This window comes from Lotus japonicus, chromosome 3 (assembly GCF_012489685.1).
Source record: "Lotus japonicus ecotype B-129 chromosome 3, LjGifu_v1.2".
Lineage (NCBI taxonomy): Eukaryota > Viridiplantae > Streptophyta > Magnoliopsida > Fabales > Fabaceae > Lotus > Lotus japonicus.
The window spans coordinates 66961211-67033299 of NC_080043.1; the positions used below are offsets into that span (position 1 = coordinate 66961211).

Genomic DNA, 72089 nt, shown 5'->3' on the forward strand with positions numbered 1-72089 from the left:
TGTAAAAGCACTTTGGAAAAAGCTCTAATTGAAAATTTTACAAAGATAAGAACTCAACCTTTTTAGAAACAAAAACCATGGTTCAATAATCATTTCCATAGTCATAACTTTAAGGCTTAAAAGCACATTTGGTCCCCCACAAATGCGAATTGTGCAAAATGAGTCCCTAAACTATTTATTTAGCATTCTCAGTCCCCCACGTTTTCTCCTGTTACCACAGTTAGTCCTTCTGTTAGATTTTGGACGGTGTTTTCTTATGTGGATTTTTTTAAATGACTTGGAGGAGAGAGAAGAAGGTTAGTAGGAGAGAGGGCACGCATGTGCCTTGCACGTGCCCCTTTTCTTCATCTTCTTCATCCCAAACCCAGAATAAACCTAAAACCTTACATTCATCAATGCATCTAAAACTCCTAACATTTAATCTGCAACCAACAACAAAAAATGCCCAGCCCCATCTTTCTTTCTATGAAACCAATATGAAAATAACCACCAATCCTTGCAGATTCAGATTTCGACCTTTCCCCTTTCTTCCAGATCCAAATTCAACATTTTCCCTTCCTCCCAAATCCGTTTTGAAGATCAATCGGGCTTTTCTTTCTGATATTTTTTTTTTCATTTTTGGAGAGGCCCCCATCCACCGCTCCATGTGAACTACTTCACGCATTGTACAACAGAGAGAACCCCACTCCAATTTTTTCTTCTCCTTCTTCCCCAATTTTTTGTGAATCTTTCTCTTCCACTCCTTATTGAATTGGGGTTTGTTTGATGGTGTTTCTAGGTCCAAGGGAGAGGGTTCAAAGGTACCCAAAACTTTGCAATCTGGATTGGTGTTTGATCAATGGTGTTTCTGGGTCTTAGGAAGAGGGTTCAAAGGTACCCAGAACGAGATCGAAGGAGAAGAGGGGTCGAAGTTACCTAGAACGTCGCGATTTGGATTGGGGTTTGTTAGATGTTGTTTCTGGGTCAAAGGAAGAGAGATTGAAGGAAGATGGTTCAAGGGACCCATAAATTTGTGTTCAAAAAAAAAACTATCTTGTTAGAAATTTTCGTTCACGGTAGAATTTCCAGCCTTGGGCTATATATTTTTGTATTTATTGACTTGCTCTTATAGAATATAGATGATGATGTTTTGGAGACATATATGATGAACGTGATGGTGAATCTTCATTCATATGTCTATGAGTTTTTTATTATGAATTTGCGATGGAAATTGGGATGTAGATAATGAACGTGATGATGGAAATTGATATTTGGGTTTTTCTGGGTTTATGATGAAGAAGATGAACATTCATCATGTTTTTGATTTTTTTTTCTTTTATTTTTTAATCAATTTTTTAACAGATTCTGTTGGTTTATAGACGGAAAACTAAAATTGCAAACAGAGGGTAATGTCGGGGACTAAGAATGCTATTTTTAAAGTTTAGTGACTTATTTTGCACGATTCGCATTCGTGGGGGACCAAATGTGCTTTTAAGCCTAACTTTAATAAAAACACTATGTGTGGAAACTAAAAGAATAAAGAAGAGATTATTTACCATATAAGTCCATAGAGATTATGGTTACTGTGGCTGTCCAAGGGAGCTACGTGAGGAAGAAGGACAGAGGGTTGTGGTGCGTTTGGCCAGCCATGGAGAAAAGAAAAGAAATGAAGAAGAAGAAAATGAGGGCTGTGCTGCTGTAACAAAGAAAAGAAAAGGACGAGAGTGTTGTGCAATGAGTTGAATGAGATAAATGAAGTGGGTATAGGAAATGGGTGATTTAGGTGCTGCAAGGAAGGAAATAAATGAAGAAGAAGAAGTTGATGATGGTGCTGTAACGTTGGTGATCATGAGCAGAAAAAGAAGAAAGGGAATGAAAAGGAGAAGTGCTGCAGGAAAAGAAAAGAAGGGACGTGAATGTGGGAGAAAGAAAAGAAAATGAAGAAGAAAAGAAAGCTGGTGGTGATGCTTCTGAATGAGAGAGAACGTGAGTGAGAGAAGATAAAGATGGATGGTTAGATATTTAGGGGAGATATTATAATAAGATATTTTGATAAGATATTTTTTTTAAACCGGTACAGATTGGTTTAGACACTGGAGGATTTAACTCATAGAGTTAAGATAAAAATATAAGAGTGATATATTATTATATCAAAAATTATGGGAAATTCTATGAAATGATAAAATATAAATTTGAATCACTTTGAGCAAAATAAAATGATCCATGAACCAAGAAATGAGTAGAAACTGAGCTAAATAATAATTGTGAGACAATTAGAGCAAATATGACGTCGTCATACTATGCGTCTGAGCTAAGTATAAATTATAGGAAAAATGACAATAATTGTTATTATCATTTGAGGAGAAAATATTTTGGAAATGATATGCTCCAAAATCTAACACAGAAGTGATTAGGAAAATATTCTCCGGATGAGAAAACTTCATTCACGGAAAAGATTTCTAGAGATGAAAGGATTAAAACAGCGCGGACAGAAACTCCGAAAGGAGCTTCGAACACAAAATCCTTTGGTTCAGGGTCTCGCTTAAGTCCCTGCGGAGATAATGTCTAACTTTATCGGATTTTCGGAAAACGAAACCTATCGATCTTACAGTCAAAAGTTCCATAATGGAACACTTGTCATAATCAAACGTAAAAACAATAGAATATAAACACTCAATTAAATTAATAAATCGAAAATAAATCAATAGTCTAGTTATTTAATTCAGGGTCTTACATAATCCGTTGTAATTTCCGACGTGCGTTTGAATAACAACTGACTAAATATTTCTATACAACACCTTAACTTCATTAGTTCTATTCGCTATTCTTTCAAACCTAAAACAAACTATGTCACCGCCTCTAATTTCCATTAATTTGCAGAATTTTCTCCAACCAAATCTTATACGCGCATCAGTAGATTTTGACGAAAGCACGTTGCAGGGGATGTCCTCTATCACACCAGTATGAAGTTGTACCAGAGATGTTCCAAAACTTAAAAAGAATTGAACGATCTGAGAAGGTAATAGCTGAAAAAAAATGCGAAAACAATTATGAAATTGTAAAAACCATAATAAAATACATTGAAGTTAAAAAAAATAAAGGAATACGAAAATTAAACTAACCAATTCGTATTGTGCTGTGCACATTGACATGCAGTGAGGGTCAGAACCAATTGTGGATGTTTCCGTTCGTAAAAAACAACCACTTGAGATCCAGATCTATTTTTCCAAAAATTTGGACGATCCTTAGTATCAGTGACGGGGACCAAAACCCGCAAGAAGTCAAGGTCGTGTTCTTGTGTAACCATAGAGAGGCCTCGATACTTGATCTGAGTAAAATCTTCTTTCCAAATTGAAACATAAAAAACGTTAACATTTTCAATTTTTTTGATAAGAAACCAGCAGTTTAGGGTATCAAAGTTGTATAACCATCATAGACCTATCCAACCGTTAGTCAAGTGGCATTCACCATTCTGATGGTGAAATTCAACTGTGTTATGAATACTCACGGGATCAATAATAATAATATACCCTTGATCCATATCCGTGAAATTGTTATTTTCAGCGTCTATAAGTCTAATGACACCATAATCCTGTAAAAAAAATTGTTGAAAGGAAATGAGGAGAATAACATATTAGGGTTAGTAAAACATGAATTTTGAAGGAATGAGATTAGATTACAATAATATACACCAAAGACACGAAAAATTGATTTCAGATGAGAAAAAGTACATACCTTTGTATAATCATGAAGAACCAGAAAAGGAGATCTTGAAGCCATGTAGAAAGGCTCAAAAAATAACGCAGGAGATGGTTGAAGAAGCAGTGTAGGTTTAGGAGAAATCCAAATAATGGAGAGAGGAATGAAGAATAAGAGTCTTATATAGACTTTTAAATAGGAAGGAGTGTAGGTTAAGGAGAAGGGTGTATATTAAGAGGAAATGAGGAATGATTGTCATGTAGGATTTTTAATGAAATTAGCCAATCATGAGATGCACGTAGGCGATGATTGAACCTAGAAAAACCCCTGAATGTATATATTATGGATTATGGATTATCACCAATAATAAATCAAAATATGCAATTTTTGTTTAATGTATAAAGAAGAATTCATTAGATCCCAAATTTAATAGAACTCAAAAAATCAAAATTGCTTCCATTTCGCCTCTGCTAGCAATTCAGTCTTCACAGCTCAACTCTAGTAATCAACACAAAAAAAGTTTCAATTTTGGCATCAAATTCGCATACCCATTTGACTTTTCTTCTCCATTTCCCCTTCCATTCTCCGCATTTTCAAGATCCATTCAGCTCACGATCTCTACTGTGAAGGAAACAAGGGCTACTGCTTCAAAATCAAAGTGGGTTTTTGCTTTGTGTTTCACCACCCCATCAATTCAAAACTCGGGTACTTCCTTTTTTTCGTTGAAAGATTTCATTTTGACTTGCTTTTTGCTGAATGCATGAAAAATCTGAAATGGGTCTAATCTGAACTCTGATTTTGCTGCTTTTCTTCTATAACTGGGTAGTTTTGGCTTAAACTTGATTCACAATGATTATGCTGCTTTTCAATTTTCCAATGCATAATCATTATATCTTTTCTGCTTTTTGTGTTTTAAACTGTTTTCAACTCTTCATGTTGCAGAAATAGCACAGTTGCTGAATTTGGTAGCAGTTCAGTGTACTTGTAGCTTTATTCACCATGGAAGAGTAAGTGTCTCTTTTTTCCTTCACTAGTTGTTAGATTTTGGAATCCAGATTCTGCTTAGTAGTATTGGCATGTGACCTTTGTTGTGGTGATTTAATGAATCTCAGAGAGAATGCCATAGATCTTCTCCAGAGATACCGAAGGGACAGGCGAGTACTTCTCGATTTTATGCTTTCCGGGAGCTTAATCAAGAAAGTGGTAATGCCACCTGGTGCAGTTACTCTGGATGATGTGGATCTAGATCAAGTTAGTGTTGATTATGTGGTCAATTGTGCCAAAAAGAGTGAGTTGAATTTTATCCTTTGCATTGCTTATCATCTTCTTCTTTATTTGGTTTTGCTTTCACCGTCTTAATCATATATTCTTATTCTTCTGTGCAGGTGTAACGCTTGAGCTTTCGGAAGCAATTAGAGATTATCATGATCATACTGGGTTACCCCAAATGGTATGTTATGTTTTGGTATTTTTGATATATTTGTCATTTGTGTATGTTTGTCCATTTGTACACATTTACGTATTAGAAACAATGTATTGATTTAGCTTGTGCAATTGTATACTAACATATTTCATAGTTACTTTCTTACTATGTTTAGATGTCATGCTGCACTTTGTCCTTTTTAAACTTGTAATGACTGGTCTTCCCTTTTTTAATGCATGCTGATGAATGTGATGCATCTTCAAAACCCTTTTGCTAAATATTTCTATTCATGCTTTATAAATTCTGTTCCCCTCCCGCTTCATTGAATGTCTGTATTCAATTGTTTCTGAGGATTATATTTGAATGTTAAATGCTTCTGCCTTTAACAGAGTGACACAGGTTCAGTTGGTGAATTTTATTTGGTCACTGATCCTGAGTCTTCAGGTTCACCTCCTAAAAGGGCACCGCCACCTGTTCCAATCTCTGCTGCGCCTCCTGTTGCTGTCTCCACTCCACCACCTGCTTATCCAACATCTCCAATTGCTTCTAGTGTATCAAGATCAGAGTCTTTTAACTCCACACAAGAAAAGGAGCTAACGGTGGATGACATTGATGACTTTGAGGATGATGACAATGCTGCGATGGTTGATAGTCTCAGGGCTAAAAGGACTCTAAACGATGCTTCTGATCTTGCTGTAAAATTGCCTTCTTTTTCCACAGGTGATTGTTCTTGGAAACTTATCTGTTGGATATGTTCTTTGCATTCCATTGATAGAAGTCGAGAACCACTGAGAAACTGGGAGAAAGCAAGAGAAAGTGAAAGCAAAGTGTAGATCTACATGATAAAATTTTATATTTCTGAATTGTATCTGAATTAATTGCATGAACCTGTTACAGGTTAGGTGTTAGGATTCTCATTTAAATTCCTAAATGAAATCCAAATGAAAAACTGCTAACCAGCTAGGCTTACAGCTTGGCAAGCTACACTTGCACATATGACCGCTACTACACTACTGAACTGAGTATTAGTCTTAACACACACTGATCTTATGAAGTCCAAATGTTATTAGTAGAATAGTATTTTGACGTGAAATATCTGGAATGTCATGGAAATAAGGAGACATGAGTAAGAAACTTGAATGAACCTACCATCACTGTTAGCCATCATGGTAAAGGTGACGGTGGGCCCATAAAAAAGTCCTTACACTAGGAAGAATAGGGTAGTTTTTGCAGGGGTCATTTCTCCACAACCGTTTAGTGTGTAACTGTGCAACAACTTGAATCAGTTAACTATTGAAAAGATGGTAAAGTATTAGAAGGTTTGGGCATTAGTGGAGATAATGTATGAAAGTCCCAATAAGGAGAGTAGACTAGGTGGAGTATAGTCCAGCAGATAGAGGAAGAGGGAGACTAAAAACAATTACAGCTAAACCATTAAGAAGGATTTAGATTCAAATGGTTTGCTAGAAGACACCATTTATGATAAGACATTATGACGTGTTTGATCCAGGTAGGAGACCTTGCGGCAATGGAAAAGGGCTTTAGTGTTTGTTATTGTTAGAGCTATATTAGCATTTCTTATCCTCGTTCTTTGTACTTTTGACAGTTTCTTGTAATGATTTGTTCTTTCAATGAAAAATGTTAAGCTATATCTTTTGGATGTTTTATGCATCAAATTTTAGTTGAAAGGTTAAAACTTCAGCTGCCATGAACTTTCCTAATTTGTGGTGTTACTGCTTGCAGGGATCACAGATGATGATCTCCGTGAAACTGCATATGAGATCCTCTTGGCTTGTGCTGGAGCCACAGGGTATGTTATCATGATATATATATATATATATCTTTTTTTTTATAAGATTCCTTAGTGGATTCTTTTCTATGTGTGAAATCTTCGACCCATTTCTTGTATAACAGGGGTCTGATTGTCCCATCTAAAGAAAAAAAGAAAGAAAAAAAATCCAGTTTGATTAGGAAGCTTGGGCGCAGCAAAAGTGGAAGTGTTGTATCCCAGTCTCAAAATGCTCCTGGATTAGTTGGCTTGTTGGAAACCATGCGTGTTCAATTGGAGGTATATACTTTGATCTCTGTCCTTCTGATTTTTCCTCCATTATGTATTTTTATTTTTACCAAGTAGCTTGGTGTACTTTGATGAATATCATAATTTAGTAATGATTCAGAAGCTGAGTTGGCATTTATTAAGGTTGGTTTTGAAGTTTTGTCTAGAAACTTAAGTATCTTAAGGTTCTAGTTTACATGCTCATGGTTTAAACTGATACATGACACTTGCTTCTGAAAATCAGTACACTTGAGTTCAATCATAGTTTATTTCTATGGAGCTCTCTTCTTCAAAGAGTTATAGGGTGATAAAAACTTGATATTTTTGTGGTGCTTTTGTTCGGTTAAAGGATGTCTTAAGACTCAGTAGGCTGAAGTGGAGTTAAACTGTTAAAGTGAACTCTTTGGGATTTGATCCCCCGAGGGACTTGGGTACCAGTTGGCTGTATGGAAATTGATAGGTTTTGAATCTGTGATCAGTTCGTTATAATTCTGGATTCAAATTTAATTTCCTTATGCTGCACTTATAAATGTGAGCTTTCTTTGAATACAGATTTAGCTTCTAAACCTATGTTTATATTTATTCCCTTACAAATGACACATTTTACAAGTCTTATCATTATTTAGCTGGAATGAGACAGCAAATGTTTGTAAACGGTGAAAACCTGGTTGTTTATGTTTTCTGCGCTCATATATATGGATGTCTGGATGCAGATATCAGAGTCAATGGATATTCGAACAAAACAAGGGTTGCTAAATGCTCTTGCAGGAAAGATGGGGAAAAGGATGGATACTCTTTTGATTCCGTTGGAGTTGCTTTGCTGTATTTCACGCACAGAATTTTCTGATAAGAAGGCTTTTATACGTTGGCAGAAGAGGCAGGTAGTAAAATCTGTTTGAGACTATTTTTCTCTCCTTCATGTACTCTATTATCTTGTGATTCTGTTCATGGAAAGATGATGATGCTGGTATCTAATAATTTTTTTTGTCTACGTTGAACATTTCAAAATCTGTGTCAGTACAGTTAAAAGTTTTGGAGGAGGGTCTTATTAACCACCCTGTCACTGGATTTGGTGAATCTGTGCGCAAGTCAAACGAATTGAGGATTCTTTTGGCAAAGATTGAGGAATCTGAGGTGTGTGAAGTCTCTCTCCATCTCCCTGCTACTTATAATATTTCCTCTATCACTCTCTAACTAACTCCCACTAACTAATTTAACTACTCTTCTAACTAACTATGGGTAGCTATCATATTGGCATTTGGTCTTAAAAATTTGCTTACTTTTAAATTATGTTTTATTGTCTGTCTAGCACGATTCTTATAATCATGTGTGTTTCATTTCACTTTTTTATTTGTTCTTCAGTTTCTTCCTTCTTCAGCTGGTGAAATTCAAAGGGCAGAATGCTTGAGGTCTCTTAGGGAGATTGCCATTCCACTTGCTGAGAGGCCAGCTCGGGGTGACTTGACTGGTGAAATATGCCATTGGGCAGATGGTTACCACTTAAATGTCAGACTATATGAGAAATTACTTTTAAGTGTATTTGACATGCTAGATGAGGGAAAATTGACAGAGGTTGGTGTCTTTTACTTGCCATGGCCATTATAGCATGATAGTTTGAACCATTACATCCGTAAATTGTTATTGCGAAGCTATGCTTCTGGGTTTTTTTGTTTGCTCAAAGTTTAACAAGTGAACAGTGATACAACCTATGTTTCTTACATGGGCTGTGTAATTGATGGATATGATTTTTGTTAGTATGAACTATGAAGGGAAAGTAAACAGAGAGTGGTTGTGAACATGTATATTCAGTTGCAATGTGAAGCTTGGATAGGGTTCTATTTTATCAAGATAAAAAATAATTGAAATGAAACTTTGATTTGATAAACCACTGAACAAAATAGAAATAAGATTGAATCTCTGAATCGTGTCATCTGTGGCTCTCCCTATTTTCAGGAAGTGGAAGAAATTCTTGAACTTTTGAAATCGACTTGGCGAGTTTTAGGAATCACAGAGACAATCCATCATGCATGCTATGCATGGGTATTATTTCGTCAGGTATATCCATCACATTTTCTTTTCTAAAATTACTTTTAAGAACCACTGTCAATTTTATAGTTGGACACTTGGACTGCTATCATGTATTGTCATTGAATGCCTCAACTTAGTTGTAATTACAGTAAAGCTGAAAGATACAACTATATTTGTCTCATCAAGGACTGGTTGTCTATGTGAGGTCTTCGTCTCATGACTCATCTTAATTTTCACAAAAGCAATTTAAGTTCTAATGTTTCACTTCACCTAATTTTTCCTTCTCTTGTCAATTTTTGATGATCACTTTCTGTAACATTGAATAAGAATTCTTATTCTCCATGACTATGGTAGTCATGCCTATGGATGATACGTGAAGTTTTATCAATAAGCTTGAAAAAAAGTTGAACTCCAGTATGTCAAAAGAACAAGCAGTGTTAGATTTTGAATAATATTTAAATTTAGCATAATGTATTTCCTTGGATGCTTGCCTCCATAATTTTAATACACCGATGCCTCTTTTGACGACTTGATTTAGTCAAGATGCCTCCGTAAAATTCCAGTAATAGGGATATGTTCACGTGCTATTTAGCTTGATTTTTTCTGCCATCTAGCTGCATTACTTATTTTTTTCCCATAGGTCATTACAATTTACAGTACTATTTAAATAGCTATTATTTGTTGAGTAACATGACACAACTTTTCCTTTTGAAATCATTATTTAATGTGAAGGTATTTTATTTTGGGTTAGTATGTTATCACAAGGGAGCAAGGGATTTTACTGCATGCAATTGAGCAATTAAATAAAACACCACTGATGGAACAACGAGGCCAACAGGAGAGATTGCACCTTAAAAGTTTGCATTCCAAGGTTGATGGTGAACGAGAGATGTCTTTCTTACAGTCTTTCTTAACACCAATTCAGAGATGGGCTGACAAGCAGCTCGGAGATTACCATCTGCATTTCAGTGAGGTGTGTTAAACTGTTTAGGTTATTTGGTACTACTTTAATTAGATACTTGGATATGTTTCTTTATATCAGTTTTCTGATTGTTGAAGATCTTTTGTGAAATAATATTTTGTATTATCTTTCTTTTTTGATATTGGCTGTTTTCAGAGTATTCCTTATCCTCCTCCTATTTGAGTAAATGTTGAAGTACTATACAGTCCCTGAATAGATAGTAGCTGACTATATTTATTTATTTTATTTTATTGCTTGCTCATTGACTCACGTATGTAGAAGAGAGGTATTGAAGAAGGATGGGGCTAACAATGATAAGGGACTCTGTTTATGAGAGGAAGGAGTGGGTTGTACTAGGGAAATGAAGAGTTTTTGGTCAGTGAATGGGCAAGGGACTGGCGGAATCTGTAAGAGGATAGGTAAGTTAATGGGGAAGGGGATTCAGAATCATGGAGGGAAAAGAACTAATTAAGTAACTATACATCTTAAAATTTGGGTTAGGGTGTTAGGCTTAACTCTGCCCCATAAACTAGCTTAGGGGTGAGGATTGCTCTACCCTTTATAAGGGACTATTTTGACCATATCTCTAGTCAATATGGGACTTCTCAACAATACATAAGGATGGAGCAGAGGAAAAAGGGGAGGAGATCAGAAAATTGGGAATAGGTTGTGGGTGGCCTTTGGCCTGGGAATGACTAATGCAGATCCTTGGTATTAAGTTTGTTTTTTCTTTTCTTTATTTACTTGCTGACGTTTCTGTTCTAGTCACCAGATGATTCTCTTCTATAAGGTGCTGAGCACCCTTAAATAAATTACACCGAGTTTCAGTCCCTGTCAGTTTTGTTTTGTTTGTTTACTTGTTTATTTTTATTACAAAAATACTCTTGACATCGTTTCTCCTCTTTTTCCTCATCAAAACCTGTTTTTATTTCCCCAACTAATTGTAGTATATTATTATTGAGTTGTGACTCTAATTTTACTTTGCAAAATTTCTCATGTACTTTTTAGGGTTCAGCAAATATGGAAAAGATTGTTGCAGTTGCAATGATTACCAGGAGGCTTCTACTGGAAGAACCCGAAACTGTGTGTAATTTGGTTTGATGATATGTTTCTCATTTGAATAGATTTGTAAAAATTATTTCATTGCAGTTATAAGTTCCTTTTACTGAAAGTTACCTTTACCATTTCTCCTGCAGACCGTGCAGTCATTGCCAATTAGTGATCGAGATCAGATAGAGATATATATAACATCATCAATTAAGAATGTATTTTCAAGGGTGAGTACTCTGGTTTATTATGGTCAATTCTGATAATATACTTTATTTTGTGATGATGTTTGAGTATCTATAGCTCTCGCATGCTCTATTTTTGCATTGAAATATGGAATTGACATTCAAGTATTACTTTCCACAGGACTGATAATTGATAAATGACATACAACTTTCAAATCTTCCCATTCATTTGGGTTTTGAGTCAAGTTTTTAAAAAGGTTTAAAGGGTCCAAAGGCCCCTGAGATTACAAAGGGAATCAAATCCAGGACCTGGAAAATTTTCGCATCAAATTGAGTCCCTAAGAAAAAAAAATTAATTCAATTAAGGCCAAATGTTGCCACAGCTCAATTTTGTCCTAGTCACTTTTACCACGTGACTTTTATAATTATTTTTTTAATTCCAACTCATTTATTTAAGTAGAAAAAATTAAAAAACTTAATAAATCCCTAATTTAAATAAAATTCCTTAACTAAATAATTACCTAAATAATAACCTAATCTAATAATCTAATAATAACAAAAAACATCAAACCCAACAAGAAATTAACAATCCCTTCAACATCAAACAACACAGATCTAGGGTTTCACTAACAATTCACAAATCTTCATCCTCAACCCCAACAACTGTTATCTTCTTCCTCAACTCCCAAAAAACTCATTCTTCTTGTTCTTCTTCCCCACCCCCACCCACCCAACAAACCCAAATCTTCATCCTCAACCCCAACAATTGTTATCTTCTTACTCAACTCCAAAAAAACTCATTCTTCTTCTTCTTCTTCTTCTTCTTCTTCCCCACACCCACCCACCCACCCACCCAACAAACCCAAATCTTCATCCTCAACCCCAACAACTGTTATCTTCTTCCTCAACTCCAAAAAAACTCATTCTTCTTCTTCCCCACCCTCACCCACCCAACAAACCCAGACAACCAGAACCCCACCACCCTCAATCCACATGCGAATCCGAGTTCAGTCTCACCTCACCAACCTAGATCCAGCCCAGATCGAAGCATATCCGGACAAATTGATGCAAGGAGATGGCAAAGGTGCAGCAAGGAGAGCTTGGGTTTGGCAATGGCAGCAAAAAAGGGTTGGGTGTGGTGGTTGGGGCGGGTTTCAGTTTTGCTGGTTGCTGGCTAAAGAAGATGAAATTTGGGGTGGGTAGATAGTGGTGGTGCGTGGGTTTGGAGGTGTTGAGGTGGGTTGGGGTCTTGTTTATGGATTCTGAATTTTTGGTGTGGTTATGGGTTTTCAATGGTGGGGGTTGAAGAGGTGAGGAAGGTTACAGAGAGTGTTTTGTTTTATTTTTAGATTTAGGTTTTTATTTACATTAGAGATTTTATTAAGTTTTTTATTTTTTATTTATGCTTTAATATATGAGTTGGATTTAAAAAATTAAGTTTTAGGAATTTTTTCAATTAAAAAAAAATTAAAATGCCACGTGGAAAAGCTGAGTAGGCTAAAATTGAAGCCACTTCAGCATCAGACACACTTTGTCCTTAGTTGAATTAAAAAAAAATTCTTAGGGACTCAATTTGATGTGAAAATTTTTCAGATCCTGGATTTGATTCCCTTTGTAATCTCAGGGGCCTTTGGACCCTTTAAGCCTTTTAAAAATTACTAATTCTATTTACATTTTGATAGAATTTGGCTCTAGCTTTAAGTATATATCAGAGAACCATTGGAAAATTGGAAGCAGAGATGTACTCAAAATTGTTTTATTTGTCTCTCTTTATCTTGCTATGTTCTTTTAATGTGCAGTGGAACACTTGCTTTTGCTTCTCCTTATTTTCTTTAATTGCATCCTTTAGGATAGAGGAAGATTTTGTTTTTGTATTCCATTTTATGCCTTAAGGAATCTCTTTGCTTTGTGCAGACACTGCAAGTTGTTGAAAGAATAGATATGTCACATGAGCATCCCTTGGCCTTGCTTGCAGAAGAACTCAAGAAGCTCCTGAAAAAAGATTCGGTAACTTTCATGCCTGTTTTATCTCAGAGACATCCTCAAGCAACTGTTGTATCTGCATCATTAGTTCACAAACTTTATGGGCACAGACTGGTGAGTGTACACATGATTTGCATATATCTTTTTCCTGATCACATTGTGGAATATATCTTTAAATTGATCGAAATTTAATCTGATTGTATTTTCAGAAACCCTTTCTGGATGGTGCAGAACATTTAACCGAGGATGTCATTTCAGTATTCCCAGCTGCTGAAAGTCTAGAGCAGTTCATAATGGCGCTTATTATTTCTGTATCTCAAGAAGAAAATGCTGAGATCTTGTTGAAGAAATTGAATCTCTACCAGGTCAAGTGTTTATATTACTTTTAGAGGACACAAAATTGTTATCCTTTTACTTGATACTGAGAAGATATCCATCTTGTCTCTTGTCTTTATCTATACATAATAACATTCATGAATTATTAACAAGAGGAAAATGATGAAAGTAATATAAAATGATTTCTTACTTGAATAGTTGATCAGATGTATTTTGCTGTCACTTATATAGGAGGACCCTGTTTACGTGTGCCATATACATGATGGATGATGCTTGTACTCATTTGAAACATGTGTTAGAAATAAAAGGATTTCTTATGTTTAGATCCAAGGCCAGACCAAAATTGCATTTAGACAATTAGATCAAAAGCTAATAATAAGATAATACATTTATTAGATTTTAAGGAAATGAATGACCTATTTTTTAGGCGAGAGAGTCAGAGTAAGATGAGGAGCCTAAAATACTAGGGTTTAGCTAGTAATATTTTTTTGTGAGAAGAAAATATTAGCAGCTAGTAATGTTTTTTGAGTCTAAAATTCTTAAAATTTGGATTAGGAGTTTAGGACTAACTCTACCCCAAAAGCTAGCTAATGGATGAGGATTGCTCTACCCTTTATAAGGAATATTTTGACAATATCTCTAGCCAGTTTGGGACCTTTAACAAAAACAAAGATATACTTGCAGTATATACCTTCCTATATAGCATTTAATAAAAATTGAGGCGCCCTAAAGCATTTGCTACCCTCTAACCAACTATTTTAAGATCACTAGTTTATTTGTAAAATGCCAATCTGCGGATGACAGTTGGTGGTGGGCGTAATGTGGATGATCTAGGGGCTTGTTTGCTTTCTGTTGTCATTATGGTGTATTTTACGTATACTTCTCTTGGTTTTCATTCTCCTCTTAGGTAGGTCTGGCATACTATTGTCATTTATTTCCTACACTTATTCTAAACTTCTTGTCCTTGTCCTTTTTTTTTGTTATAGATTGAGACAAAATCTGGAACATTGGTGCTACGCTGGGTCAATTCGCAGCTTGGAAGAATTTTAGGTTGGGTAGAGCGGGTTATTCAACAGGAGGTACCCCTCTTCACCAGTGCTATCACTGCTATGTTGTAATTATCGATTTGTGCATATTTATTCTTTTGCTTAAAATGTGTCTATTCATCTTATGTCCTTCTATTAAGCTTCTTTAGTGTATGTGTTTGAATGACTTGTTAAAATACTTTCACAGCACTGGGACCCAATATCTCCTCAACAGCGGCATGCTGGTTCTATTGTGGAAGTTTACAGAATTGTCGAAGAGGTAAGAATTTGGTAGTCTTTCTGCGATTTATTATAAGGTAGTATGGAAATAGTAGGTTTTCATCATCTATTAGCTTTATTATTATTCTTAGTCGCAAAAGTTACTCTGTTAGGTGATGTTTGCCAAAGCCTTGATAAGGACTATTTTGGACATATCTCTAGTTAGCCCAGGATTGCTCATCCGGAGCATGATTTTGTAGGACTGCAATGAAGGCAGCATAGGGTAGCCAAAATGGAAGTGGAATTTCAAGGGGTAGCCGCAATGAAGGCGGCTAGGGGTCCGTAATGAAGGTAGAATTTTGGGTTCAATATTAGATGGAGCATAAGCTCTCATGTCATCTTAGAATTTGGGCTTTGTTTATCTTAATCCCAAAAGCTATTTTGTGAGGTGATGATTGTCAAGGTCTTTAAAAGGATTAGTTTTGATATATCTTTAGTAGATGTGAGATCTTAACAATTATTATTAATTTTTAAATACTTCTATTATGATTGTCTTTTTTGTTGTTATCATGATTATGCCATTATCAAAGTTTACTTTTTACTCTAAATTGGCATCTATTAGAATATAATATAAAACCATTAAAGTGGCATGGTATCAGAGCCTCTATGACCTTGACATGGTATCAGAGCCTCTATGACCAAGCGGTTTAGAGTTTGATCCTTGCTCCCCTCGCTTTCTAATTAAAAAGTGGAATTTAATTAAGCACATGGTAGGCGGGCCTGTGCATTTATCCATGCTTCAAGCCCAAAGGGTTCTTGGTGAGGGGGCGTATTAAAGTATCATATAAAACCATTAAAGTGACCCGTACCCAACAACTTAAGCTTTTGGGATAATTGGTTACTTGACAGCATCTTATATCTTTTGTTAGTGTTAGTTGTGAAATTGCTTGAGTAGAATTACTGCATCTTTGTGTTGAGTAAAATGTGTTTATCACTTGGGTGGAAGCGAAGCTTGGCTCAACCTCTCCTTCAGTAGTTCAGTGTACTTCATCTTTGATATTAAATTAAATGTTTCTGCATTCGGCCATTAACATGAACTTTTATTTCTCTGATTTTTTGATTCCCTGTGTCCTGCTATCTACTGCACACTCAATTCCTTTGCTATTTTATTGGGTGCAGACGGTTGATCAATTTTTTGGTCTGAAAGTTCCAATGAGGTTTACAGAATTGAATAGCTTGCTCCGTGGCATCGACAATGCTCTCCAAGTGTATGGAAATCTTGTTGTTAATGACTTGGGTGAGTAGATAGTAGATACTATATTTTGGTTTGCTGATGGTTCTAGTTAGTGCATATGGATTGGGATCCTCTGTCAACAATTATTTGAAAATTATTTCAGAGGGAGGGATTGAATAACTCGATATATAACAGTATCTTTGAGAAAGCTGCTCTGCATCCTTGTCTTCAAAAAACTGACCTATGGCACAAGGGAATCTAAATCCCTAGAATAGCAAATTCAGATGTTCATGTTTTAGTTTTCATAATAACAAAAAAATTGACTACCTTTTGAATATTATATTGTCTTTTCAAGATTTCAATTTGTTCTAATTGTAGTGGTGGTCACCTGATGAAGAAGTTGCATTTTATTTGTATGATGACTCTACGTCGCCTCTTACGCAACATGGAATTATCTGTTGTGTATGAAAACTTGTGGAGTAGAAAATGAAAGTATAGGACTACTTAATTAGTAGATTCATTATAGTAAAATTTCTACTTGTTAATCTGACCACTCAACGATATCCATATCAACTGGCTCAAGAAAAGAATTTATATCAGGCTGACAGGGAGAAGTTTTTGTTTGGTGAATCCTAAAACTTGGCCGTTAAGTTACAGTTTTTTCACTCCGAGTATTGGTGCATTACCTTCATCCGTACTATTGCCAATTGCTTAACTTTATTTTAATATATTATGCAATCCTTATATTTCTTTTTTATTTGAATGTTTGATGTTTCTAAGATTTTTAAAAACACTTCCTGATATATCAGTTTGTCATCCTGTGGTAAGGGATATACATATTCTATAGATGCCATATTTATATGAATCCTAAGGTCCCTTTTGATAACACAGCAAGCAAGGAGGACTTAATACCACCAGTGCCTGTTCTCACGCGATACAGAAAGGAAGCTGGAATAAAAGCTTTTGTGAAGAAGGAACTATTTGATGCTCGGGTGCCTGAGCCTGATGAAACAAAGCCCAGTGAAATTAGTGTCCTAACAACTCCAACACTTTGTGTTCAATTAAATACTTTATATGTGAGTTCAAGCAAAGATGAATTATACCTGCCTTAAGTTTCACTTTTGTTTCTGTAATTTTGAGATTTTTTTTTTTCATTTCATCCTACCTTCTTAATAAGCTTCAGTTATTGGACCATTTCATTTTGTTAAATGTTTTGTTTCTATTTCTTATAGTGAGAAAAGGCTTTGATAGTTGTTTTATTTACTGGTTTTTTGACAATGAGTTTAAACAATATTTCCCTTGGATAACTTGCCAAGTTAGGTGTTGAGGAGGAATGAAAGCCCCCCAGGGTTTAATAAAGATCAAGAAATGGGATATATGAGGTTACTGCTTGTAGAGTCTAAAAATAATGCGGCTGAAATGCTTTTTTCTTGATGACTAAGGAAATTTCTTTCCCAATATTAGTAACTACTTCATTGAGCAAGTTATCTGATTGCAAAAAATACTATCTAAATAATTTTATTTTGATACTCCTCCCTAATATTTATCCACTATATGTTAAATATTCTATCATTATGTTTCTAGCATAAATAATGTTTCTTTTTGCCATCTCCAGTATGCGGTTAGTCATCTGAATAAACTGGAAGATAACATTTGGGAGCAATGGACAAGCAAGAGGTCCCAGGAAAAACTCATAAGTACGTGGCAAACTGTTATATCTGATTTTTATTGTTACATATCTTTCAAGCCAATTCACAATCATGTCCAAGCATTCATTTATGAAATTGGGGGGGGGGGAGGGAAAACATTATTTTATTTATTTTTGTGGTTCTATAGTGTGCTTGGTTTCAAAATGAATGCATATGTTTTAGAGGTTGTCTCTTTGCTGTTATATCAATATGGTTCATTTGTTCTCTCGGGTGCTTATCTCTTAATTGATTCAAGGAAAATTACTAACATGCAGAGAAATTGTTGCATTGGTAAGCCGCTTGGGCTTGCTGAAATTTATTATTATTTTATCCCTAATATATTTATTCTTTTATCACAGAAAAGGAATATGAATTTTTTTATTATGTGACCTCATTAGTTATACTGATTTTGATCTCTTCTGGTGTTATCATGTACATGAGAATGTGTAAATACTTCTGTTGATGTTCCGTTTGTTTCCTCTCTTCATATTCATATCTTGCTTAAAATAATAATCATAATTTATCAGAATACTGAAACCTTTCTTATTAAACACTTTTTCTATAGAGAAATCTGTTGATGAGAAGTCCAAAAAGGATACCTTTGATGGAAGTAGAAAAGTTATAAATGCGGCTATGGACCGCATTTGTGAGTACACTGGTGAGAATTTGGAACCTCATGTCTTTTCTTGCAAATCAAACTTCTCTAATTACTTGTTAATTTTCAATTTACAGGAACTAAAATAATCTTCTGCGATCTAAGAGTACCATTTATGGACAACTTATATAAATCCAGCGTCTTAGGAGCCAGGGTGGATGTACTTATAGAACCGCTTGATATGGTAATATTTGTCTTGTTAGAACTTCGAAAAGCTGTCATTATCTTCTGTTGTACTTGTTATTGCTTTTTATTTGCATATAATTAATCTCATTCAGCTACTCCCCCCAGTTATTTATCAAATGATATTTAGATTCAATTCTGGATATTTGTTGTTAAATATTGTGAAAAAATAGAAGCAATTCTATTCTGAGATATTTTATGTTAACCGATATGGAATATATAGATAAGGTACTTCTTAAAACAACTCCCTGAAACTAGGGACCTCATAATCAATTAAACTGCAACAGATATAAAATATAATAGTCGAGAAAAATATCAGGGAGAAAATAAACCAAATAAAAAAGATAGAATTCCTAAACTTACTACTGTTAGTTAGAAATAGGAATATAATTTGTCTGTTTGATATTGATGTTGACAACAAATATCAGTCATTATTGGATCGTTTTTCCTACCTACCTGTAAATCGTAAGTCAAATATGAATGTGATGGATCTTATTCTTTCTATGTGTATTCACTTGAAAGTCTGAAACTTAATCTTGTGTTTTTTCGCTTTTGATTTATTCTAGGAACTCAGCCAACTTTGTGATATTGTTGTGGAGCCCCTCAGGGATCGAATCGTGACAAGTCTTCTTCAAGCATCATTGGTTGGTACCTTAGTCTTCTTTTTAATAAACTTATCACCAATATTGTGATTTTAACATTTTCCCACTTGCCAGGATGGCTTACTCCGCGTTATCTTAGATGGGGGTCCATCAAGAATTTTCTTTCCTGGTGATGCAAAATTACTAGAGGAAGATCTGGAGGTCCTTAAGGTACTCTAGTCATTTTAATGCCCCAAGGAAACTGTATCCATAATTTGCAACAGGCTCTCATATCTTTTGGACTTTATTGCTCCTTTTAAATAAAAATGAAAATCTGTGTATGCTAATGGTGCAAAGTCAGAAAATGGTTTAGCTTGACTTGGCAATGTAAGACTGGTTTTTTCTTTTGATAGAAATTTAAGAGCTTTATTAAGCCTAAAGTATATACACCATCGTTACTCTTAGAATTCGGGTTAGGCCAACTCTACCCCAAAAGCTTGCCTAGAGGTGAGGATTGCTCTACCCTTTATAAGGACTTACATGGCCATATATGTAGTCAATGTGGACTTCTTAACAATTACACCGGGTGTCAATGTAAAATTTCACATTTAGTGGCTACATAAAGGATGGTTGGTTAGTACTTAGTAGAAGCCCCACTGCATTAGGATGCTCGACTGTAGATCAATGGTATAAGAAGTTGCAAAAAGTTTTAGGGAGAATAAATGTTTCAACCTGAGACCTTTTTCTGTTACATCTAAATCATTTTATCCTGCATAGTTGGAAAGGTCGAACTTTCCTTTTGATCTGTTTTACTCCTCCTATGTTTCCCCAAGAACATTCATTCGCTGGTTTTGGTCTGTCAAATTTACTACTTAACACATATGTTGGATAATGGATTCCCGTAAAATAGCGATTCTGCTCTTTCTTCTGTTGGTTGCATGTGGAAAGCCCACGATATATTTCATAATGAAAGAACAGTTTTCTTGATTGGAAGATTATGTGCTATGTTTGAGTTTTTGGTGTATTTTTAGTACTTGTATGACAGCATCAAAGACTTGTAATGTCTGAAGTATCCCCTTGTTTTAGCTTCACTGTGTGGATGCATCTTGTAGGAATTCTTTATCTCTGGAGGTGATGGGCTTCCTCGGGGTGTCGTCGAAAATCAGGTTGCACGTGTGCGACATGTGATCAAGTTGCATGGCTACGAGGTTCGTTCATATATTTCTTTTTCTGTCTGCAGTCTGCACAAATAATCATATACAGATGACAGACTGAAAGGCTTAGATTAACTTTTTCTGTCTGTGGTATACATGTTCAGGTTGCTCACTTCTCCAATAATTTGAATACTTCTAGGCCAATACAAATTAGAATACTTCGTAATTAGATAAATGATTGTATTTTTTTCTGCTCGCAAATTACAATGGCTCCATTAACTTCAAAATATTAATTCACTTGAGGAAGATGAAAAACTGAATATTATTTCTGATAGTTTAAATGTACAATCATTAATCACGACGACTCTGCTCTATCTTGTTTAAAATTTGTGTTCTTATGAGAATTTTATTCATGTTGAGTCTCATAAAGAATACAGTAGCAATTCAGTTTCAAATGGTTTGAGCTTGGAAGCAACCTACTATCTATGGATAGGCTAAAACAGACTGCTATTGGCTGCTTTGCCTATTTTAATGATTATTGTATTCCTATGTATGTATCACATATATCAGTGTCTTGACTGTGTTTTCTTTGGCTAGCTAGATATCCAATAGCCTTAGCCAAATCAAATGTCCATGCTTTCTATTAATGCTTGTGTTCTGATAATCCGAGTTTTGTTGTCAAATTCATTATTATATTTACATTCTCTTGTAATTTATTACCGGGGGAATTTAATTTCTTATAACCATCGTTCCTCAGAAAGTATAATCTTGATTATCTTACAGACTCGAGAGCTGATAGAAGACCTGAGATCTGCTAGTGGCCTGGAAATGCATGGTGGCAAAAGCAAACTAGGAGCTGATTCCAAAACTCTGTTGAGAATATTATGCCATAGGAGTGACTCAGAAGCCTCTCAATTTCTGAAGAAACAATACAAAATGCCCAAATCTTCTGCATAAGGGGAATGTGTACAACAAAAGGAGCAACAAAATTTTCATTGACGCTAGCTTTCTGTGAATATTCACTGCTGCCATTGTTTGCAATCATTTTTGGTATTTTCAAAATAGGTAATTTGCTGTATAAATAGGTGCTAGAGCTAGTCTTTTTATCTAACTCCAATGTGATTGATCTTCATTTGTAAAATTTCCTTCCTTTGAATGCTTTAAGAATTCAATTAATGAAGCTGCAATTCATTTCTACCCGGATAAATAAGTGACATGTCTTAAAAAATGATCCTAATGTTGAATTTATCCCCTAAACAACTAACACAATTTTCTTTGATTCCGATTTGAATGTGCAATCTCCCTCCTATCATCAGTTATCAAATGAAAGAAAACACCAGTTTGGAGTGTGAAAGAGTACAAGTTAAAGTATGTTTTTAGTCTCCTTAAAATTGTCAATATTTAATTTTATTCCTTGGTTTCTAAAAGGAGAAAACTTGGGTCTAGTGCTGTATATCTTAGCAGTCCAGTGTTGTCATCTGTAAATTTAATCCACCTCATACAATTCTTTCTCTCTCTGCACAGTGCTGCATAATCTATGTTCTTTTTTTATCCTCCAAAACATCAAAATTGTAAATCCAAAGACAAAGCCTTCCAGGTTTTGTTTGTGTTTATCAAACCAACCCTCATTGTCTCTCCCTTCCAGGTAGACTCGTACAAATGAAATTGAAGTTTCGAAAATAAAATATTTGATTTCAATTTGATGAAAGTGATTTTTAAAATTGATTTTTAAGGTTCTCACGAGTAAAGCCCTTAAGTAAAAACTTTTTATATTGATAATGATAGAGATAAAACGTTAGAATTTTTGTTTAGAAAATAAAGTGATATGTTATTTGCGATTTTTTTAATAGGTCTAACATTCTAGGGGTTCTTGTTAAAGAAGATGTATCAAAGGGAGAAAACTGAGAAAAAAGGGCATAGATTCCAATTGATGTAGCACACATGAACTCAATTATGTAAGAGTAAAAAAAAAGTTAGTTAAAGTCCGGGTTAGCTCTTAAGCGTTTACAATTCTAGGTATACAAAGTGAGTTACATCCCATGTAAATTCTCTATTTGATAAACTCAGGTGAACTCATAAGTTTATTGTCAAGTTCACGAGTTCAACAAAAAATGAAAAAAAAAAGTTACTTATTAAAATGAGGACATTTCATGATAGTCTTTGCAATATTATTTTGATTCTTCAAAAATTTCTCTCGCTTTATATCCCTTTTCCTCTTTTCTCTAATATTTCTTTATATTGTGCAAAAGAGTTGTTTGCGGAGCTAGGGACATATAGGTTGGGGAGTGGGAGATCTGGTGATCGATTCCTGATGGATGCAATTTATCATTCCGATGTAAAAAAAATAGTTTTGCCGTAATATTTATAAAATTGCGTACAAACCTTGATTTTCAGTTTTTGTTTTTGTTTTCGCATCCACTTGCTTCCGCAATTTCGAATCAAGTAGGACACTATAGACGGCAAAACTTTCCCTATCAAATAGTTAACGCAACATTCATTGAGACTCAATCGGTTCAACTTAAAACCGGCCTGAAGGAAGAAACGGTCCGACCCGGTTGTGATCGAATTGAAAGTGTAGAGTTGCGTAGTGTTGGAGGGAGTGAGTGAGAGTGAAAGGGTTTGAATGGCGTCTGCAGCAGCAGCAGGAGGAGGAGGAGCGAACACAGGTGTGGAGTGGCACGTGCGTCCTCCAAACCCTAAGAACCCAATCGTCTTCTTCGATGTCACCATCGGTAACATACCAGCTGGTAGAATCAAGATGGAGCTCTTCGCTGATCTTGCCCCCAAAACCGCTGAAAATTTCAGGTACATTTCTTCTTTCATTTCTTTTGTAGCTTTGTGAGTGAGGTTCCATGAATTGGAGAACAAAACCCACAATAAAATCAAGGAATAGGTAGAAAAGAAGGGTTTAGTGTCTTGTTCATTCTGTTAGATGAGTAGTAACCTATGAAATGAGATTTATTTTCATTTTCAAGTTATTTATAAATGAATAGTTTAAATTTATCATCTTAGTTGATGTCATGTGATATTATCTGTTTGCCTTTACAATTTATGGAACTTAAGTTTCAGCTTTCATGTTCAGCTATGTGATGACCATCAAAAACATGTTTGTAAATGCAATACTTGTTTTCGAGCGTGATATAAATGATTTGATAAATTCTATAAGACAGTATGTTCTCAATCCTTTTTAAACTGCATTTTCCGACTTTCTGGATATTTGTTATTGCACTTGAGACTCTCTGTATTGAAAAACTCATGTCTTTCCAAAAATGATGAGTTTGGCTATTTGTTATTTGGCAGGCAGCTGTGCACAGGGGAGTACAGGTAATGAAACAATCTTTCTTCTCCCACTTTTTATTTTATATTTTTCATTTGGATTTGTGAAATGTTTTGGTCTATCACTTTTTCCTTTTAAGGATACCCACCCACCACCACACCATTATCATCTCTATACTGTTATAATCTATTCTGCTGAATTGCTATATCAGACTTGTAAGCTTAATCTTTGGTTAGGAACATATTCGTGCTATTTCCTGCTTTCAAACTCTTAAAGTCGAATAAGGATCATCGTAGGGTGTTTCGTGTTTTCTTTCTTATCAGCATTTGTTCTTCATGATGAGGAATTTCTATATAGGATTGAACTGCGCTTATAAATCATGAAAAGTATTCTTACTTCTGTTTTAATTTGATCCTTCTCATAGAACTAAAATTCTATTATTTTGGAAGGCTGGAGTTACCTCAACCCCAGCATAAAACTTGTTTGCTGAAATAGAATCCCAGCACATTGAACCCATAGGATCATAAAATCCTATCAGCCCCCCCCCCCCCATTCAGGATTATTTGGAAAACACCCCGTCCAAACCCAGAAATACCAACCAGAAACTAACCCAGGAGAAACCCCTTGTTGCTATAATCTTGCTGCAACTGAAGTCTGCATTTGAAATCTAACCCATATCCTTGCTTCAACTGAAGTCTGCATTTGAAATCAAATCCATATCCTTGCTTCAACTGAAATCTGCAACTTCTCTCTCCAGATAACTGCAACTTCTGCTAACCACTTCAGCTGATATTGATGCAAGTAGATCTGTAGATGTCATTGCTTCTGGTCCCTGTATCCGTGATTGACTTGGCACCTTTTGTCTTACCTCAGTCTTTTGCGTCCGTGCTGCTAGTGGATGCCAATGGGATTTGAGAGATGAGAGAAATATAAAATTATTATATTAACTAAATATGTATATGCTAAGATTCTGGATCTAACAAGAAAATAATATATCTGCATACATGACACCTATTATGTATTTTAAACCAAAGCTTTTTTGTGTTATTTTTACATTATTGTTCCCCCTGATGAATTTGATCCTATACCAGCATGTTTTCCTTTTATGATGGCGAGGTTAAAACTAATACTTCCTATAATCTGATTTTGTGGACAGGAAAGCAGGACTGCCTGTTGGTTACAAAGGTTGTCAATTTCATAGAGTGATTAAGGATTTTATGATTCAGGCTGGTGATTTTGTAAAGGTAATTTTTGGTCAGTTTAATCTTTGATTTTATTCGTTTTACATATACCATGCAAGTGCGAGGGTGTATGTGTATGTTGGCATAAATGATTTATAACTAACAGAACCTTGCAGTTATGTTAGTTATAAAGTCCATGTTTCTTGTTCAATATTTTGTGGAAACTGTCAATTGACCTTAGTTGTATTTCCAAGTATATTTTATCATTTTATTCATTCTACTATTTTGTTGATATTTTTTATTCATGGTAGGGTAGATTTATAAAGTTGTGATCATATCATATAGAAGGAATTCCAATAGTGGTATACCCAAAGCATAGAAGATTTCCAAGTTTGAAAAGCCTTTTGGAATAAAATGCTACTTATTTTTCACAGCATAGCAATTGCATATACCTTAAGTGCTGGAATTATATCTAGTCCATATAATCATGTGGACTTTCTAGCAGATCATTGTCTTTGGTAATTCAGTTTAAAAATTGAAACACAAAATGAGCCATTGATTTAAATGGAGACATAATTTTGATATATTTCTAGTTGCTCAACATATTGATACTTAATACTATTTTAAACTTTGATGTCCCTTTCTCCCCTTATTGAACATAGAGTTCAATTGTCAACTCAATTTGAATCAGCTTTAATCATCAGCTGGCACCATTTATCTTCATCTGGTATTCATAGAAGATTTCCCTGTAAGGCTGTAACCAAGATTTCCCTGTAAGGCTGTAACCATAGGTATGCAGCTACTATCATGGGTCCACCTTGAGTCCTTATCTTTTATTTTTGTTTTAGATGTGCTTACCAAGCATATCCAATAGACCATGCTATGGTGCATGTTTTTTGCATAAGATAATATTTAATTGCAGAGTGAAGAGAAGAAATAATTAAAAAGTAGAGATTTGGAGGCAAGCCTTGGGAGCACATAGCTTTCATTTAAGTAGAAGTGAAATAACATATATGGATGCAAGTTTTGCAATAAGCATATAGATGCTAGCTTAGATGTGAAAATTGGAGAACATACCATATACCACAAGTATCACAGTTTAAGTATCTTGGGTCTATCATACAAAATGATGGGAAATTGTGGGAAATGTCAACTATGGAATCCAAGCAGGGTGGATTATATGAAAAAAATGCTTCGGTGTAATTTGTGATAGTGTCAGACACAGAACTCCAATTGAAACCAGAGGCTCTTTCCTTTTAACAATCTGGCTTTTGGAAGTGGTTTCTCCTCTAGATTGAATTGGCCTCCCTATCAATTTTGTTGCATTGCTTATTTGTTATCCATTTTTTTCTTCCCACTGAAGCATTTTACTCTTTCTGTTATGTTATGTACCTTGAAGTTTTCTATTGTGATATCATCCTGTTCAATTCTTAAGAAGAAGCATTCATATTCTATTTATATTGATTATCTAGACGGTGGGCTGTCGATGCTTTGCCTTTATATTGATGTTTTATTTCTTGTCATCCCATCCTTCGTTAAATAAATCATACATCTTCGCTAGAAATTATTACATTTGTAGTTTTGTTGCATCTTCATGGAAATAATCTCAAAAGGTTGAGTTTTAGTTTAGAAAATGACTTCAGTAGATGCTTAGGATTTAATTTCAGTTCATAAAGATGTATGATGTATTGATTTGTCAACTGAATCTACTCTGAATGCAGTTTTGCCTTTATACTGCCTGTATAAAATGTTGTCAGTTAACAATAATAGAATTAAATCCTGGTTTTAATTATATCAATTCTTATTAATGTAGTCTTCCTTGGCAGGGTGATGGTAGCGGATGTGTTTCAATCTATGGACTCAAATTTGATGATGAAAATTTTGTTGCCAAACACACTGGCCCAGGTCTTCTCTCCATGGTATGTGTTTACTGTTTCAATCTGCTGTTATTTTGTGGTATATGAAAATACAGAGGCTGTTGATGTAATAGAGTGTCTAATCCAGGCTGTACAATCCAGAAGTAGCTCCTTAATTAGAGAGCTAAATGACTGTATGCCTACACACAAATTTACAAGATATTTCTGAACAGTTTTAAGTAATAATAATCTGCTTCCTGAACGCTTTGAAAGCATATTATTTTTCTTTTGCCAATGTTAAACCAATTATGCCACCTATCGATTCAATTTGTATGGCTAAGTCATGCCTTTACTTATTGCAATATATAGCAGAAAACTTAAATCCAGTTTGTGTAATCTTGCAGGCAAATAGTGGACCTAATACTAATGGTTGTCAGGTAACATTTCAATGGCCATTCCCTTCCTCTTCTGTTTTCTCAGCGTTAATGTTAAATTGGTAAAGCTCTATTTCTACTGATGAATCTTCTCTTCTCCCTTGCAGTTCTTTATAACTTGTGCAAAGTGTGACTGGCTTGACAACAAGCATGTTGTTTTCGGGGTATGATTTAGCATCTATACTAGCATCTTTCTTCTCTTAACTTTTGTGTCTTACATTTAGCCATTTACATGTTTTCCCTATTTGCAGAGAGTGCTTGGAGATGGTCTTTTGGTTGTCAGGAAGATCGAGAATGTGGCAGCTGGACCCAATAACCGGCCAAAATTACCTTGTGTCATTGCTGAATGTGGTGAAATGTAGTAAAATTTAACATGATGTCAGTGACAAACTGTAGCTCTCTAATTAATAGTTGACAATCCTCTGTTTGCAACCGTGAATTACCATACAGATATGGGTTTTCTATACAACGATATTTCTGAGGCCACCGCATAATTATCTCATAAGATAGTTGAATTACACAGCTAATTGGATAATCCTGCTTGGAATACTGGCTTTGTAGAATGAATGATCTTTACTTTGGTGCATTTTTTTGGGTCCAAAATCATCCATGATGATGCTAAATTTGTAATTTTCCCACTGATAAAAAATCAAGACTTAGAAATTCTTCTTATTCTAATAATTATTATGGAACACGTGACGATACGAAAATATAGCTGAACTAAAATGGAGAGAAGTTATATTGTATATTATTTTTTTGGGTACATCGGAATTGAAAAGATAAATTACAGCCCTCCAGAATTGATTTCAGGACCTCTCTCCCAACCTATATGTTCGCAACTCTTACTACTTGAGTTCATTTAGGTTGTTGTATATATAAAGCCACATTATTTATTGATTTTTTAAAAATAATTCACATTTTACACGTTCCAAAGGTGTACCCTCATAGCAATATAGGTAAAAATTTAACAATTAATCCTACAAATGCATCTACGCAACTTTAAGTCACATGTTTCGTGAGAACCATTTTCATATACCACACAATTGCTACAACACTCATATGGATCGTCAGGGTTGCAAACATAATAAGGCAGTTTAACATGACATTTCTTTGCAGCTGACATTCGTACTTGTTTAACAATTGATCCTACAAATGCATCTACGCAACTTTAAGTCACATGTTCCGTGAGAACCATTTCCATATACTACACAATTGTGACAACACTCATATGGATCATCAGAGTTGCAAACATAATAAGGCAGTTTAACATGACATTTCTTCGCATCTGACATTCGCACTTGTTTTCCTGCACAATTCAATATATTTGGTCACATACATACATCACAATTTTTTAGAGAACCAAATTAAAACTCATGAAAATTAGAGCATACCAAGATCAGTAGAAAAAATCAAAAGGAGTATGAAAAAACAAAATAAGATCTTCATTGTCTCCTAGATTTTGATAACCAATTTTCACAACATCCTTCAAAGGAGAGAGGGGTCATTCAGTTGTATATATACTCAATCAAGTAACTAGAGTCATAAGCATTTGACTAAAAAAAGTCATAAGAATTTATCAAATTAAATATTTAAATTAATTTTGAACAAGTAATGTCATTAAGCAAATATTAATGACTAAAACAGATTAAGTAAATATTATATGAGCTAAAAAATGAAATATTAATATTAAATTATAAATATTAAAATACTTTGACTAACTTGAATAAAAAATATTATTAAATAAACAAATAATACTAAATATTCATTTGTTCAAAAAATACTAAATATTCCTAATACATATTTTTTTATATAAAAATAATATTAATTATTAATACTAAATAATGAAGACTCTTTTATAAAATTAATAGTTTAGTTTTTTAAAATTAAAATTAATTAATTAATTTAATTTATTTTAATTACTATTTATTGTTTCAATACCTTTTTAATAAGAGTCTAATTACTATGGACTGATAGTTCAAATATTAGTGACTTGATAAAAAAAATACTAAATATATTAGTTAAATATTACATGAGATAAAAAATGAAATATCAATATTATTAAGTACATCAATTACTAAATTATAATTATTAAAAATAGTTTGACTATCTTGAATAAAAGATATTATAAAATAAGTAAATAAAACGAAAATATTTTAAACGTATTCTTTTATTTGAAAAATGAGCTCCCGTAAAAAAAGTATTTGAAAAATGAGCTATTAATACTAAAAAATGTGGACTCTAATTTATCATTACTATTTCATCATATTTAAAAATTAAAATATATTTATAATGGACCTAAATTCATATACTTTTCATAGTTTAGTACTTTTTCAATAGTATTATTTATTTTGATTTCCTAATAGGGGAGACAAATTAAGGAGAAGGAAGAAGAGCGCAAGTTTCCTAGAATGAGACATAGAGCCATGTGATTGAAGGAAATCACATGAACACAAGTGAGTTGATTTGTGCCTGTGTAAATCTTAATGGTTTAAACATTTGGAAATTCTGTTTTCAAAAATTCTTCTTGCATCTCTTTGAGTTTGATGACTCTTTGAGATTGATGACATCGGATGATTGATGAGTAAGTAGCAAGAAAGTAGATATTGACCTTAGTTCACCCAACATGGGCTACATCTAATTTTTGGTTGACCTTCCACCAAGATTTCCACTAAAAAATATTAGCAGGACTCCTCATTTACCGAGTATTATATGGATTTGTACAAATGTTATTTGATCCTATTAGATATTGAGTATTTTAGGGACTCTCCAAAGTGTTATTTTTTTTTTGGTAGATGACGTTAAAAAAAAGAAAAACTAAGGCCTCAAGTAAGGAACACTCATCCTATCAGCACCAAAGTGTTATTTGATCCAACTTCTCCTAATTGTTGAGTATTCTAGAAACTCCTTTCAATACAGTGATTCCTTTTTTGCCATCCAACTCATAGCAATGAACAAATGTCTTGTCTCGTTGAGAATTGATAACTATAAATCTGTGATGCAACTGAGAATAATATTCCGTGCCAAAATAGAAAATTGACGAATTAAATAGCTTAAATTACAAGATCACGTGATGTACTAGCTTAAATTATTTGGACCATTAGATTTAAATTTGATCAATGGACAATAATAAGTGTGAGAGTTTTAGACTCACACCAGTGTAAACGGAGCCCTCCTCTTAAATAAGTATTCTATATTTTTAATTTAACTGGAAAAAGTTCTCAATTTTTTTTCAATGAATCTTGTGGGCTAATTAAGCGGTCGGAAAAGAAAAAAAAACAAAAACTACATACCATAAAAAACAAAAGCTACATACCATATAAAAGTAGCCAGAGTCATTGTCTAAGAAAAACAATACAAAATAGAAATTAGGAAGAAAAAAAATGAAGGGACACTCTCAAGTCCATTCCAAATTTACCCGTGGTAAAAATTCTCATTATCTTTCAATTTCTTTACAAAAAATAAAAAAATTGTCAAGTTGAGCAACATGAATTTTTTCTCCTTCCATCTTCCATTTCAATATTGTTAAAAAAAATATCTTTCACTTCATTGTCCAAATTTATTGCTGGCTTTGGAGGCAAAGCTCTTGCTACTCTTTGAGCTGCATTTAGCAAACACAGATGGTTTGTGTTCCAGGAGCGTGCTAAGTTCGTGTTCCAGGGTGTGGATTTTAGCCTTGCGTCTCTAGCTAGATCATTCTCATAGTCGCTCAACCATTCATTCTACCTGGGCAGCGAGGGTATCATATCAAGTGGTGCAGGTTGGCTGGGTTCCTCCTCCCCCTCTCTGAGTAAAGTGTAACACAGATGGTTCTGTGCGATGGGCATGGCATCATGTGGTGGTGTTTGCAGAGATGAGCTTGGGCAATGTGTGTTCGGATTTTGCCGTAATATTGGCTCTTCTAATGTCTTGTGGGCAGAATTATGGGGTATTTTTTATTGTTCTTGCTTTAGCATGGAGTAGAGGAATCCCCAGGGTAATTGTCGAGAGCGACTCTAATGTTGCAGTTCAACTTGTGAACCTTGGGTGATCCGTATCACCCATATGTTGGTCTTGTGAATCAAATTCGAGCTTGGAGGGAGAAGGAGTGGGAGTTTCGGTGTGTACATGTGAGAAGCTAACCAAGTAGTTGATTGCTTGGCTAATATGGCTCATGACTTGCCTCTTGGTGACCATGTGCTGGAGAATCCTCCTCCTAGGGTTTCTTCTCTGCTGCTGGCAAATGTTGGGACTTTGTTTCCTAGATCTACCCGTGTGTAGTGCCTTTTTTCGGGCTTAAAGCCCTCCTTGTAACCAAAAAAAAATTTAACAACAAAATCTGTGACCAAAAGAAGACATGAAATTAAAAATAAATAGTTGCATTCAAATGTGAAGCAATAAATGTGAATAAAGCGCCTTCCTCTTGTAAAAAAAACGTGAATAAAGGTGCACTCAAAATGCAAATTTGCAGCGGTGAAAAAACAGAAAAATAAATAGACAAAGATGCATTCAGTGGAAGGAGGAACAACATTCAGAGTCACAGTGATAAAAATTGCTGAAACAGAACACAGAGAAGAGCAGAAACAGAGGCCACAAGAGAATTGAATTAGGGGTATAGTTGTCAATTAATAATTGTTAACATATGTTAATTTAGATATGCAACAAAGGCACCCAGCCAATCCAGTAGTAAGATTAAACTACAATACTAGTAAGAGGAATTAGCCCCATCAGATACACCCAGGAACAATGGTTTACACCCAATGGTCAAATCTTGATACTTGCCAAACAATGCAGTGGATTGGATTGCCACTCAAAAAAGGAGTACATGAAGCCTTTGACCCTAGAGCGCAGCCAATTCCAAGTCTTCAATTTCACATTTTCTACAATTCTGGAAACAGCAGACAAAGATGTTTTAAAGACCATATCATTTCTGCTTGCCCAAAGGCACCAAATGCACGCGCACCATATCAACATCACCAACCCCTTCGTGCCTCTCATCAAGTCAAGACCTTGCTGCCTAAAGTGTTCCTTGCATCCTTTTGGCATAGCTGTTTGGATACCAAGCCAACTATAACATTCCATCCATCCATGATTCCCACGCATACCTGCAAGTGAAGAACTGATGCTCTGTGCTTTCTTCATGAGCAAGACAGATAGGGCATAAAGATTCTGTACCAGCCTGAAGAACATTTCGTTTTCACAGATTTCCTCTCATTGGTATTCTATTTAACAGGACCTTCCACATGAGGCCCAAGACGTTTGACGGTGCCGGGATCTTCTACAGACACTCAAACACATCATTGTCCTCTGATCAATCCAGAACACACTGAACTTCATAAGCTGTTTTTACTGAAAAAACCCAATCACCAGCTGCCGTCCAAAGCCATGAGTCAGGTTCTTCTCTTCTAAGCTGTGGTTTCCTTTCCCACTCTTTTCTTCGGATGATAACGGTATGACCAAAAGGGCGAGACTCAGGAGTATGGATGTCTAGGACCGGGTGGAAGGAGTCATCTCCATACTCTCTAGTGGCATGAACTGACCTCCTAATTCTATAGAAGGCATGAAACAATTCCCTTCTCCATTCCAATTGCCATTCCCACAACTCACCCCTCCAAACCCCATCTCACCAATTTTGCTTTGCTGTTGGTTTAAGACATCAAACAGCCTTTTATACTTCAACTTCAGCGGCTCTCCACTACGCATCCAACTACTCCAGAACCTAATTTGCTTCCCATCCCCTAATTTCCTCCTCACATTTTCCTCAAACCAGACACTTTCCTCCCCACAACTCCTCCAAAGATCCCTTCACCAATTGACCCTAGCCCATATCTTAAAACAGACCAACTACTCCAGAACCTAATTTGCTTCCCATCCCCTAATTTCCTCCTCACATTTTCCTCAAACCAGACACTTTCCTCCCCACAACTCCTCCAAAGATCCCTTCACCAATTGACCCTAGCCCATATCTTAAAACAGACCAATCTTTATCATACATCCCATACTTTGCATTAAGCACATCGCACCACAAACTACCTCTCTCTACACACATTCTCCACCTCCACTTCGCTAACCCAGCCCCCCTCCTCCTTAGACCTACACACAGCATCCCAACTTACCCAGCTTATTTTCCTCTCATTCCCCTCCCCTCCCCACAGAAACTCCCTCTGAATTCTCTTACCAATTGGAGCTCAAAACTAAGCTAAGTGAACAACATATTGCACTTGATTCAAGCAGAAGCAGAAATCATAGAGGGACTCAAAAGCATAGTTGCTACGCTTGATTAACAAGAGGGGAAGAACTATGGAAATTCTATAGGTTCTTCTGAATATATGACCTGTGTATACGCAATAAAAGTAAGATTAGAACTCTAAATTACCCAGAGAAGAAAAATCTAAGCCCAAAAAAAAATACATTTGGTATGCTAAAGGATTCTACAAATCAAGAAGGAAATGCTTGGAAAACTGAGGATTTAAATCGATGCTCCAGAAAAATGGAGTCCATATATTAAACAAAACATCTTGGTCAGTCATCACAATAAAACAGTGAGAGCAGTAATCTACCATAAATAAAAAATAGAGAGCAACTTAGATAAAAATAGCATGATAGAAATAGAAAATCCAGTAATATAGAGTAAGTCAGTAAACACAGCAAATAGAGGGCTTGAATGAAATGAAAAGTTTTGCAGTCAAAATTACAAACATTCACTAAATAAGAATAAGGGATGATGTAGAGAGGTCACCTCTTTTACCTCTGTTCAAATCAGAATTTGTTCAAAATTGAGAAAAAGCATGCTAAGACAAAGTCTTCTATGAGAGTGCTTCCAACGTCAACACGATAAAATCCACCAAACCAATTTCCTGGGGCTTGACATCAGTTATCTTCTGCAAACTGCAATGAAATACTATGCCAAAAGACGAAAATGCAGGGTAAAGCAACCAGGGCATAAAAGCAGAGTACATTGCTCTAACTTTTCTGTTTTCAGCTCCCTGCAGGGAAGATAATGAAAAACAAATTCAGTCAAACAAAAACAAAAATGATTTTTCAGCCATTTGCAACATGCAAGAAGAGAAGGTTCAGATTATGTTAAGAATTCTCCCTTTATGAGACAATAATCTTCCATTTAGCTCCTACCTTGTTTGAAATATCCTTAAATTCGGCTCCTTGGTTTGATTTCTTATTCTGCATGAAGTTACAATAATGGAAACAAAGCATTTAAAGAGAAAACAGAAGACATGCTAATTAATAAAACTTAGTATTGCAAAGCTTGCTTATAGGTGTGTTATTCAAAAGCAAACGATACACTAATTAATAAAACTTTCACCTCTCCACTCTCTCAGAAAGACATAACATTTCCATCATCCATTTCATAAAAGCCTCAAAAGAAAAAAATAACAAATAAGCAATAGTTTACAACAACATATGCAAAAGGGAGAAAGAGATATAACAGTCCCTTACAATGGCTCTATGATACTCAGTTTCTCAGAAGAATGAATCACTGCGTAGCACACTTACACAGTGAAAATAACAACTCAATAACCAACATAAGAACTTCAATAAATTGAAGAGATTGAATCTTCAATAACAACTCAATTATGTTTACTCTACAATTAATTAGTAACTTCCATTGGCAGCAATTAATCCATATTCCTGTACTTTTTCTTCTTACAACCAAAGGCACTTTTGAATTGAAATTTGCCCCATCATTAAATTCCCCTACATGATTTGGAATAGATTCCAAAGAAAGATATATATCTTCTCTCCAATCTGTTTTTGATAACAATAGTGGCTTACAATTCATGGAGGAAGAGATAAACATTACCATTCTAATTTAATCTACAAATTTATAAATTTAAACTTTAGAAAGAACACTCATTTCCTCAAAGATGCCAACTTTACTTTAGAAAGCACACTCATTTCAGACAACAAATCAAATCAAACATTTCATTCACAATTAAGTAATAAAAACTAATCAATAAGAAACCACAGCAAATCATAACTTACCAAGTCAACTATATGTTGTAAACTAATTAAAATAAAATCATCACTGCCACTACCAAACAGAGGAGGATGGACGATTGTTATGAATATGATAAAGAAAGGCTGGAATCCCATATGCTGCAGTCATATTCTACAGCGACTCTTAGTCAGACCCAAGCCGATATGTTATGGCTGCTTTGGACCCTTTTCAAAGGTCTTTCTCCCTTTGCAGGTTCCATCAAAACAACTACAGAAGAGTGCTTTTTATCTCTTTCTTCACATAGAAGAAGGTTTTCTTAGAAGATATGGCTAATAAGAAATCAGGTGAAAGCCTAGCAAAAAAATAATCGTGGATTAATACTCATCACCTTCTTGAATTTTTTGTAAAAGGAAGTACTTTAATTCACATAACCAAAAAATTTGTGGATAGCATCCTTTTATGCCAGACTCTTAACACCATCAAATTGAATGAAGAAAATCATTGGGCAGAAAATGTTGTATGCTTTGGAAAACGAATGATGCAAATAAATAAATAAAACTACCAATCATCTCAAAATGATTTACCTCGGTATGCATTGGTTCGGTTTGCTCTAGAGACATAGGCACTGGCTTGTGTTCATCATCAACAATTATACACTCCCCAAATCCACCTTGAATTTGGATTTGCAAAATTTTACTTCTTGGTTTCCTGTTCTAGTTGACCCGACCACTCAAAATCTAAGTAGCGCAACAAAGTTCAGTAAATGAAAAGACTACCTGCATGAGATTGCTGAATGCTAGAAATTTGCACAGCAGACCTCCTGAACGATTTATACTTTTTCAAAAAATAATCCAAGATTTTTCTTCTTCCTATATAATTTTTATGTATGTGAATATGAATCTATCTTTTTTTTTTTTTTCTACATACCAAATCTTGTCGCAATACCCTGAAAGATACTTGGGCCAACCAGAAAATCCCTGAAAACCAAATAGAAAGAGATATTTAGTTAAGTAAGCTTAGAACAACTAGAGCTTTGAATTTTATCTGCAATCTCCTATCATCAGGAACAGAAGTCAATTCGTGAACAGAAATATAAGACTAAAAAAACTACTGCAGTGATAGGAAAAATAAAGCTCTAGTGCCAATTTGAAGCAAGAAGTAGGGAAAATAACACAGCCATATGAAGGGAAGGGAAGTAGGGATGTTGCTATTTATAAAAAATGCACGGCCAAATTTTCAAGGGAAAAATAGGGTTGGAATTTTAAATTGCACTTTGAGCGGCTGTGTTAGGACCCGAAAATCCTAACGTGGAGAAACTATAGAGAAAATGGGGAAAAGGGGAATATTTTTGGTATTTTTCTGAATATAAGATTGATATTAAAATTAAAAGGATAAATAGGAACTGAGAGGCTGGTTCCTCTTCAGAACCAAGAGGCTGGTTCCTCTTCAATAGGGCTGGTTCCCTTTACAAACTCAATAATTCAATCCATAACCCTAACCTAAGGAGGGCACTCCTATTTATAATAACTAATCCTAATATCAATAACTTAATCCCTAAGAAATACAGAAGATATACTACTAGAATAATAGATAACATCCTAATATAAAAGATACTATAAAGATAGATTCCTAAATTAAATCCTAATATAATTAATCCTAACAATACTCCCCCCCTAAAATCAACCTTGTCCTCAAGGTTGGAAGTAGCATAGTAGATCCAATCTTCCCCTCCCGGGTCCCATTGTAGGCGGCAAACCGAGTGAAGCGCCAGAACAGCAACTGTCCAAGTGTCCATATCTGGCGGCATTGGAGGTCGCTGGGACAGCACATTGAGGACCCATAGTTGCATCTGCATTGAGGGCTCACCCCTCCGCGTCGAGTGGTCATCTTTGTCCACAAAGCCCATAGTTAATTGTGTACCCGGATGTTTGGAAACGCTTGCATTGCCAAACTTTTCAATCATAATAGCATTCACAGCCATTGACAACGGAGCATCTACCCTAGAGATTGTGCTTCCAAAAAGTTGAATACTAGAGATGTGGGGCATATTGGCAGCATCTTCTTGGAGACCTTCTAGCGGAATAGTAGTGTCTTGCTTGGACTCATTAGAAATCTCAGAAGTAAGCGCAACATGTTGATTGCTTGAGTCCTCCTTCAGTACGTCTTCGCTTGAGTCCTCCTTGAGTATGCCTTCTTCTTCCACCGAAATACTAGCAACGGTTTCCCCTTCGGTGTGAGAAGGAGGGGGGAGAGAAGCCTCTGGAGCCAGTGATTGTTCTTCAGCAAGGCTAAATTCTGCATCAATTTCCCTAGCAATCTCCATGGCACGCAACAAAGTTGTAGGACGGAAAGAATGCAACCTATGACGAATCATCAGTTTGAGGCCCCACCGAAAACACTCCAACAACCGCTCTTCAGAAAGACAAGGAACATGGGCCACCACAGCTTCAAATTCCCGCACATAAGCGTCAACAGTACTGCTTTGTCGGAGAGTGTTCAGCCTCTTGAAAACGTTAGCACGATACCCGTAGCCAAAACGTTGAAGCAAGAGGGAGATGAAGCGATTCCAAGTGAGATCAAGATCTTGATAACAGCAACAATAAAACCAATTAGTGGCCTTCTCCCTGTCCATGCTAAGGGATGCCAATTGCAACTTATCTAGATCCCGCAAACGGTGTACCTCGAAGATTTTCTGGGCTCGAGCAATCCAGGAAACCGGATCCACCCCGTCAAACTTGGGAAACTCCTGGACAATAGTTTGCCATTCTTCCATTGAAAGGACCATGATGGCAAGAACTTCTGGAAATAAAACAATAAACGCCCAGAACAGCAGATTAATGTGTAAATGGACACGTTCGTGCAAAGAAAGCCCAAATCGGCAGATGAACAGTGACGTGAACAGTGCGCGATGAACAGTAACAGGTGAACAGTTCTGTTTATTTTTTATTTTTTGTAGCGAAGTGACAACCGGAAATGGCAGGTGCGGTAGAGTCAAAGAGGAAGGGTAATGGTGCGTGCAGTGGCTGGTGGAATTTCGATCCGGCAGGTCGGACCAATTGTTAGGACCCGAAAATCCTAACGTGGAGAAACTATAGAGAAAATGGGGAAAAGGGGAATATTTTTGGTATTTTTCTGAATATAAGATTGATATTAAAATTAAAAGGATAAATAGGAACTGAGAGGCTGGTTCCTCTTCAGAACCAAGAGGCTGGTTCCTCTTCAATAGGGCTGGTTCCCTTTACAAACTCAATAATTCAATCCATAACCCTAACCTAAGGAGGGCACTCCTATTTATAATAACTAATCCTAATATCAATAACTTAATCCCTAAGAAATACAGAAGATATACTACTAGAATAATAGATAACATCCTAATATAAAAGATACTATAAAGATAGATTCCTAAATTAAATCCTAATATAATTAATCCTAACAGGCTGTTACACGAATCATAGTTAGTTGAGCGTGATTAATTTCAAATTTAATAACAGCAGCTATCTATGATGCCAATCAAGTCTGTAAATTGATGTGTTAAATTCATAACATGTTGTGAATGCAGTTGTATATAGTTTGAGATAATAAGGTATAATGAGAACTACCACAAAATGTACTCAATCTTCAATGATCCCCATTCAGGCAATCACCACCCCATCCTTTCAAACCTTCAAATACCTGAAACTCCAATCAGCAGATGACAAAATCAGGGAAAAAGATATTATGACCGCATGGCAACTCATGAAACCCTAAATATCATGAAACGGAAGAGCATGAAACACAATAAATTATCAAACAACAGAATAAATTTTTTTTCCTGCTAGTGAAATACAAAAAAATGAAATAAATCATGTGAAAAGGGGGCAACACAGTAGGTGAAGCGAATAGAGAAGAGAGAAGAGGCTTACTTGAGATAGCCGTGAAGATAAGATGAGAATCTGGAGAGGGAGTAGTACTGAACAAAGATAACACATACAAATCTGAAAAGAAGGGGGAGTGAGAATGAAACATACAAAATCAAGTAACTAAAGTAGAAATTGGAACAACTGATTCAACCGAACACTAATTGAAAATTAAAAGGAACATTCAATCTCAAAAATCCATTCCCAAACAAGTCCTGTCATATACCACGAAACCAAACTAAAGTGTTGGGCTAGACATATCTAACGGGGACAGGGGTCAGAACCGGAACATATACGAGAGCTGAAACGATTATTAATTTAAATAGATAATTGGGTTAGTGATTTTTTGGAAGAGAAGGGTGTGAGAAAGAAAAAGTTTATACCTTGAGAAAATCAATACCTTTTCTGAAAGCGATACCCCAAACATACTTGAGACAAATAGGAACCCCCCTGAAAACCAAACAGAATGAGACCTTTAGTTAAGCAAATTTAGAACAACTAAAGCTTTGAATTATAACTTCAATCTTCCAGTATTATTATCATCAACAGCAGAAGACTGCAGGGCATCTCAGATTTATTTTCTTAGAGCTATAGCTTCTTTCATAACAGCTAAACTGCAACTCTGAAGTGTCACTTCTTTTTGCTTGAATCTGCAACAGAGCAAGTATTACCACCAGAAATCTGAAACAGTCCCTGTAAAAAAGAAACAGTCAAAAAAGAAGTATGGTATATGACAAAAAAACTCAAAACGATGGTCATCATCCGAGTCTCTCCTCCTTTCTTGGTCAAAACCTTCAGCGGATTCAATCTATCTCCCTTAACAACCACCTTGTAAGGCCTAGAAATCAGTGACCACATCTTCTTAAGACACTCGTAGGACTCCATCATCTCATCTGTCAACACCAGAAAAAACATTGTTATCACAGGCCTTTAATGGAACAACCCAATAAATTGAAGAAAAAATAAAATAAAATAAATCCTTCAAAACCGCTATGGTTACAGAAGCAATATCTTAAATGTGGGAGCCTCATGAAATCCCCATGGAGGTTTCAGAAGCAAGATCTCAATTGATCACCATTTTATTCCACCACCGAATATAAAAGGGCACTGGCACAGTTGAAAAAATAGTTTTTCATAAAAACCAGAGATCATAATTGATGCCGAAGCGATCGAGATCAACAGGTAGAAGCAGAATTTTGAAATTGAAAATGTTGGAACCAAATCATGAACACCCAACAAAAACAACTCTCACCATGTTGTTCACAATTCAGCACTCTTTTTTCTACCTCAGAACACACACAAGCGCACACGTGATACACAAATTTCACATTATAAGCTCAAAAAAATAGCATTCACATAAAAATATACTCCTAGCCCCAGATCTCAACAGTAACACCGCCAACAGGAATGAAATCAAAATCACATACTCAAAATCCTTTCTTTTCCTAAATTATCAAACCATAACCCGTGCCAAATCCTAAAAACTGAAAATGAACGAAATTCAACCGATACCGTTTTAAGCGCAAGCGATCACGACGATATTTTTGGTTTCACGGATCAGCAAAAGGAAGCGATGGAGGAATTGGAATTATGAGGCTCTACGATTTCGTTTGATATGATCAGAAACAGATCGATGAAACGCATTACCTGAAGTAAATCTGCAGCTCAGAAAGCACTAACAGTAACATGACGGAGGAGGAAGAAGTAGCGGTCACATCTTCTCAATATTCATTTGCCTTAATTGACTTGAACGAATTACTACCTGCATTCGTCAATCAAAGAAGCATCTGTGAATGTATAATTTCAGTATATACAATTTTGAATCTATAAAAAGAATAAAGTAATATTAAAAATGAAACAATATATACCCCAGAATCAATCTGAAGTTGATCTTCAGTGCTCCATAAAGTTTATATGCAATCTTCAACGGATACGGCTGAAATTAACGAAAGGCTCAAGCTTTCGGGATGGTTTGCATGCTTCAAAGACATTCCAAAATTGAAGTGACTCATCAGCTGCTGCAGAGGCCACAGTACACCCATCTGGACTTTGAGCCATCGAGAGCACACTGGATGTATGACCGTTGAGCTCTGCCATCTTCACCATGGAAGGATATTCCCAGAGGGTGAGCTGGTTGTTGGGGATACAATGCGAGCTAAGCAACTCACGATCATTCGTGCTCCAAAGGAGAGCGGACACCGGTGAGCCAGTGTCTACAGTTTGCAAGCATGCACCCGTATTTGTACTTGTTTTCCAAAACTTGATGCAATGGTCACCCTCACCTCCAGCAGAAGCTAGCAGATTTTGCTGAAATGGACACCAAGCCAGTGCCTTCACAGCAGCTTTGTGTTGGTCAAATCGGTGAAGCCAACGGGTTGGTGAGTTTAATCTGTCCCATATGTGAACAAGACCATCATTGCCTCCACTCGCCAATTGTTGTCCCGAGGGAGACCACATGAGTCCACACACCTCTAGTTGGTGTCCCCTGTAGGTTTCAACAATGTGAGACTCTACTCTTACATCATTGTTAACAATCGTACCCTCCCTTCCTCCCGTTGAGAGGATATGATTGTTCCAAGCCATCGAAGCTACTCGTCCTCGATGTCCACACCAGATTGTTCTTAACCGCCTACTAGTTGTAGAATCCCACAACTGGACAAGGGAATTGTTCAAACCAATGGCTAAGTGACGGCCATCAGGAGCCCAGCTAACACTTGTAATGGGACCACTTTCATCATCCACGGTGACAAGTTCTGAGGTGGATTTATCATAGTCATTCCATAGATAGACCGTGTTTCCAAGGGCCAAAGCAAGCACATCACAGCAACCCCAGTCAAGCAAGTTCAAGTTGAAGTCATTGACTATATCAGGGGCATCCAATTTCAAATTACTAGTCTTAGGAATGTCTCTACTTCTGTGTTTGGAAGATTTAGATTGAGGAGAAGGAGAGCGTGAAAACCATTCCTCAGGGGTGAGTTGAACAGGGACAGAGGGCTTGTTCTTGAACGCCAAGATTCGGGTCCGATTCATGCCGGTGGCCTCAGCCAGTCTTTTGCGGAAAGCTTTTCGAGACGGTGAAATCACCACCGCAGCCGGGTTCTCTGAGTCTGTGACAACTCTTCTTTCCGTCAGCATGTAGTGAGCATAATCGAAGTCCATGGCTGACCTGTTCGGAATGAACCTGTCCAACTGTTCCAACAAAACAACAAGAGTTAGTGACAAATTCCTGAATGGGTAAAATCAAGGGTTTAATTAATGTTCTGAGAAAATAAAGAGACGAAACAAAGGGGCTTACATTTTCAGAATTCCTTCCTATTTTAATGAAATAGGACAAGTGAAAACTAAAGAGACAGGTAAAAAAGCAGCTAAGTTCGTATAAGTCACTGTAATAGTTGATTGAATCTAATTAATTGTCCTAAACTTTTCATCCATCTACACACAGCATTGTATATGCATTACCTAGTCAAGAAACTAGAGACAATCAGACACTAATAAGATTTCACTAATCTGTGCATGATCACACCATTCACATTCACATACCGAAACAAAAGGGTTAGGTTTTCGATAAAAATCGACATCCACAATAACAGATAAATTGAATGAATCAACTAAAAACCCAGAACCACAATGATGATGATGAAATCGAAGAACATAAGTAAAGTGAAAAGTAACGAAATCATGTGTTAGGGGTTAATCAAATGTTCCAAGAAAATAAAGAGACGAGACAAGACAAGGGGACTTACATTTTCATCACAATTCCTTCTGTTACAACGGGAAAGGGATCGCGCATCCATAGCAATTCAGAATTCAGAGAGAGAGAGAATTGAGAGCGTGAGAGAGAATTGAGAGAGAGAGAGAGAGAGAGAGAGAGAATTCAGAGAGAGAGAGAGATAGTGAGAGTGAGGCTGGTTGTTCGCGGGTTAATGTTTATAACGCGGGTAGGGTTTTGGCAAATGTATCCGTTAACGCGGGTATTGCTAATGTATCCGTTACACAATTTCATTTATTTAAATATTTCTAATTATTTATTATTTTATTTTTTTGAAAGCTGATTATTTATTATTCAATCTCATAATTCATTTATTGCTCAATTTCACCTCAAACATGATAAACTTAATTCACGTTCAAAAAAAAGGTTAATTCTGGCTTTTGTTTAAGTATTTTATGTTTTTTAAGTTAAGAGTATTTTTGGAATTAAAAAAATTTGGGAAAGGTGTGCTTAGTAAAGGGGATGACTCAAATAGTCTCAGCCTAGATAGATTCTATATTTTTAATTCAACCGGAAAAAGTTCTCAATTTTTTTTTTCAATTAATCTTGCGGGCTAATTAAGTGGCCGGAAAAGAAAAAAAAAACAAAAACTACATACCTCAATTATATATAAAAGGTAGCTAGAGTCATTGTCTAAGTCCCCATAGGATATATTAAGTGGTAGGAGCTGGAGGACATATGTGTTGGGTAGGGGGAGGTTCAGAGATCAATTCCTATCTGATGCAATTTATCTTTTCGATGTAAAAAAAAAGTCATTGTGTGACAAAAATGAAATAAAATAGAAACTATGAAGAAAAAAAAAATCAAGGGACACTCTCAAGTCCATTCTAAATTTAACTAAGGAATCCACCACCCGTGGTAAAAATTCTCATTTTGTCAACAACTACTTTACAAAACATAAAAAATTCTCAAGTCGAGCAACATGAATCTTTTCTCCTTCCATCTTCCATTTCAATATTGTTAAAAATAATATCTTCCACTTCATTGTCTAAATTTATAGCTGGAGGTTTTGGAGGGAAAGCTCTTGCTACTCTCTGAGCTGCATTTAGCAAACACAAACAAGAACAACCATTGTTATATTTTCAAACTAATTTCAAGATAAGTTATTGATGTCTATCAATCAAAATGGTCAAAAGTTTATAATGACATTCAACATTTACCTATTTCATCAAAAAGCACATTGATGTTGTTTGCTGTCTTAGCAGATGTTTCCATGAAAATCATTCCATTCTTTTCAGCAAATCGCTCCCCTTCCTACAATAATTCAACCAGGAAAAAGGGATACAAATATAATGCTCAAGCAATAATATAAGACTATACTGTCAGTAGACTTAGACTTACACTTACATTCAATCATACTATGTCATATAGGACTGCATTTTAGGAACAATTACATTTCTTTTTCATTTTAATTAAAATAAAAGTATATTTTCTGATGTGGATGAAATCAATAGGATGCTATGTGAACATAATTTACACCGGAAATGCATCAACCGTTTTCTCGTAGAAAACTATTTATATGAAAAAGAAAGGAGCCAAGGAACAAGGAAAAGAGATGGGAGATGGTCTCAACAATACCTTAGTTTCAACCTCTCTCATAAGCTCCAAGTCAGATTTGTTTGCTACCAATGCGATCACCAACGTTTGACTTCCTACAATCATTAGTTACAAGTAAGGCAAACAAACATCAAATGTTTGAAAATGAACTTGCAAAAATTTATCAGAATAGGGCTGGGAAAGGGGAAGAAAGGGGCGTTATGGTTACACATGGAAGTATGAAGCAATATATCAAGTTAAAATGAACATTATGAATTTGTAACGGCAGAGATGAGAGTTGTTTCTAAAATAATGATAGAGGAGATACAAAAAGCATGTTTTCACATCTAAAAAGATTTCAATCAGCCAATAGCTCATCGATGACTTTTTTTTCTATTTTTAACGAATACTTTATCCGTTTAAAAAATTATAGTTGTCTCTCTCAATCAATATATAGATAAAAAAAAAAAAAAACAAGAAAAGACAAAGAATTGAAGAAGTAAGTACTCATAAAGGTTATTAGGGTGTGTTTAGAATTAGAAGTTTTAATTTTAGTTTATCTTATAAGGATTTAAGCATTGGTTTGGTAAGACTTGTGTTAAGAGATAATTATGCATAATTGTTTTTCGAAAGCACAAAATTGTATTGATATAAATAAGAGGAGATAAACACCATATACACTCTTCTCAAAGGGATCAAAAAACCACATGATAATTATGCATAATATCCTAGGGATATTATATTATAATTCCTTAGCATATTGTGTAATATTCTTAAGCATATTTCTTAGCATATTCTGTAATTTTATAGTATAAATAATACAATAATACATTGTCTATCTCACACAAAGTGTGGTGAGAGTTATCACATCTTACATGGTAACAGTAAATTACAGAATATGCTAAGGAATATGCTTAGAAATATTACAAAATATACTATGGAATAATTATAGAATATCTCGTATGATATTACGCCTAATTATCTCTTAACACAAGCCTAACCAAACCAATGTTAATTTTTTTTATACGCAAATCTTAGTTGTTATAAATGTTAGTAAATTGATCCTTCCTTCGGGTTCGAACCCAGGACCCTTCACTCTTCATCTCACCCAACTCTTATGTCCCTAGCTCTTACAACTTACTTGAACCATTCTTCGGGGACAATGTTTAAATCTTATATTTTAAGATAAACTAAAGGTGCTTGCTCCGGTGCCCCAACATTCAGACGAGTGTACCATACACTAGTGACCTGGGCCAATAATATTAATACATTTATGTTGACATGGATAAGTAAGTGGTGATTGAATATTAATTTCAAACAATCATGTATTGATCTTGTATTTTTTAGTTTTGTATATACAACCCACATATTTTTTATTTAGTTTTTAATCAAGTACTTCACTCTCTTCTTATTCTCCTTCTTCATCCCAGAATAAACAGAGGAGACCCAAATTAGGTTATCACCACCACTTCCAACCACCACACCACCACCATTCTTCTTCTGCTTGGATAACAAATCTTCAATCACCGTCCAGATCTGAACCGTGGTTCATCAAGCTTCGAACCGGCCTCCACAACCAACACAAACCCAGAACCAAATTCAGAACTGAGAAATCGGTAGATCAAGAAAGACATCGAGGGAGGAGAAAGAGGACTTCAGACGGAGATAACTTGCAATTCGTTGGGGGAAATTCTCTTGGAGCAATTTGTGGGTTTTCCAATTTTCGGGGGTTTTACAATCATGGACTCAAATTGTGTTTCTTGTTGGGTTTTGTCTGGAAAGCCTGTGCTTCCCCTGAATTTTGGCCCTATTCTGATATGTGCTGCGTATTTGGGTTTTCTTGGCTTGGAGGGGAGAATAAGAATTTGATTTGTGCGGCTGCGTAGGGACAAGGGAGCTGCTGTAGTTTGTTATGACAATTATGGTACAACATTGCAGATTTGGATAATTGTTGCAAATGAGGGTGGGGCTAATATTGGATTTCCTTTGTTCCTTGAAACTATGATACTTCTCCTCTTTCTTTCCCAGATTTTGATCATTTTGTAAATGTTATTATCTTTTGGGGCTGAAACATAAATTATACGTAAATATAAGAGTATTTTGTTGTATATACATTACTGCTACGTATTTTGCATTTTTTTTTATAAAAGTACAGGTGTTAAAAATTTAGTGCTACAACTCATTCCTGTAGCATGCCCATAAAAAAATTGCTTGTACCACAGAAAACGCCTAAACTAAAATTCAAACTTCTAATTCTAAACACACCATAACTACCTTTATGAGTACTTCTTCAGCTAGTGACCTCTTTCAATTTTATTTAGATAAGTTTCTCATATCAGCTTATAAACAAGCACAAAGCTTTTTCAGCAAGCTTATCAATTAGCTTGTGAGTAAACACTTATGTGATAAGTTATAAGAGCAACTCCAACGCTGGGCTCTTAGCCCAGCTGGAGTTGCTAAGAGTCGGCTCTTATTTTTTTCCTGCATTGGAGAGAGCCTTCAAGCTCTTAGCTACAGTGCAGAGGCTCTTCTGCAAGAGCTCTTGCTTTATGGGCTCTTACACTAAAAAATTATTATCTTCTCTCACATGCTCCTCATCAACTACTTTCAGAGGGAAGAAACGGTGAAGGGAAGAAGGAAGAACAACAAAATTGAAACACAAGAACATAACCAAAATCAATTTTCTTAAAAAAAAATCCAAACTTTACAACCAAAATCAAACTGAATGATAATCAATGGAACTTTTACACTGCAACTGATATTTACATAGGAAAAAAAAAATCTCAGAGCCCATGTCCAATCTGCTTGAAAGGGAGATGATCTGGAGACTTGCATGTGCGAAAAGGGGCTTCCTTTCCCCTGATCTGATCTGGTGGCTCCGATTTGGGTGGCGGTCAGTCGATTGTGGTGGGTGTTTGGAGGCGGTGAGGTGGATTTTGGCTGTGGTGGTGGGTGTTTGAGGCGGTGAGGTGGGTTGGGTTTTGGTGGGTTGGGTTTCAGTGGTGGTGAGGTTGCAGTGAGGTGGGTTTTGGTGGGGTTGCAGTGAGAGAGCTCGTAGAAACAGAGAAGAGAAGAGGGGAGAAGAAGAAGAAGAGAAGAGGGGAGAAGAAGATAAGAGGGTTTCGAGGAGGCAGGGGAGAAGAAGAAAAGAGGGGAGAAGAAAAAGAAGAAGAGAAGAGGAAGAGAAGAGGGGAGAAGAAGAAGAAGAAGAAGAAGAGAAGAGGGGAGAGGAAGAAGGGTTTCGAGGAAGAGAAGAGGGGAGAAGAAGAAGAAGAGAAGGGGGAGAGACGGCTAGGGTTAGAAATTGGGGCTGAAATGGGTTTATATATAGGGTGACCTGCTGGGCAGGTCACCCTCCCGTTGTGGACCGGTTTCAGACCGGTTTTGACCGGCTGGAGCCGGTTTTTTTACCGTTTTAGGTTGTCTGACCGGTTTGACCGGTTATCAGACCGTTTCTCTCCCATTTTCAGCTTTTATACATTATATATAGTGTGCACGTCATCATTTTACACATCAATTTTTACTCCCACGAGTTCTCTCTTGTCCAAAGATTCAAACAAAATTCAAAATGGATCACCAACATTATCAACAATACTATGATTTGTTGGACGATCAAACACTTCCCACCAATGAAAGTTCTCAACCTCCGCTGGTGTTACAACAAGGAAACCAACCTTCACAGGTGTTTCGACCTACGCCGTCATTTCCTCCTCACAACCAAGCGCGTCACACCCGAGGCAATTTTCAAATTTCTCAACACCAAATGTCTCCATATCCACCTCAAAACCAATCGCATCACCCCGGTGGCAATTTTCAAAATTCTCAACACCAAATGTCTCCATATCCACCTCAAAACCAACCGCATCACCCCGGTGGCAATTTTCAAAATTCTCAATAGAAAATGTCTTCATATCCACCTCAAAACCAACCGCCTCACACCGGTGGCAATGTTCATAATTCTCAGTACCAAATGTTTCCATATACATCTCAAAACCAACCACTTCACCCTGATGAAAATTTCACAAATCCACAATACCCCATGTATCCACCACAATACCAATTTCAAAGCCAAGCCCCTCCTACTGGTAGCACTGGTTCAAAAGTCTCTAATACACAATGTGAGGCTACGCCTGATGATACACAACACGAGGGTCTAGATGATATTGATCTTGAAGATGAGGATCAATCTTCTGGAAAGAAACGCACCAGATGGAGGGTTAAAGACGATTTACTTCTTGTTCAATCATGGCTCAACATTTCTAAGGATCCGACGGTGGGAACTGATCAAACGGCAGCAAAGTTTTGGGATAGGATCCGCGACCAATTTGATGAGTACCGTGACTTTGACACTCCTCCGAGGACAGGGAAGATGCTGAAATGTCGTTTTGGAAAATTGAGTAAAGATATTCAATTCTTTACCGGTTGCTACAACAAAGTTACCACTCCTTGGAAAAGTGGACAGTCAGAGAAGGATATCATGGCTGAGGCACATGCCCTATTTCAGGTAGACCATAAAAAAGATTTCACACATGAGAATGTATGGCGGATGGTGAAAGATGAACCAAAGTGGAAGGGACAATCAATGAAAACCAATTCAAGGGGACAAAAGAAGTCAGGAGCTGGCGCCGACAGAACATCGACTGACCCAAGTGCATCAATTGATTGCGACGAATATGAGGCAACACCACCAACAACTCGCCCGAAGGGAAAGAAGGCAGAGAAGAGAAAGGCCAAAACAACAGATACTGCGTCAAGTACTCTATCTTTTGCTCCTCACCCTGATGTGTTAGCCATGGGGAAGGCTAAAATGGAAATGATGGCAAATTTTAGGGAGATAAGGAACAGAGAACTAGATTTGCAACAAGCTGACCAACAACTGAAACAAAGTGAACTGCAATTGAGACAGGAAGAACTCAAATTTAAGAAGGCGAAGAACTTTCGGGCATATATGGATATCCTTAACAAGAACACATCTGGAATGAACGATGAGGAGTTGCGTACGCATAACGCACTACGTGCTTTCGCCTTAAGTGAACTAGGAATGTCTTAAATCTTCTTGTGTTTCTTAATGTGTATTAGTGATGTAATTTTATTCTTCCAATTTCTTAATGTGTATTGCATCAATGTTGTAACTTTATTATTCTAGCTTCTTCATGTGTACTAAATCAATGTTGTAATTTCGTTATTCTAATTTCTTAATTAATATATTGTCAATGTCGTAATTTTATCATTCAAATTTCGTAATAAGTACTATGTCAATGTTGGGGAATATAGCCGTTGGGGAATATAGCGGTTGGGGAATATAGCCGTTGGGAATATAGCCGTTGGGAAATATAGCCGTTGGGAATATAGCCGTTGGGAAATATAGCGGTTGGAAAATATAGCCGTTGGGAAATATAACCGTTGGGAATATAGCGGTTGGGTAATATAGCCGTTGGGAATATAGCCGTTGGGAATATAGTCGTTGGGGAATATAGCCGTTGGGAATATAACCGTTGTTTCTCTTATTTATTCATGCCATATTTCATTCATTTCAACATTCAACAGTTCTTTCGTTCTCTCATCTTGTATTCCTCCTATCAAATTACACCAATATTTTTTCATTTGTGCCATATAATGGATCCAAACAATTTACTCGACTGGAACACATTTTACAACGAATGTGTGGAGGATTTTATGAATGACACGTTCGTTGAAGATATGATGCAGCAGGAGATGGAGTTCTATCAACAACAACAACATGCCAACACCGTTAGGCCCAAGAAAACAAGAAGAGTAATAAAGAGAGATCGTGAAGCTGGGAACGAGCGGTTGATGAAGGACTACTTCTCTGAAAATCCTGTATACACGGAAGAGCTTTTCCGACGAAGGTTTCAAATGCGAAAGCATGTGTTCCTCAGAATTGTAGAGGCCCTTGGGTCTTATAACCCGTACTTTTTAATGTCCGTTGATGCAGTTGGAAGACAAGGTCTATCACCATTACAAAAGTGCACCGCCGCTATTCGTATGTTAGCGTATGGATCACCTGCTGACAGTGTTGATGAATACGTTAGAATTGGTGAAAGTACTGCAATTGAGTGCTTAAAGAATTTTGTAGAAGGTGTGTGTGAAGTATTTGGTGGGCAATACTTGAGGCGTCCAAACGAGGAAGACATGACACGCCTACTTCAATGGGGGGAGTCTCGTGGATTTCCAGGTATGTTAGGTTCCATTGATTGTATGCATTGGGAATGGAAGAATTGTCCAGTTGCGTGGAAAGGTCAATACAAGACTTGTGGATTTGGCATGCATTTTTTGGCATTGCAGGCTCAAATAATGACATTACTGTGCTAAACCAATCTCCCGTGTTTAATGAGGTTTTGCGTGGAGCTGCTCCCATGGTGAAATTTAGAGTGAATGAAACAATGTATCACATGGGATACTATCTAGCAGACGGTATCTATCCCGAGTGGGGTACATTTGTGAAGACCATCCCAATGCCACAAGGAGAAAAAAAGCAAAAGTTTGCCAAAAGACAAGAAGCAGCAAGAAAGGACGTGGAACGTGCATTCGGAGTGCTCCAATCTCGGTTTGCGATTGTCCGTGGTCCATCACGCTGGTGGCATCCGAATGACATGAAGTCAATCATCTATGCTTGCATCATATTGCATAACATGATTGTTGAAGATGAGCGTAACACGTACAAAGGTAATTTTGTTTATGAGCAGGTCAATAATGACATATCGGATGCTGAAGTATTAAGCGGTCCTATTACCGCTTTTAGAAATATGTTGGAAAGGAGAGCACATCAAATTGAAAAGTCAATCCATCGCCAACTTCAAGCAGACTTGGTGGAGCATATCTGGGACCTTCCTGAAATCGATAATAATGAAACTTAATCTTCACGCCTTGATGTGTATTTCGTTTCAAATGTATTGTTGTTTATTTTTCATTCTCATGTATTTCCTTTCGTATTTATTTTGTTAATGTAATGTATTAAGGTCTCTCTTAGGGATTGTTGTACTCTTTTTCCTTCACTAGGCTTGTATCCCAATTGGGCTTTTCCTAGTAAGGTTTTAATGAGGCTCTCTCTCAAGTTTGGCTCTCTTTTATTTCTATAATTCAATACAATGTACTTTTTTTAAAATTTTAGGAAAATTAATTTTAAATTAAATTAGTATAAGTAATAATTAAATTAATTTCTAGTTGAAGTATTGATATACTATTAAATTTTAAATCTAAATTAGGTGAAAATAAATATCATTATTTAATGTTGTATGGTGGGACACAGTGGGACCCTTGTAATAGTAATTTAAGAGCCCATGCATTGGAGCAAAATCTGCTTCAGGCTCTTTGCAGGCTCTTAAGTCTGACGTGACACATGAATAGTGTAGAATAGTGGTGAATAGTATATAAAAGCCCTAATAAGAGCCTAAGCATTGGAGTTGCTCTAAGTGTTTAACATCAATTGTTTACCTTTTGGTTCAATTGTTTACCTTTTGGTCCAAAACCTTTTGCTTTCTATAATCATTGGATCACGGAAGATGGTTTCAAGAAGCTGGTGAATGATTGGTGGAATTCCATGGTGGTGGAGGGTTGGGGCGGGTATGTTCTCATGAAAAAGTTGAAGGGTTTGAGGGAGAAGATAAGGGAATGGCGTAGGGGAAAGGGTTTGGGGTGTTCAAAAAAGTAAGGAGCTAGAGGAGAGGGTAAGTGGGGTAGTAAGGCGTATGGAGGAAGAGGGAATATCAGAGGTGCTAAGGCGTGAGAGACTAGTGTTAATGGGGGACTGTGGAAAGAATATCGTGCGGAAGAGAGATATCACACAACTTCAGTTTGAGGGTCAAGTGCTGGAAGAACCTAGTTAGATAAAAGATGTTGTCATAAATCATTTTAAGAGCTTTTTTGCTCATGTTGCTTCTAAAAGGCCGAGGCTGAAGTGTATGGGCTTGAATAAAGTGTCTCTTGCTGAGAATCTTTTGCTAGAGGCAGATTTTACAGCGTCTGAGATCCTTGATGCAATAAAAGAGTGTGATGGCAACAAGGTGCCGGGGCCGGATGACTTTAACATGGCTTTTTTTCATACAGTTCTGGCCGGTGATAAAAGAGGATGTGGAGCGATTTTTTAAAGATTTCCCTGGCTCAGAGAAGCTGGTTAAGGGATTGAATTCAGCCTTCATAGCACTTATAGCGAAAAGAAATCACCAAAGCTCTCTTTCTGATTTCAGACCGATTAGCCTGATTGAGGGTGTGTATAAACTGCTGTCAAAAGTGCTTGCAAACAAGTTAAGTGGGGTTCTGCCCGCCTTGTTGATTCCTAATCAATTCGCCTAAAGGTAGGCAAATTTTGGATTGTTGCTTCATAGAAAATGAAGTGTCTAAAAAGAAGGGAATCAGGAGGTATTATGATGAAGCTGGCCTATGATAATGTGGAGTGAGACTTTTTACTAGACATGCTGAAGGATATGGGGTTTGGGGAGAGGTGGCGTAATTGGATTCATAGCTGCATCTCAACAACGATGCAGGAAATTTTGGTAAATAGGTCACCAACGGAGTTCTTTGCTATAAAGAAGGGGCTGCGCCAGGGTGGTCCTTTATCCCCTCTTTTATTTAACATTTGTGTGAATGGAATGTCCTGCATGTTGAATCAGATGGTGGAGGGGCCTAGGCCGTGTGAGGTATTGTTCGGGGAAGTATTGAGGGTAAATCACCTTCTTTTTGCAGATGATGCGATGTTGTTCTGCGAAGGAGATTTAAATCAGATTAGATGTCTAGCCTTCGCTGTGGAGGCATTCCTCTTTGTGTCTGGTTTGAAGTTGAATTTTCATAAGTCAGTAGTTATTGGTGTAATGTTGACGAAGAAATTGAGGATCAAGCGGCAAGGATTCTGAATTTTAATAAGGAAAAACTGCCAATTGTTTGCTTGGGCCTTCCTTTGGGGGGAAGTCCGAGGAGGATTGTGTTTTGGAAATCGGTGCTGGATAAGATGGTGTTGAAATTAGGATGTTGGAATTCAAGGTTCTGGTCCTTAAGTGGGAGGATAGTTCTCTTAAAATCAGTAGTAAGTGCAATTCCTTTGTATTATATTGTCTGTTTATAAGGCGCCAAAAGGGGTGATAAAGGAGATGGAAAGGATTATGTGTCGATTCCTTTGGGGTGGTGTGGTGGGTTCGCGTAAGATAGCGTGGGTAGGGTGGGAGGATCTGTGTAAGGGGGTTCGTTTTGGGGGTATGGGGTTGGGTTTTTTGTAAAGTAAAAATCATGTGTTGCTTTTAAAATGGTTTTGGAGGTTTGAGACAGAAAAAAATGCTCTATGGAGGAGGGTTGTGTGTGGGAGATATGGCTTGGAGGAACAATTCATTATGCCACAAGTAGAGCAGGTTAGAGCGTCTCTTGGGTCTTGTGTGGTAAGGGACTTGCTGGTTCTGTGGGGAAGTCAAGCGGTTGCGGTCTTAGAGTTTAAACAGGGGTTGGCTTGCAAAGTGGGGGAAGGTGATGGGGTGAGGTTCTGGTCTGATCCTTGGCTAGGGGAAAGGTCTTTATAGTTTAGATATCCTCAGTTTTTGCTTTGGCGGTAAATAAAAGGGGTGTTGTTAATGAGTTTGGAATGAAGGAAGGAGGTGTCTGGGTGTGGAATATACAGTTTCGGAGGAATTTCTTTGACTGGGAATTGGATCAGTATGAAAGTTTTCTGGAAAACCTTCAATCAGTAGTGATGAATGATGCAGTGGACATTGTGTATTGGAAAGGAGATACATTGGGTGAGTTTTCAGTCAGAGGCATGTGCTGTAATTTGGAGGATCACAGCGCTTTTGTGAGGCAAGATGGGTGGTGCCCAATCAACTGAAGAAGATGCTTCCAGCTAAAGTCGCTATGTTCATGTGGCAACTACAAAAGGGGAGGGTGGCTACAAAAGCATGTCTTATGACCCGTTGTATTGTGTTACCATACGAGGGCATATGTTGTTTCTGTTTATCAAGTATTGAGACAACTGCACATCTGTTTCTTCATTGTGGGTATGTGTGGCCTTTGTGGTGTTCAATCGTGAGGGGTGAGGACATTATGTGGGTTATGCCGGAGAATGTGAGCATGCTTTTGTCAGAATGGGGTGTTGTTAGGAGCAAAACTGATCACGTTCTTTGGGATTTAATCCCTTTTGCACTATGTTGGACTATTTGGCTCGACGGGAATGACACTGTTTTCAGTAACAAGGCTTTTTATTTCGAATCGACATGGGATATGCATTTGGCTAGAGTGGCATGGTGGGTGAAAGCAGGTTGGGAAAAATGTCCTTATTCAGTGGATCAGATTGCTAGGGGCCTGCAACATGTTGAGGTACCAAAACCACAGAAAACAAGGGTGGAGCAAGAGTGGTTACCACCAGATGAGCATGAATTGAAATTTAATGTTGATGGTTCCTCCTTGGGCTGCCCAGGTAAAAGTGGGGTTGGGGGAGTGCTGAGAAATCACAACAAGGTGGTGCTTGGTTACTTTGCTAAAGGAATGGGTGATTTGTATGTGTATGAGGCTGAAATTCAAGCTATTTACCATGCTTTGCTGTTCTGTCAGGAGTTTAATTTCAGGAAGATAATTATTGAAAGCGACTCCTCTGTGGTGGTAGGGTGGGTTCTAAATAAGGAGAAGAGGCCTTGGAGGATGTTTCAGGCGCTGAACATAATCGATAACTTGATCCCGGTGGTTCAGTGTTAGAGTGTTAAACATAATTTAATTAAGGGAGGGGAATATTGTGGCTGACTTTCTAGCTAAGTATGGCAGGGATAGCAGAGGAGAAATTTGGAAGGTGTGTGCTTAGTATAGTGGAGGATCTTCTATACCAGAGTATGCAGCCATATTGCTTGCGGTTTTGTCTGAGGACTGTTGTTTTGCTCTGATTGTGTCATTTTTGGTGAGTTGATATGTGGCTTATAAAGTTAGATGGAGAAAATGCTTCTAAAGGGAGGATTTAATGAGGATGCAGATGATTCTTTGTTGTACAGGATACCATGAAGGTGGGCTTTATATGTAGTTTTGGGGAAAACATTAAAATGAGGAGTGGTTTTGGTATAAAGTGTGCTGCATTGATAAATGGAAACTTATCAGTTCGTTTATGTTGTGGTGAGCTTGATGGTGTAATATCTTGGAGATCAACTGAATGGCAGTAGTGCAAGTATACTGGTTTGGCTATCCAATTTTAGGGTTTATTTTGGTTCAGTGTTTTTTTGGTGGGGGAAATGGGGTTGTTTCTTATTGTCAGGATATTTTTTTCAAGTCACTCTTAGGGAAAACTATCCTTAAGTTTGGCTTCATGGGGAAGTTTAATTGTTTGCCTATGGCATCTGGATTTGTATTGGCTTTTGCTCCTATATTTTCATGAGAGGGTTGTTCTCATGAAGGTTTTCTCATTTAATAAAATTTATGTTATAAAAAAAAACATCAATTTTTTACCTAAGCACACCCTTAATCATCTGTTAACGCGGATTCAATTGGTTTCTTTAATAATTTGACAACAAATTAAGTATTGTAATAAACTAATTAATCATGTGATGTGTGGAAACCAAGCTAGGCTTCTACCAAGAGAAAACAAGCAAATAATTGAAGCAAACTTTATCTCATGTACTCAAGGGAGTACTATGTGTTTGTAATTCTTGTACCCGTTTTTGGGCTCTAACTAAAACAGAAGTCAAATAATTGCTGTTACGATCAAAAGGCTTGAAGATTCATGTGAAGTTGTGAACTTGTGTGAATGAATGAAATTATAATCATATCCAATTACTATGCTTTGTAGACTAGCATCTAATAAGTTTAACCTACTTGTATTCTTATTATTATCGTTTTTTAACCACGCTCAGTATCCGGTCACCCTTTGCATGTCAACTACTAATGGTTTCAAATTTAGCTAACAAATTGAACACTTACAATGTTGGAGATGTCATATACAACAATTGTTGCTGCAGCACCACGATAGTAGATATGAGCCAAACTGTGGAATCTCTCTTGTCCTGGAGTGTCCCATATGTCAAGTTTCACTACAATACCTTCAGATACCGATAATTTTTTAGTGAAAAAAGCTGCTCCTATGGTTGGTTCCTATAGGCACATTAATATTAATGTCAAGTTATAATACAGTACATTGATGATATGAAAGAAGAAATAGACTTTTGATTCATGAAATCAAATTAGTTTAAGCAAACCTGTTCACAAAAAAAATTGGTCTTTCACAAATCTCAATGCTAAACTGGTCTTTCCAGTACCCATCTCCCCGAGAATCACCTACAAAGGGGGAAAGTTCATAAGTCATGCTAACCAAATCCGGCCCTCAGTTAAGTGTATTTTTGGTTTGACTTTGGTCCAACGACAAATGTGACTTCACGTATTTGTAAGGTGTCAGCAGAGATTCTAAAATTGGCAACAACTACCAAAGATAAGACGTTACACATGTACCAGTTTGGCTGGGACGATCGTATCCCCAGTCTATAGGCTTGCCATATTGCTGAAGAAAGATGTAAATTTTACTGAAAGGGAAGAAAATTTTACGAGAAGGAAAGAGTATTGGAACACAGTTAGAGAGGAGTGGCTTTGATTAGAGTTGTTCTTAGTTGATTCAATTTATAGATTAGATTATATTTTTTTGGTTACATAAGGAAAAAAAGATTAGATTATATTGGTTTTGAGTAGTTGGGATTTGTTTTTTATTTCCTTATTTATCATCTGATTTCGTAAATGTCAAATTTAATTTTGATACTTTAATCTAATCTAAAGTGATTTTGACTAGATTTTTTATGATTTTCTCGTTTTCATCTTTCAATTTAGTGAGGTAGTTGATATATAAATCTTAAAAGAGAAAATAGGAGATGCACTGACAGTGTAAACTTGTTTTACACATGCACCCAATTGATTTCCGCCACATCAGCAATTTATTAATTTACTAATTAAAATTAAAAAGATTTGTAACTACTTAGTCTTATGTGGCATAATGTGATTGGACGTCAGTGTAAAACTTCTTTACACTGACGGTGCATATCCATTAATCTCATCTTAAAATATACCATAATAATAAAAATATAATCTTGATAAATAAAATGTTGATATGCTTATTTATTTTAAATTGAGTTTAATGGATATGCACTGACAGTGTAAAATAGTTTTACACAGTTATCCAATCAAAGCATGTCACATAGGAGAGATAATTACATTTGACTTTAATTTTAATTAAAAGAATAATATATTTTCTGATTTGGCGGAATTCAATTGGATGTCTGTGTAAAACTATTTTACACTGTCAGTGCATATCCATTAAACTCTTTTAAATTTCAAGAAATAAAGGGTAAAAGTTTATTTAAATGAATTAATTTAATAACTTACCAAAAAAATTATTTAAAATAAATGAAAGGCTTTCTAAGATTTATAGTGAAGGATATGTTTCTTTTGAGAACTAGTGAAGGATATGTTTCTTTTCAAGGAGATAAAATTTGGAGAGAGAATTTTATTTTATTTTATTTTATTTTAAATTGAATATTTCATAGGCTCTTTAGCATGAGAATTTTTTTTTTTGAACGATTTAGCATGGGAAAGTTAATTAATAGAGAAACGTAAATAAGAGTTGGTTAGTATAGATAATTTATTATTCATTATATTAATTACTAATCGTTAGAATTTTAAATTTCTAATATTTAAAATTAAATATTAATATTATTTAAGTATTAATTATTAATTACAACTTAAGGATAATTTTTAAATAATAATAATTAAAATTGACCTTTACATTAATAAAAGTATAAGATAGTTACTAATATTTTTTATATTTGGAACTAATTATAAAATTTTCAAGTTTCTTATATATTAAAATTAAAATCTATTTAATTTTAATTATTAATCAGAGAAATATATACATAATATATGTAAGGTATTATTATTAACAATAGTTTGTTGAGTTCAAATAATAAACATGAAAAAATATATATGGACTTAAATTTATAGTTTTGTTCTACTGCTTTTGAGTGACAAAATACATTACACAAAATATTATTATCATGTTCCATTTTATTTCGTGATTGAGATCCTCTTTCACTGAATGATGGTGTCACATTTCCTGTCCAAACCAATGAAATTATGTCATATCAATTAAAATTATATGGTTATGACATTTATAACCTTACATGAGTTAGTTTTAATTGACATGACACAATATCATTGATGAGACAGAAAATAAGACATCATTTGGAAAAAGGAGGATCTTGATCCTTTGTTCTATAATGTTCAATCCAATTACTAAGCGTCACTTAACTTTTCTAAGACACGTGTCAATATTTGAATTGAAGGAGTGGGTAGTACCAGATTCTTACCAAAATGAGTGAACAATGTGATCAATGTCTATCCAAGTGATTCTACATCGTGTAAGATAAAACGCTCAAAAGAAGCGTGGCTTTTTTCATGTACACACACACACTATACTTCTCTCTCTTCGGCAGGGCTATAAAATCTCCTTGATCTCTTATTTTTTTCATTCCTCTTGAGTCTCTAGCTTAACCTCTTAGTTTAAATCCCCAAAAAGAATGCCTCCAAGAGGGAATCGCACTGTTCTCCCTCGACCTAACCTAGCCACAGAGGTTAAGTACAGAGGGGTCAGGAAGAGACCATGGGGTCGTTATGCCGCCGAGATCCGTGATCCAAATCGGAAAATTCGTGTCTGGCTCGGCACATTCGACACCGCGGTGGAAGCGGCGTATGCCTATGAAGATGCAGCGCGTGCATTCCATGGCGATAAGGCCAAGCTCAATTTCCCCATCACGACAGATCTCAATTTTCCCATCCCTACCAACAACAACAACAACAACTTTGTCGTGCGCATTCCCGGCCAAGGCAGTACCTTGAAGTTCTCCTCTTCGACACCGTTGGATCTCACTCTCACTGTTGCTGATACTACCGCGATGGTTTCCTTTGTCGCCGCTAATGCTAATGCGGCCCCCACGAGGGTTTTCAGCGTCGTTGTTGGTCACCCTCTAGCATTCTTTGATGCCTTGACTCCTGTTGCCGCCGCCACCAGGCAAGGAAGAGAACAAAGTGAATCTGGGTCGTCATCCACCGTGGAAATTGAACAAGTCCATGTAGGTCTGAATCGGGTCAATTTTGACCTTAACGCCCCACCCCTACCAGATAATGCCTAATCTTTTGGTTCTCAATTTAAAATTGAGACTAGAGAGTGATCGATGATGATGATCTAAATACAAATAATTAAAATTAGACAAAACACATGCCTTTGTTTTCTCTGCTAAGGAATTTCATGCTGTTGTCATGGACATCGTTGTTAACAACATGTAAATGTAATAATGGCCTTTTTATTTTCATATTAACAAAAAATGGTCCTTGTTTGATTTTGATTTTTTACTTTACTGTTTATGTTGTTAATCTTAAACGTGTGTCTATTGTCTATTTTTTTAAAATGCAGTGGTTGGTTCAGTTCTAACAGACATGTCGCAGTCGGCATTGTTGTGTCTTTTCTAAAGCATTTTGGGGCACCCTTTATTATCGTCGTATGTTAGCATTTTAATTTTGTTCGATGTGTGTTCATTTTTTAATTGAAGATGGACTTTACTGTGGTGCTTAAACGATGATGGACCTTATTGTTAAGCTTATACGTAACATAAATGTTTTTTACTGAATAATATACATGGTGTGTCATGGTGGACCTACTTTCCAGGTTTTGGTAATTTCAAAGCAAAGAAAAAGTTGAAGGAAATGTTGGGGCTTTTACATGTTCATGATTTGAAGCGTGGGTATTTTATGGTGGATCGATCTGGTCATGTAATCAAGAATAAAGTTTGAGATAAGGAAGAAAAAAGAGATAAATAAGTAATGTGATTGAAAAATAAGAGAATATGAGTCGAAATTTGATGGAAGAAAAAATTCAGTATATATGAATCCAAATCCTATAATCAAACACATAGTTGTTCTATTAAAAACATGTGATTTGAGGGGATATTCTTTTATCCCATTTCAACGCTGAGACCACTTAAAAGAACGAAAGAACAAATTAAACCTGGTCAAGGTACAAAGTGAGGACCATACCTCCTTTTTTTGTTTGGTCAAATCATTCCTCATTTCATTGATTAAAATTATTGACTGATACATGAGTTTGTAGTCAAAAGGAAAGTTTTATGGAACAAAATGGGAAAAAGATAAATGGAATAAAGTGAAAATTTTGATAATTTTTAGATTACTTCATAAAAAAGATTTTGGGAAAAAAAGTAGTAAAAATAAATAATATATTTATTTAATGCTATATAAATATTCATATAACAAATTAAATTTATTCATTAACCTTTTCATAAAGAAATTATGTAGAATACTCTAATGCAAAATTATGGTTCTTTTATAGTAGTACACACTTTCACCTATAATAATAACATCTACCCATATATGCCTATACCATATAAGTAAAATTAGCTTTAACTTAAGCATTAATGATAATATTAATTGAGGATTAATGTGGTCATATATAATTAATTTGTATTAATTAGTAATTATATCATTCATTTTATTAGTTGTGTATAGATGAAAAAAATTATAAACAAATGCATTGATTTTTTAAATCAACATATTTTTCGAAAAAATTGGAGAATGACTAAAATAACAATCTTTCTCAAACAGAGGGAGTAGTAAATATTAATATATCTACTCATCGAGTAATAATAAAAAAGTTGTGTTGCATTAATGAATGGAGAAAATTGTTAGCCTTGCAATCAATTTTGAGAGAAAACGATAAAGCAATAAAGAGGAACAATAATGGAGCACAATTCCCCACATTAGCTGCAATAAATGGAGCAATTAATTTCTTGCAACAGACTATTAACAAGAGGAGAAAGATAGGAAGAATGAGATATATATATATATATATAGATAAAGATGGAGACTTAATGGCGCAAGGCTATGAGGCTCCACCTACTAACATTTACTCACAATGTATTTGCCGATCTGAGAGGAAGGAAAAATAAATTTCCCAAAGACAGGGTTGGTCAAACAGGTGCCATTAGTGGCGTTAGGTTTTCAGGCGTCACTCTGACAATATTTATTTGAGTCGACGTAAGCTACAGGTTTACGCATGGATGCTCATCCCCAACCACCACATATACTTGATCTTCATTCTCCTAAATACACAAGGTTTTCCAAGTAGGGTCGTGCAAGATGCAAGGTAAATTAGGCATCAACCTAAGGCCCCATGAAAAAGAAAATTTGTTAGGCCCCCAAAAAATTTATCATTAACTATTAATAAATTTTAAGTGATCAAAATAAAATAATTTAGAATCTCTGTCCTAAAAATTAGTCAATCAATATCATCTTTTTAAAATTAACCAGTATCATAATAATGTCATTTAAAATATTTTATTTATCCCAAAAAAAGTAAATCTCTATTAACTTTCCTTCAACCCATCCCAATTCCCTAACTAACGTCTCTCACTCTTCAAACTCAAGTATTCACGTTTTTCATCTCCTCATATTCTCATGTTTTTTTTCATCTCCTCTTCTTATGTTCATAAAAGAAAACTCTTATTCTCCTTTCCTAGAAACCTATTGTCTATTGATCAAACTTTGTCTCTGCGGCTCAACCTCTTTGGATTTGACATCGTGTGGATTCTGAACGTCTATAAACCGCATACATCCCGGCATCCCGCGTACAGAGCCTTTCATCTTCATCCCGGTAGATTGGTGGAACGATTCATGTCACGAGCACGACTCTGGCTACGCAACAATACAACATGTCGCCTAACACATCATCTAAACAACAAAATCTATGTCTGTTTCCAATTCCAAGTTTTATCGTTCTGTTTACCAGTCATCCTTTTCTATATTATTTTAGAGTTTAGTTTATTTATTTAGATTGAATGGGTTAACTATTTTATCTATTGAAAGTGAAGTGTTAAAATTGTTTGATTATAAAACTCTGATAAATGATTCTACAGCTAAAAAAACTAGAAGATTAATATAAAAATTTATATTTTATATAATATACTAAATTTCTTTAAAATTCTTGTTAAAAAAGCTCAAAATGTTTGTACACAGTCCTATTTCCAACGTATTTTGAACTTAATGGCTTGTTTAGTTTGAAGGAAGGAAAAAGAAAAAATTGAAGGAGGAAAGAAAACAATGAAATCGAAATGTTTTCCATCCTTTGCTTGCTTCACAAAAAGGGAAGGAAAGAAAGTTTCCTATGGGACCCAATCCAAAATTGTTCTCGTTTGAAATGGAAATTAAAGAAAAGTTAGACCAACAACTCATTTTGATAGAAAGATAAGAGTACCCTCATATTTGTTCCCATTTGCACACATCTGTTCTCCTATTTTCTCTGTCATATGCTACAAAAAGTTTACAAGAGGTGTCGGTGAGAAAAAAAATTACTCTAACTTTTTTTGCTTCCTCGAAAAAAAAATACTCTATAATAATAGGAATAGAAATAGAAAATATAACACATATGAAAAGTATAAAACATGTTGAAAATACAAAATAATGGATAGAGATATATGAAAGCGAAAAAGTTAAGAGGGAGACTAAAAAATGTTAATGATTTATTCTTTATCGTTTAATTTCATTTTTTTGCTGCATTGGTCATTAAAATTTTTACGTATCATATAATAATAATAAGTCTTATTCTTATTATTTTAAAAATATATATTATTATTATTATATTTCTTAATATTATTTATTTATTTTTATTTTGTATTAAAAGAGAAAAATAAGAAGCTACTTTAATGATTTATAAATATATATATGTATAAAGGATAAAATAGTAATTATATATCACACTTCTTTTCTTTCCTCTCACACTTTACTTCCACAACTTCTCATACTAAACAACCTAATGACCATCTCACTTTCCTTTTTTACCTTTCTTTTCTTTCCCTTTCTTTCCTCTTACCTTTCTTTTCGAACCAAACAAAGCCTAATGCATAGTTTTTTTCACCTTGTCGTGAATTTTTATTTGTGAAGTGGTTATACACGTAAGTATGATATTTATTAATTTATTTTTATTTCAATTTCATGAATTTGATTGGCTGAAAAAACATTTTATTTTATGCAAGTGAGTGAAATGATTGGAGAACAAATTACTCATGCAGATATCTCAAACGGTTAAAAGATTTCTGATGCATTCTTGGAAAAGAGAGGAATAAAGCTTGCATATTTATTGGAATCATTTTTCAAAACATGATTTGCAATATAATTCTTATTGTTAGTATTTGTATGTTCCCCTGTTTTTATTATGTTATTTGTTTTTGTGTTTTCTTTGTATTTTGAGTTGGACTTGTATATGGGCCACTTAGATTTTGGGAAATTGAGATTGTATTATGGCCCATTTAGGAATTAAGAATTGGGTCTTAAACTTGTGGTCCAAAAGTTACTATATGATTGTTTGTGAGCTTGATAGATTAAGTTTGGGCAACTTGGGTTTGGCCCAAAGGTATTCATTTTTCATGGTTTTCCTCCCTTATATATGGGAGGAGCTTTGTATTTTCCCTACAACTATAATAATAATATTGAATTTGAATTTTGTGAGGTAGTGTGTTTCTTCCAAGTTTCCTTATAATAGAATTCCCTTGATGATTTTCAAGGATCCTTCCTTGTGGCTCTTCTTCACCATATCGCTTATAAATCTACCCCTTATGGTCGATTGTGGCGTTACCTTCATCATCATCTTCTAGAAATTGTTTGTAAGTTATTATGCGTTTATTATTTGTAGAAATAATATACGGCGAAAAGTTACTGAATAATAGATAATTAAGAATATGATAAACATATATAGTGTACTTACATTAATGAAGTTCAACAAAAAATCTATTGTACACTAATTTTTTTAGTATATTAAAGCACATATTTTATGTTTCTTTAATAGCGGAAAATATTAGGTCTCGTGGGCTTAGGCAGAGTTAGTTGGGTCTTTTGATTTTCTTTGACTTGTTTTGTCTCTTTTATTGGGGTTTTTTTTTCTCTCTTTGTAGCTGGGGGCTGCTTATAAGCTTATGACGATTAGCTTTTTGTTGCTCTAATCACTTTTCCCCCTTGCTTTGGTTTTAAGATTTGTTCCCAAACCATATGCTATTATTATATATATATATATAAAATTATTCTTTTGCTGTAAAAAAATTATTTTCAATTCATTTGGTGATCATATATTTTAATAGTAATGCACTCTCAATATTAAGTAAAATGATGAAAATATATAGTTAGAGCTGAATAATTTAGTATATGTTTGTGTAAATCTTCTATAAAAGTAAAAAGACTTTTATAAAGTGGTGTTTATCTCTTGCTTTCATGTTTTGGCCATGAAAGTAGCGTTTTCAGTTGAAACTTTATGGAAAGTGTGCTAATGAAAGTTTAATGTCGAAACATTTTTTTAGTGACACATAAAAATTATATTATTTATTGTATAATGAGTATTTAATTAGTTAATATGCAGTTTGTAAGAGAATAAAAAATGAATTAAGATAATAACTTATCTTATAGATACATTTTTATAGTTTTATAGAAAGTAAAAAATTATAAAACTTCATAAGACAATTTACAAACACAAATCGTTCAACCTAATTTGGATCACTGAGATTCGGTCCCTAAGAATTGCACTTTATGATAGACCTTTAACTTTCACTACAGTTGAGTAGAACATGGTTCTTTCAGTAGAGGACATATGGTTAACACAAATCTATCTATATTCTATAATATATATAAAAGCAGAGTTTCTGGAGCCTTGAGGGTAATAGAGTAATTCAAAAAATCATTTCAAAGCACACTAAATTTAGCCATGATTATTTTTGTAAAAATGCCATTTATTTCACGCAAATTTAATCTATGTCTTTGATTACCTTTGAATCCAAAAAGAACTTCTCTTTATTGTAGTTTTAAAGGAAAAAAAGGAAACTCCTAAATTAACTCCAATTCCATCAGATAAGAAATTTTATTTTTATGCATTTGATGGGGAATAATACGAATAAATGAGTATTGGACCCTCCTTGGGTCCATTGCTCGTTGTTTGTTGTGAATTTGCCTTAACTTGTATGCTTTATGTCGTTGATTGACTATGTGGTTAAGAAGGTTGAAGTGATATTTGTCTCTTGATGATGTAAGGATGTATGTACACACATGATTTCTCTTAGCTCCGTGAGCAAGAATGATCCTAAGGGATTCCCTTGGTCCCGTGGACAAGGATTTCTTGGCTTCGTGAGCAAGAATGATGTCTTGGTCCTGTGGACAAGGTTTGTTTTGGCTTCGTGAGCAAAGTCATATGATTCGTATGCCTGATTACTGTTGATCTTTTGATGTGATCAATTTTTGTTTATGTTTTGCTCATTTATGTTAAGTTATTCCTTGATGGGATTGAGTTGGACTGCTTCTCACCCCTTTATTGAATGTTGTGCTTCTTTTTCTTCTATACTTTAGCAATAGATGATGAAGTAGTGAAGATGGAGCACTAAGGTTTGCAGTAGGAAGATAGACGAGTTAAGTAGCTATTAGCAGGAGCGGCTCACGTGAAATATATCTAGAGATGTGTTGAAGAATTTTTTTACACCGAACCACTTTTGAATCCTTCGAGATTCAATTGTAGTATAGCATAGGGTTTTTGTCGTATCCGCAGGGAATTGCTAATACAAATGCTGTTCTCTAGTAAAATTACCCAAGCAATAGATTTTCAAAAGGTTGATAATTGTTTCGGTGACCAAAACACATTCAAATTAAACAAAGCAAGAGTAAAACGATTGGATATCAAGATGAGAAAGCTGTTGGAATTGGACTTCACCGTTTAACTACTAGTGTCCTATGATTCTATATGGAAATTCATTCCTATTTATGATTCATCTACACCAGTTCTACCCTACTTCATTGATTCCTCACATGAGTGGATATCTATAACTTACTTTCCTAAACATTGATTCCTCACATGCATAGCAAAGTTAAGTTATCTTTAAGCTTAGGTGTTTCAGTGACTAGCAACGCCTAATTCCATTCCTAGACATTAGGATTACAAGATGATTAACTCTATGTCAGACTCTAGACGTCGTAGCTTCCGCTCTTACGCCGAATCAAGCGATATGTTCTAGGTGCGCAACTAAAACATAACATTAAGAACAAGAGAAAATCATTGAATCATGTAATAGAAACGATATTTTCATATAGAAATCAAGAGAAACACATCATAGTTAAAGGCTACATCCAAATCCAACAAAAAGGGTTTAGCAATCCATTTCCATGGATGCTTTAAGGCTTACAAAGAGAAACAAGAAGATGATGACGATCCGTGACGTCCGCCGAGCGTTCCCACCTCGATGGATGATCAAAGAAGTCCAAAAATATCTTCTTCTCCTCAGCTCTATGAGTTCTCTGTTCTGTTTCCCTAATTTTTCCGCTCCTCTGCAAAATACTATGGTATGTTCTTTTTATAACAGATTTGTTCGCTCCAGCGGTCCAAAGTTTGCTCAAGCGAACTCTTTCTTCAACGTGAAGGAAGAACTGGGAACCGTCTTTCAACCGCTCAAGCGACCAAATGTTCGCTTGAGCCAACTTCAGGGCCAAACACTTAAAACCTTCTGTTGCTAGATGGCTTGAGCAAACTTCTGAGCCAAGCACTCAAAACCTTCTGTTGCAAGATGTCTTGAGCGAACTTTTGAGCAAAGCACTATTCTTTGATGCTTTCTTATGATTCAAGCCTCTTTGAAGCAAATCTTCATTCCCAATTCATTCCTACACCAAAATTTGATAAATAACACTTAAATTCTACATGGAATTCTAGTAAACCATATCTTCACAATTGAGGGTACATTTGATAGCTATTTCACATTTCTAACCTAAATAAGTGCCCAAGAATGATATGAAAATTAAGTAGATTTGACACTTATCAAGATGTGTAGTACTTATTGCTGGTTGTGGCCGACTTGTGGGATCTAGTTTATTCTCTTTCCTTTTGGTGTGTTTATGTGTGATGTTAAGTATGACTAAGATACATATGGTGTACGATACCTAATGCATATGCTTAATAGTAATATGATGTTTGTGTGAAAATATTTAGCATTTTCTCACTGATCGGTAGTTCATCTTATATTATGATAATAACTTGATAATAAAGATGTAAGTGGGAAGGGAATGAGTCGGGTCGTCACACATAAACTATGCAAATTTTAGTGTTTAGCCATTTCAATTTTATAAACAAATAACTATATGTTTTATCTCAAAATATAGTATAGATTTAATTAAACTACAATATTTTTATTAAATTTCAAAATTTATTATTGTCGAATATTATAAATAAAATATCATGAAATTTAAAATTTCTATGCACAGACGGTGTAAAAAAAATTACACAATCATTCAATCACATCCTTCCATTTCATGTTTTAAAAATCATTAGATGTAAAATTAATTATGAGCTAGCAAAATGGAGAGATGTGATTGCATGATTGTGTAAAACTTATTTATACACTTGTACATAGAAATTAATCTCATTAATAAACTTGTACATCACACACACGGCATCATCATCAATATATATGTAAAATAGACTTTAATTATCTTGCATTAAATAATAAAAAATTATTTGTATTAATACCTTTCAGAATAAAATTAAAAATTAAATAAATTTTTTAAGCAGTAATCTATTCAAGTACCTACTAAACTAATCATCAATATCATTGTCCATATCAATATATATATAAAATTGACTTGACCTATTAAAAAAATACTAATTATTTATTTTTTAAATTAATCATTAGAATAATTATTTTCAGTTTCTCATATTTAAAATTAATAATAGTTATTATCATTTAAATTTAATTATTAATCACAAATTAAGAAATCAATTTAAATAATAATAATAATAATAAGTAAAATAAAATTGACCTGCCATTCACATTAATAATAGTATTAGTTAGATATTATTAAAATTTTAATATTATTCATTATATTAAAGATTAATTGTAAAATCAATAATGAGTTTCTCATTATCCAGGGCAACTTGTAAAAAGAAATTATAAATAATAATGGTAACAATAAGTGACAGTTAAATTGACTTGACTTTCACATTAATTACATTATTAATTAGTTATTAATATCCTTTTATATTATTAATTATTATATTAAATCCTAATTGTACAACTATTCCATTTCTCATTATTAATGACAACTTGAGACAAAATTAAAAACCACAAGTAAGAAGTAAAAGTAAAATTGACTTGACCTTCGCATTAACAATAATATTAGTTGGTTATTAATGACTGTTTATATCATTTATTATTTTAATTACTAAGTTAAACTATTTCAATTTCTCATATAATCCCAATGTGAGGAAATATTTTAAATAATAATATAATAATAACAATTAAAAATGACTTTCATTAGTTATTAATAATATTTTATAGTTAAAACTAAAAAATAATAGTTTTTATATAATGTTAAAAAATATTGTAAATAAAATCGTACAACATGCAATATTATATCTAATATCTAGTATATAAAATTTTATATATGTAATAATCGAAAAGATTTATCATACTAAATACTCAAAAAAATTAGTCAAGCAATAATAAATTAATTTTGTTACTAATGTTTCCTAAACTAAACTTTAAATTTCTTATAATGATTAATTTAAATAAGTGAAATTTGAAATATTAAATAGATTTTTGCGTGTGTTAAATTGTTATCACAATTCTAGTTCAATTGTGGTGAAAGTCAAATTTCTTCCCAAGAGTGCGACTCCTTGGAGTCAAAACCTAAGGGTTTACACAACCATTTTTTACCACTGCGACCGACATCCATTGGATAAATATTAATTAAATTTAAAGATATAAATAATATATCATATAAACAAATTTAAAAAAAAACTGCATTTTTTTCATAATAATGACATTAAGTCATTATTAAAAATAAACTTGAAATAAATTCTATACATAATGATATTAAATACAATTAATATTTCAGCTCAATTAATGATTAATAATAGCATGAAATATTTTCTCAAATACTTATTAGCTATTTATGTTGGCATAAATAATCTTAATTAACTTCTTAGGAATATTTTACCGTTGATTCGTTTATAATAAATGACATTAACAGAAACCCCTAAAACTTTCCTCCATAAATTGACCAATTTGTAGTCTCCTATTGTATGTAACATGTTGCTTCCATTCTTTCTCTTTTACTGAAGGGAACTAAGATTCTAGCTCTTTCAGAACAAAATCCTCTTCATTTGATGTTCACTTCCATGACCAACAATCAAATGGTATCATGTCATGACACAATTTGATTACACAATTTGACTGTTGGTCATGAAAGAGAACACTAAATGAGAATAGAGGATATTTCTCTCATGATAGATGGTAGCTTCACTTCCTTAGTATTGGGGCTGGGTTTCAAACTACTAAGATTCATGGCCAGATTCGAATTATTCTCGTGCTGGATTTCTCATTATGTATCCCAAAAGTTGAATGGGTTAATTCAATTCTAGCCATTTGTCATTACATCTTCCTCTTCTGCTTCCATAACTTCATTTTTGCATATTCCAATTTAAATTTTATTTTCATTAATTGATGTTAAAGCTTGTTGCTTTATCCTTTTTCAGTAAAATTTCTTTTTTCTTTCTCCAATAATAGTTGAATTCATGATGTCATAGAAGAAAATTCTTAAAACATTTCAAATTGCACACAACCATAATGTTTGTCAAGGTAGAAGTTTATGGTGTTAGGAATCATAAACATGTTAGCTCATGTCATTTTAACATTAAATGTTGGTGGGCTTTATCCTTGGATAAGGACCTTCGTTTCTGTAATGTTTGATTTGAGATGAATTGTCTTCAATTTTTCAAGATCTGGTAAAAGGCTTCCTTTGGGTGTTCTTATCTTGACTCTATTGTTAAGGATTGTCGCTCTCTTTAATTTGTTTGCTTTTGATTATGTTGTTCTTTCTTTTGTTCCTAGGAGCGGTAATAGTGTTATGGCATTTTATGACTAAGAAGACTTCACTTTTTGCAAATGTTTTCAAATTGAGTTTTGATGTCTTAGTGCCTTCCTTGAATATTGTTGGGTTTGGGATGGTTTCTCGTGTTCATGAAAGGAAATTGTTAGATCTTGCTTCAATGTTTTTGTTTGAATTTTTTCACTAGTCATTACTAAGGTTGTTTTCGATGGGTTTTGTCCTTGGATAAGGACCTTTGTTTCTGTAATGTTTGCTCTGAGACGGATTGTCTGCAAATTTAAGACTCTGATAAAAGGCTTCCTTTGAGTGTTTTTATCTGAGTACTATTTTCAAGGATTGTCGCTCTCTTTCATTTTCTTTTGATTATGTTGTTCATTCTTTTGTTCATAGGTGCGGCAATATTGCCATGGATTTTATGACTAAGAAGAATTCAATTTTTGATAATGTTTTCAGTTTGATGCCTTAGTGCCTTACTTGAATATTGTTGGGTCCGGGGTGGTTTCTCGTGATCATGACGGGAAATTTATAGATGTTGTTTCGACGTTTGAAGTTTGAAGTTTTTCAACCAGTCATTGTATGGACTTTTTACTTGGATAAGAACCTTTGTTTATGTAATGTTTGCTTTAAGACAGATTGTCTGCAAATTTCAAGCTTTGGTAAAAGGTTTCCTTTGGGTGTTCTTACCTTGGTACTATTGTTAAAGATTATCGCTCTCTTTCGTTTTCTTTTGATTACGTTGTTCTTTCTTTTTGTTTGTAGAAGCGGTAATAGTGTCGTGCATTTTATCACTAAGAAGATTTCATTTTTTGCAAATGTTGTGTGTATTGAGGAAGTCTCACCGAGCCTCTTTGCTGTCATTCACTCTAATGTATTGGCCTCTAATTCTGCTTCTTCTTTATAATTAATGAATAGTGTTTGGTTGACACTCAAAACACACTTACAACTAGTGAAATAAGGGAGGAGAGAGAGAGAGAGAGAGAGAGAGAGAGAGAGAGAGAGAGAGAGAGAGAGAGTAATATGATATAAACAGAAGAGAGGTAGAAAAAGAAGATAAGTAAAAATGAGATGAAAAAGAGAGTGAAGTGTAAATGAATAGTTACTCTTAATTAATTGATTTGTTTCCTTAAAAAATTTATGTCTCTACCTTTTTTAATCATATTAAATATGGAGAATAATATGCATGCACTCACAAGTCACAAATGTAAGAAAAAAATTACATTATCAATCAACCCTATTTTAAAAAAATTACATTTTTTACGATAAATTGGTGTTATTATTCAAAAAGAACTAAAAGCATGTCCGAAACCGAATGAGAAACAATACAAGATGAAAAATTGGTCGTATGCATTTCATTCTCATCAGACAAAGAATGTTTGGCTAAAATATGTGCCATATAATCGGCCTCCCTATGAACATGGGAAAAAAACAAAGGAAAACTCATTCGCCAACTTGGAAATGTCACCTAAAACCAAACTTAAATCAGAGTCGTACAACTCTTTCCTCACTATAGCCTTGATCACCACTTCGCAATCCGACTCCACCTCTACTCGACGGGCTCCTAACTGATAAGTGTTATTTTTACGTATATTTGGACATCATTTTAGGCACTTATTTGACTTGTGTGCTTCAATTTATATCATTTTAATCCTCACTTGATTAGTTTAGTAATTATTTGGGTTTGTGCTAGGTTTTATAAAAAAATTGTTAAGTTCAAACGTTTGATCATGTCATTTGCCATGTTTTATACGATAACAATTTTAAGGACGTAAGTGGTATACTAAAATTTTCACATTTCAGGAACACTTGTATCCATCGTCTGTACCCATGATGTGTCGACCAAGCACGAAC

The 72089-nt window shown here is 35.1% G+C and overlaps 4 protein-coding genes across 7 annotated transcripts; 2 read left to right on the top strand and 2 right to left on the bottom strand.

Moving 5' to 3' along the window:
• The first annotated feature begins 4103 nt into the window (after positions 1 to 4103).
• Positions 4104 to 21633, top strand: LOC130745399 (protein unc-13 homolog). Its single transcript, XM_057597614.1, has 27 exons — positions 4104 to 4383; positions 4621 to 4685; positions 4791 to 4966; positions 5064 to 5128; positions 5491 to 5821; positions 6845 to 6911; positions 7016 to 7169; positions 7871 to 8038; positions 8181 to 8291; positions 8520 to 8729; positions 9111 to 9212; positions 9937 to 10158; positions 11155 to 11229; positions 11343 to 11423; positions 13293 to 13475; positions 13571 to 13726; positions 14684 to 14776; positions 14931 to 15002; positions 16121 to 16238; positions 17067 to 17251; positions 17791 to 17872; positions 18429 to 18521; positions 18596 to 18702; positions 19268 to 19345; positions 19418 to 19513; positions 20395 to 20490; positions 21220 to 21633. Exons 2-27 carry the CDS (start codon positions 4678 to 4680, stop codon positions 21391 to 21393), a joined length of 3303 nt encoding a protein of 1100 aa, XP_057453597.1. The 5' UTR covers positions 4104 to 4383; positions 4621 to 4677; the 3' UTR covers positions 21394 to 21633.
• Positions 21634 to 22982: 1349 nt separating this feature from the next.
• On the top strand, positions 22983 to 27770 carry LOC130745400 (peptidyl-prolyl cis-trans isomerase CYP22). The gene is made up of 7 exons (XM_057597615.1): positions 22983 to 23241; positions 23737 to 23760; positions 24870 to 24957; positions 26721 to 26813; positions 27155 to 27187; positions 27292 to 27348; positions 27436 to 27770. Exons 1-7 carry the CDS (start codon positions 23060 to 23062, stop codon positions 27544 to 27546), a joined length of 588 nt encoding a protein of 195 aa, XP_057453598.1. The 5' UTR covers positions 22983 to 23059; the 3' UTR covers positions 27547 to 27770.
• A 2799-nt stretch (positions 27771 to 30569) lies between these two features.
• On the bottom strand, positions 30570 to 42908 carry LOC130745401 (cell division cycle 20.2, cofactor of APC complex-like). 4 transcript variants are annotated; one of them, XM_057597620.1, is made up of 9 exons: positions 42757 to 42908; positions 40882 to 42202; positions 40661 to 40775; positions 39397 to 39906; positions 39020 to 39091; positions 38717 to 38789; positions 34292 to 36094; positions 33909 to 34146; positions 30570 to 33494 (listed from the first exon to the last, which is right to left on the bottom strand). In XM_057597620.1, the coding sequence occupies exons 1-2, from the start codon at positions 42805 to 42807 to the stop codon at positions 40937 to 40939; spliced, it is 1317 nt and encodes a 438-aa protein (XP_057453603.1). In that variant the 5' UTR covers positions 42808 to 42908; the 3' UTR covers positions 30570 to 33494; positions 33909 to 34146; positions 34292 to 36094; positions 38717 to 38789; positions 39020 to 39091; positions 39397 to 39906; positions 40661 to 40775; positions 40882 to 40936. The 4 variants fall into 4 exon arrangements, with proteins under 4 accessions (XP_057453603.1, XP_057453599.1, XP_057453600.1 ...); XM_057597619.1 differs by having other exon boundaries at positions 30571 to 33494; positions 33909 to 35469; positions 35702 to 36094; XM_057597616.1 differs by having other exon boundaries at positions 33909 to 36094.
• A 782-nt stretch (positions 42909 to 43690) lies between these two features.
• On the bottom strand, positions 43691 to 56734 carry LOC130744559 (ras-related protein RHN1-like). Its single transcript, XM_057596733.1, is given in 7 exon segments — positions 43691 to 43821; positions 43943 to 44036; positions 44361 to 44434; positions 55927 to 55965; positions 56210 to 56384; positions 56454 to 56567; positions 56663 to 56734. Coding segments are annotated over 7 exon segments (699 nt in total).
• Positions 56735 to 72089: the final 15355 nt, after the last annotated feature.

Bases quoted from the DNA above. Each gene is read 5' to 3' on its own strand.
- LOC130745400 (XM_057597615.1), top strand. From the start codon at position 23,060: ATGGCGTCTGCAGCAGCAGCAGGAGGAGGAGGAGCGAACACAGGTGTG. The intron at 23,761-24,869 runs GTAATGAAACAA...TTTTGTGGACAG, and splicing joins CTGTGCACAGGGGAGTACAG to GAAAGCAGGACTGCCTGTTG. The intron at 26,814-27,154 runs GTATGTGTTTAC...GTAATCTTGCAG, and splicing joins GCCCAGGTCTTCTCTCCATG to GCAAATAGTGGACCTAATAC.
- LOC130745399 (XM_057597614.1), top strand. The intron at 13,476-13,570 runs GTGAGTGTACAC...TTGTATTTTCAG, and splicing joins AACTTTATGGGCACAGACTG to AAACCCTTTCTGGATGGTGC. The intron at 17,252-17,790 runs GTGAGTTCAAGC...TGCCATCTCCAG, and splicing joins TTCAATTAAATACTTTATAT to TATGCGGTTAGTCATCTGAA.
- LOC130745401 (XM_057597620.1), bottom strand. From the start codon at position 42,807: ATGGATGCGCGATCCCTTTCCCGTTGTAACAGAAGGAATTGTGATGAA. The intron at 42,203-42,756 runs GTAAGTCCCCTT...TTGTTGGAACAG, and splicing joins GAAGGAATTGTGATGAAAAT to TTGGACAGGTTCATTCCGAA.